The 63,305-nt window shown below is 42.9% G+C and overlaps 2 protein-coding genes across 2 annotated transcripts in view; one reads left to right on the forward strand and one right to left on the reverse strand.

The window, feature by feature from the left end:
• tnfsf18 (TNF superfamily member 18) overlaps nucleotides 1-4,735 on the reverse strand; it is an 8,171-nt gene extending 3,436 nt beyond the window's left edge. The window contains exons 1-2 of the mRNA XM_047150598.2: nucleotides 4,353-4,735; nucleotides 5-68 (exon numbers count right to left, since the gene is read on the reverse strand). Of these exons, the coding sequence (XP_047006554.1) occupies nucleotides 5-68; nucleotides 4,353-4,526 (238 nt within the window). The 5' untranslated portion in view covers nucleotides 4,527-4,735. The remainder of the gene's footprint in view (nucleotides 1-4; nucleotides 69-4,352) is intronic.
• A 20,223-nt stretch (nucleotides 4,736-24,958) lies between these two features.
• ppap2d (phosphatidic acid phosphatase type 2D) lies at nucleotides 24,959-60,649 on the forward strand. Its single transcript, XM_017454591.3, has 6 exons — nucleotides 24,959-25,655; nucleotides 52,396-52,553; nucleotides 55,030-55,313; nucleotides 55,709-55,766; nucleotides 58,463-58,639; nucleotides 58,721-60,649. Exons 1-6 carry the CDS (start codon nucleotides 25,451-25,453, stop codon nucleotides 58,826-58,828), a joined length of 990 nt encoding a protein of 329 aa, XP_017310080.1. The 5' UTR covers nucleotides 24,959-25,450; the 3' UTR covers nucleotides 58,829-60,649.
• The last annotated feature ends 2,656 nt before the right edge of the window (nucleotides 60,650-63,305 follow it).

Below are 63,305 nucleotides of genomic sequence, written 5' to 3' on the forward strand. Positions count from 1 at the left end.
TTACCAAAGACGTATGAAGTGAGTTGAGAGCGTGTGCTGGCCGTGCTTTCGACGGGTTTAGACGGAATCTGGAAGAGGAAATAATAAAGTGACCAAATGCATTCATTTTCTCCCTCAAAGACACACACGACACTTCACAAATCAGGGTTTGTGAATCAGATAAACGCAATATTTAAAGAATAAAACACTGTGTCGCTCTGTTATAGGGAAATAATCGATGGGGTGGTGTGTTAAGTGACGTTAGCTGCCATCCTGAAAGCGTTTATTTTCCTCTAACGGCATATCACTATGTGTGTTATTTCTCTGACATAGAACCACAGAGATTTGCCAATAATTACAATTTGTAACATATTATTTATTAATGAACAACACATAGCAGTTTGCGCGTTCTTTTTTTTTTTTTTTTTTTTTTTTTTTTAACCATTTGTATATTATGTGTCATTGGATTTATGCACCGTGAAACCGGGTACGTTCGTCTAGCTCAAAAAGTTACACGTTGGTAAATCAGTTTCCTTTCAGCCAAATACACTTAAATATAACAAGTTTGAGAGACATTTTTTTGGTTATATTAAAGTGTATTTGGCTGAAAGAAAATTGATTTATCAACTTTAAAACTGTTGAGGTAAATAGTTTCCTCGGATTTTTTGAGTTCAACGAACTCATCCGGTTTTCCGGCGTGTGGGACCAGTTCCGTTCTGTTCGCACGTCTATTATAACGGCCTTCAGAAAGCAGAAGAAGACTTTCCTGTGGCAGAAAATGATTTGATTTGCTTGGCCTCGATCTAAAACAGCTAAAGGACTGTATGTTACTTTTCGATTTCTCTTCACATCAATGACCCGCGGGTGATTTTGACAGAACGTGTAAGTCTGTAGACGCTGAACTGAGGGTCTGTTGGTTTTACTTCTCCGCTCGTCCGATTGTAAAACGATTCCCAATAGCTCGTTTAAAAACAGAAAGTTCACACTGCTCTGGTGAAGTGTAACTGCATTGTAATGATGCACCATACTGGCATTTTAACAATGGAGCGCTGTTAACAATGCACATTCTCCCAAAGCAGCTTTACAGAAATCTATAGATTCAGGATATAGATTAATAATGTATGAATTTATCCCTAATGAGTAACCGGTGGCGACGGTGGCTACAAAACTCTCCCTGAGACGATATGAGAAAGAAACCTCGAGAGCGACCAGACTCAAAAGGGAACCTCATCTGGGTGATGCCGGACAGTGCGATGATATATAAATCTCTTCTATAAATGCGCTAATACTAACAGCGCAATGACGTAACCAGGAAATCCATTACAGTTTTTACATGATGTCTGATTTGTTGAACTTCTCCACTGCTCACTGATTCACTAAAGCTATCATAGCAATCGTAGTCCTAAGCCAAGCCCGACCACAACGATGCTAGCTTGTGATGATACGCTAGCACGGCTTGTTTTCCTTAATATGGAACGGTGAAAGTGTTATACTGTCAATGTTTTCAGACGAACAGAAAAGAAACGTACATCTCTATGCTCTTCACTTAAAAAATTTCGAAACAGGCTCGCCTAGTTCGTAAAGAACAAATCGAGAAAAACAACATTTCGACGTTGTTTTGATCAATTACTACCAAATCGGCATTGAAGATATTTGAGCAGTTTCGGCTTTAGTAGTATACGGTATTTAATCTTGTCTATGAACATCTGAAGATGTACGGAAAGCGCGATACTGGGACGTAGAGTTATCATGCGGTCAGTTTCTCGTTCTGATCGGTCCCCGGTTACAGACATCGTAAGGTAGCGGAGGAGGAAAGATAGCTCTTTCCCTGCCCTTATTCCGTCCCTGTTTTCATTGTGGCTTTTCCCCAGAGCCTAACATCACCACTGCTTCTCGTGGGCATGTGGTCCAGTCTTGTGGTCTGCCTTGGAAAGTTTCACTTCAACAAAATAACATACAATACTGCGCAGTTCTGACAGTAGTTCTGTCTGTAACAGACGATAGGTTTATATTAATGTGCTCACTCTAATGTTATTACTTCTATAGTAACCGCTCATGGACCGGGACCTGTTTGGCAGATGTGCCACGCATTCTAAGACTAATAATAAATGCGTGTTGAAGGCCAACGCTGGCGAGTCTTTAGGACGGAGGGGTTTGCACTTTCTGGTTTGTTCGTCACATTCTTCGGCGATCTCTTATAATAAAGTCAAGAGAGGGTTTTTAACTGTGATAACAAGCAGTAACAGGAAATAACTTGTATTTCAGACGTGACTTTTGATTTAGACGTACGACGATCAGCCTTTAACCAACATTAAAGCCACCTGCCTACTACTGTGTAGATCCCCCTTATGCCAAAAAAAACCCCCCAGCTCTGATTTGTGTGGTGTGACAGTGCTGAAAGAGGCCTCTGACGTTAGAGAGTACCGTTGCCACGAACGGGCGTACTTGGTCTGCAGCGATGTTTTGGAAAGTGATACGTGTCGAAGTAACATCAACACGAATGCCAGGACGCAAGGTTGCCCAGCAGAACGTTGCTCAGAGCATCACGCTGCCTCCACCAGCTTGCCTTCTTGAAAATTCTCCTCGCTTCTTGATTCGTCAGACCAGCCCACCTTCTTCCATTGCTCCATGGTCCAGTTCTGACACCCACATGCCCTTTCAGTGGAGTACAGCTCTTCTGTGGGATCGGACCAGACGGTATAGCCTCCCCCCGCCACGTACTGCACGTCACGTCTCCGCCGTAACTCGGCGCCACCGCGTCGTTTACCTCCATTGCGTTCTGGCACGTCGAGTCCAGCATTCGCGAAAAAAACCCCCCATCTCCACTACGTCTACACAGAGTTTCTTATTAATACAGCGTGATGTTGAATGAGAAACCAATCTCTTGCTCCTTTGTTTTTCCCGAAAGTTTGAGATCATTGAAATTTTTTTTTTTTCCCGGACATATTTAACGGGCTTCAGGGTGGAGTTTGGAACGAGCAAAATGAACTCCCGGTGGAAATAAAGCTGCATGACTGATGCACGGTAAGTGAAAAAAGAAACAGGTTCATAGCAGGATTTCATACCGTATCATATTTCTGCGGTTATTTCCTTGCTGGCTGAAAATGACTACGCTACATATGAATCATGCTCTTATCTTTCTCAGTTCTATTGGTAGACAGTTGGTTCTGTTGCACATCACATGCCTGAAAAGACTGTAGTTGTAGTGATACATAAATAACAGCCAAAACAGGGCTTTATAACTGTATTTAACACTGCAAGTAGCATGTTGGTGGATCAGGGGAAATAGTGCTGTCCGGGGTAGTATAATATATATATCAGAGAAAATATATAGATAATATATAGTATAATATATATATCAGAGAAAATATATAGATAATATATAGTATAATATATATATATCAGAGAAAAGGTCATTCAACATGGTTTACAGAGCTCCGTATAAAGAAATTATAATAGCCGCCTATCCGAAATATATGAAAATCTGAACCTCGCTTCGAATATATAGTGTCTGTCCTTGAACAAGTTCTCTCTCTCTCTCTCTCTCTCTCTCTCTCTCTCTCTCTCTCTCTCTCTCTCTCTCTCTCTCTCTCTCTCTCTCTCTCTCTCTCTCTCTCTCTCTCTCTCTCTCTCTCTCTCTCTGGAACTTCTTTTCATGCTCCAGGAAAAAGCATTGCGTTAGATCTTACTACTGAGTTCAACCACCAGCGAAGCTTCCAGGTGTTTATGATATATACCTTTTAACTTTAAATAAACCGATAAATGATGGAGCTGCAGTAACGGTGCAGGTTTAAACATGCCTAGACATGTTTCTTTGGAACGACCTTGAAATCAGTCCAGAAATCCGTCAGGTAAATATTATTATTATTATTATTATTATTATCATTATTGTTATTATTTGACAAACACTTGTAAAGAACCTGTCCGGTTCTGCAATTCATTTGGTCCAAACCTTTAAAAATGCACTGAGGTAAATAAAAAAAAAAAAAAAAACTGCTGATGTATGCTTCCTGCTTGCAAAGAACGTGTTGCGCAATCTTGAAATAATACATGTGTTTCCTCTGTATCGCCGAGCTCATGCTGTCACTTCGTTACCGGCAACTTACACAGCCTGATCCAGAATCAAACACCGATCGTATCAACTCGCCTTTTCGTTCTACAAACGTGGCAGTGACGGCCACCGAAGGACAGATATTACATACGTATGAAGTTTTCATTAACATTCGTTAACCGACTCGTCTGTTTCTAGTGTTAGTTCATTCTGATAAACCTGTTAAATGCAGCTCGAGGCACTGATTGCACATGTCTGGTGTCATCATTGGTAACGTTTCATACTGACGCCAATTACTGCAATTAAGTAGAGAAGAATGTACCGTTACTGTCGTGCTGGATCCCTGACGGAGGATGATGTGGAGAGCGATGGAGGCTCCCAGGCCCAGAGAAAGGATCGAGACCCAGATCATCAGCAGCCAGATGAGTCTCTTGAGCTGATCCACGCGTGCCCCGCAGCTTTCCCCTTCAGGACACTGCTTTCCAGATTCACACATAGCCCAGGCAGCGAGAAGCTCACACACAGATGCTTGTTGTCAGGAATAAAGAGAGAGAAAGAGAGGGTGTATGAGTCAGGCTTCAGTTATGTCTGCAGAGAAACTCCGGGCTGAGTTTTGTTTCCTGTGCTGCTGGTTGTTTTTTTTTTTTTTTTGTGTGTGTGTGTGTGTGTGTGTGTCGGGGGTGGGGGGGCCAAATTAAAGAGCGTATTCGAGTGCTGTTAAGTTCCTTTTTTTTTTTTTTTTTTTTTTTTGGAGTCCAGGAGGTGATCTCTAATGTACTTTCCCTCCTGAGCAGAGCTGATGAAAGTGAAGGGAAACACAGACAGAGAGAGAGAGAGAGAAATACCTTCTCACAGTGCAGGGACGGGCCCTCTCACCGATGTCAGAAGTCGTACAGAGGAAGAACAATGTAGACAACACGGCGGAAACACGCTGCATTACAACAATTTCACAGAAGAGTGTCGTAGGCGTGTCATGCACTAGAAACGCAACTTTGAAACCGACAAACAAATTGCTTTTCTAGAAACGATCGAGATAATTTGAACCGAACTTCCTTTTCTTTCTTTTTTTTGGTTTTCCTCTTTCCTTTTCCCCTAGGAGCAAAGGATTTTTACGTTGAGATTAGCACAATACAATGTCTTTCTTTGGTTGGTTTTGGTTGTTGGCTGGTCAGTAACTCATGATGACCAGATCTAATGTATGAATGTAGCTCTCGAGCAAGTTTATTTTTCCTTTTTTTTTTTTTTTTTTTTTTTTTGCAGTATAATGGAGGTTCAATGTGCTGTTCGATTGAGTCAGGAAAATTGTAGCAGAAAAATGTGTATGAAATAATATCAGAGTAATAACAGTGTCACCGGTTTCATGTGCTCATTATTTATGAAGCCCTTCATAAATAACAAGGGTATTGATATGAACTTTCCTTAGGAAATAGGTCAGAGATGTATAACTAATCATGTCTGCGGCCCAGTCGGTGATGACTGAAAATAAGTTGTAGAGAATTGCCTACAGTCGACCACAGAAACCATTCTTCCCTCCGTCATGGTGTAAGTGTAAAGGTGAGTAAAAGTCAGATACCTGGGTATTAAACGGATTTCTAAAGCTCCCAGATTATGAACTGAAGGGACATAGGTCACTTGTAGGTCTTTAAAAACAAATAACGATTTTTTAAACGGTAATCCGAATAGTGAAGATGGCATAAATATGACCACCACGTCTCCCGTCTTATTAATCATTTCCTTGCTTTGATCTTCCATCCTGTACAGATAAAGCTTCTCGTAATACACTCATCGTATGGCAGTACATCAGATCTCGATTCATTCGTGAAAAAAAATCATATTTTTCGCATTCAACCCAATTAACCTACTAATCTCAGTATTTTGTATACGTGTTTTTCTGATTCACATATGCCACATGTTTCTTTCTGTATTTATTGTAACAGCATGCATGTCAGGACATTTGTTGTCTTTGTGGCATTGTGGCTTGTTGTGGTCTGCCAGGGAAAGTTTCACAACAACAATATGAAAAGCAGCTGCTTTTCAAACTTCACCAGCATGCCTCTGTGATAATAAATGGAAAGAATATGCCATGCTTTAAAGTGGGGTTTGGGTTTGATTTCGGTGTTTGTACTTTTTAATCTTGTTTTCCTTTCTTAGTATAGAAAGAAAAAAAACCTGTGAATGGTTGTCGCTGTGTGTCAGTCGGTTTGTTTTTCTTCTCAATAAAAAATAAAGTGGGGTTTAGGGTCGGTCTTCCGGCTGCCAGAATATATGCTTAATGGTTAAGATACCACTGGGCTGTGCAGTAAGCAACAGATTTCTTCAGATTGCAAACCAGAACTGGAAAGATAAGGTTCTCTGTAAATAAACTTACAGATAACGTGGGGGAAATAAGAACTGAACGCGTCAACATTTTTTTCAGTAAATATATTTGCAACGAGGCTATCCACGTGTTTCAAGGCTTCAAGATGCTTCCTGTATGAAGAAATTTATGGTCCGCGGTATTCAGGTGTGATTTTGATCCGTTCTTCTAAACATATCGTCTTTAAATCTTGTTCAGTTGGATTCGAGTCAAGTGATTGACTGGGCCGTTCTAACACCTTGATTTTTTTTTTCTCTAGAACCAATTGAGAGTTTCCTTTGCTGTATGCTTTGGATCGTTGTCCTGCTGGAAGCTCCACCCACGTCTCATCTTCATCATCCTGGTGGATGGCAGCAGAATCTCCCGGTAAAGGGCTCCATTCATCGTTCCTTCAGTTATATGAAGTCTGTCAGTACCATGTGATGAAAAACAGCCTACTGGCCCTACTGGCCCCACACCATGATGGTTCCCCTTCCAGACTTCACTGTTGGTGTAGTGTTTTTAGGGTGATGTGCAGTGCCATTTCTTCTCCAAACATGGTGTGTAGTATGACAGCCAAAAAGTTCAGTTTTGCTCTCGTCTGACCAGACTACACTCTCCCAGTGTTTCATAGGCTTGTCCAAATGAGTTGTAGCAAACCTTAAACGAGCTTCGACATGCCTTATCTTTAGTAATGGAGTCTTACGGGTGAGCGTGAGCAGTGGAGTGCATTGCCTGTTGTTTTCTCTGTGACGATGGCACCTGCTGCCTCCAAGTGTTTCTGGAGCTCTTTCCGAGTGGTCCTTGGCTCTTGGGCTACTCTTCTGACTGTTCTTCTGACTCCCCGGTCAGAAATCTTGCGAGGAGCTCCTGTGCGTTGCCGGGTGATGACGGAGTGATGTTGCTTCCACTTGCGGATAACGGTCCCGATGGTCCTTACTGGAGGATTCAGAAGTTTTGAAATACGTCTGTATCCGATTCCATCGATATGTTTCGCAACAATAAGGTTGCGAAGGTCTTGGGAGAGCTCTTTGCTTTTACGCATCATGAGATGTTTCTTGTGTGACACCAAGGTAACGAAAAGCCTTTTTATAGACCACCAATTTACTAACCCAGCTGATATTAATTTGCACAGATAGGGGGTGTAATTACTGTAATTGTCTGTTGAAAACTTCATGTGAATTTCCCCCACTGTGTGGTTTATGGGAAGAGGTTTTCAGGAATGTGGAAATCTGAGGACCAAAGAAACCACCCATTTCAGCACATAGGAACAAAGGAATGGGCAAAAATACATCGAAATATATTTTAATATGAAATACTCAATGCATCACAATACCTAACAAGTACTACAACTGACAAATATATTAACTAAGGAGTAAAACACTTCAAGATATGACTTAGGGTTGCCCCCTCTAAATGATCACTTCCCTAGAACAGCAACAAAACAAAATGGTTTATTCCTCTTATAAAGCAATTTGCCAACAATTACAACAATATTCATTTATCAGTGAACAGCATGCCACACTTTCAACCATTCATAGGTTACATTTACATTTAAGAAGACAAAACCCCCCTGCAGTTACAACACACAACCTTGGGGTAACCATGGATAATCGACTGTCCTTTTCCTCTCACATTGCTAATCTGACGCTCTCATGTCGATTTCTCCTTTACAACATCAGAAGGATTCGTCTGTTTGTCTGCCTGATTCGTCTGGCCACTCAGGTGCCGGTTCAGACTCTTGTCTGACCATTCGACCTCTGCAACTGATCCAGAAAGCAGCTGCGTGACTTGTTTTCAACCTTCCTAACTTCTCCCACACCACCCCATTGCTACGCTTCCACCACTGGCTTCCTGTAGCTGCCCGGCATCAGATATAAAACACTCAGGCTTGCCTACAAAGCCAAAAATGGACCACTTTCCTCAAAGCACTAATCACACCCCGCACTCCATCACACTTCCTCCGGTCCTCTAGCACCGCTCGACTGGTCCCACCATCTCTCAGGGTACAACGAAGGCATGCATCAAGACTCTTCTCTGTTCTGGCACCTACTGTAGGTGGTGGAATGAACTCCCACTAGATGTCCGAACAGGTGAGTCACTGGTGGTCTTCAAACCAACCTACCTCTTTCTAGTACGTAAATTATCTGTGTGTTTTCTTACTATATTTACTCCCCCCTCCCCGCCACCTCCCACCAACAGAGTTTCATGACTGATGGTATTTTTAGTCCGTGACCTAGTGTACCAGTACCGGTTCATAGTTTATTCATAGAGACTTCTTAGCACCTCTGTAAGTCGCTCTGGACAAGGGCGTGTGCCAAATGCCATAAATGTAAATCTACTAAGAAGCTATATTAATAACTACTATTTCATTCATGCCTCCCGGAGAAATACTAAGAAACTATATGTCACGCCTTTGAACTTCAATCTTATTCGTAATAATTATTTCCACATTATTATTAATACTGAAATAAAGAGAAGACCGCTTAGGTCCACACTTCTCACATGAATCACTCATTGAGATTCATGGAGACTACTGGGAACGTTTCATCAAGTCATCAGCCGTACCCCTAAATGCCAGACAAATTGTAACCTATACAGAGATTTATTTATTTAACGTACCTCACAGAAATATACGGTTCTATCTAAGTCTTCTACCTAGGGACGGGTATCGCTACGGTTTTAACGGTATTATTACTCTTACCGGTACTGCTTATCGATCCGGTACTTTAACGGTATTCTTATCGGTACTTTTGTGCTGTTGTGTTTTTGTTTTGTTTGTTTTTTTTATGAAAAAATGAAACAAATTCGAGAACAGAATTTTTTCAAAATGCAAAATAAATAAAGTATTCAATTTAGAAAAAACAAACAAGTTGAAAATATGTTGAACGTGTAACGTCGTTTCACCCGAACGAAATCAACACCGTTTCGACGTAAGGTGAGCAAACCAATTCGGACGATTTTAGGTTTATTTTAAACGGCGTGAACCACGTTGATTTAACACGACTTTAATGAGCAAAAAGATAAATGGTCTGCATTTATAAAGCGCTTTACACTGGTTCTCATTCACCCATTCACACGCCAGTGGTAGCAGAGCTGCCATGCAAGGCGCTAACTTGCCATCAGGAGCAACTCGAGGTTCAGCGTCTTACCCAAGGACACTCTGGCACGTGGTCTCACGTGGGCCGGGAATCGAACCCCCGACCCTACGATTAGCGGACGACCCGCTCTACCACCTGACCCACAGCCGCTCGAATGTCGGCTCAGATGCCACGAGAGACCTCGATTATGCGATGATTATACGTCATTGCTATTTGGGAAGGCTGCTAGCATACACACCTGACGTAGATTGGGCGACCGGAGACGAGCTAGCTATGCAGTCGAAACCTTTGCATCTCTCTGTCTGCACATAATGCACTCTTACCAGACTGCTCGTGCTTCCGTCCTTACAAGCAAAAATCTTGTTGCGCTTGCGGCAACGAGCGTCGTCGTTTGGTTCTCTCTGCCATCGTCACTCTGTGTGTCACCTGGGAGCTTTCGTGTGCGAGAGATCTCACTTCTGGATCGCGAATGACGAAAATGCAGACGAATGTCTTAATATGATCGCAAATTAGAAGCGCTTGCTGAGATAAAAATGTGCACGATCACGTTTATTTGGCAATATTAAATAGGAAATATACGTCATTTCTCCCGTACCTAAAGCAGAACCGATAGCGTCGGAGCTAATCGATACTACGGTCTTTCATAATTTACCGTCTGTCGGTACCCATCCCTACTTCTACCTCATGGTTAGAAGATTCTGTACTTTAGGATTTCATTAATAACCATCGTAAGAATCATGGTAGCACGATAATGATGACTTAAGTGTCACTACATCCTTCTAAAAGAATGACTAATTATTTGGAACCATATTCTAAAGTTCAGATCGTATTAACTCCATAGTAATGACTCAAGTGTTCCCAAATCCTTCAGAAGGAACCAAATACTTCAAAATTTTACACTGACTTCAGCATTTGGTTGCACGTGATATTTAGTCATCATAACCGGGGAAAAATGCACGATCTTTAGTTTTTTTTTGTCTGTTTCCGTTGCCTCAGTGGTTTACACGTTACGTATTAAGACTCTGACTCAGTTTATGTTGCATTCAAATGCTTTATTAATTCCAGTGCGTCATTTAACTAGTCGGAGTGCACACGTTCTGGTTTATGTTGCACTGTACACACGTTCGTTAATACTGTTTACGTTAGCGTTTGGGGGGGGATGGGGGGGGGTGTTTTGTGCTAGTTTTCTTGACTTCCTTATTCAGAATGATGTATTTCTTTCTTTTATTTTTCTTGATTTGTTTGTTTCTATCTTTATTTCAATTATTCAGCTGGTTTTGTCTTTAATGTTGTACTTTGACGTTTGTAGTGTTTTGTCCCCCCCCCCAAGTGTGTCTAAAGTGGACTAGTCCGTATGTATTGTCGCCTCTGTTGATTAATTTGTTTGGTTCTGTTCGGTCCTCAGTTATTTGAGTTTAGTTCTGTTCAGTTTGTGACGAATTGAATAGGAATATGACGTTACAAGTTGACCTCTTTTAAACGCCTAAATATTGATTTTGATTATTTGTATTTAATTCATTTGTAAATATATATTTTGATTCATTAAACTCTTTTTTTTTTTTTTTTTTCGGGGGGAATGGTGTCCCTTGTGCCTTGACTGCCTCGGTCCCTCATAAACAGCTCACCCAAGTCATAAGTCAGCTATTACTATTATTATTGATTATATAAACAATCTTGTCTAACAGTTAGCGGTTTCGCATGAATTATGAAACTGTATGTACTTTCTTAGTGGTTCTCCGGGAGGCATGAAAGAAATAGTAGTTATTGATTAGCTAATAGTGCAATAAGGCATTCATCCGTGCGCTATTACTTACTAAGTCCTTAATCAGAGTTTCTAGTTAGTTAGTAGTAGTTACTAGAAAGTTAATATTGCGTTATTCATTTCTTCCTGTGTAGTTAATCATTAATGGCGGATATGTATTATATAGCGTTAGCGTTTTTTTGTTTTTTTTTCATGTGTTCATGAGAGCTTAACATGGCTACAGGATCCCAGCAGCTTCGCTTGTTAGCTAGCATCCGACGCACTAGCTAGCCCCAGGCTCGCTATACAAGGAAAAAATAAATAACGATGAAAAAGAATAGTACGAAATGTTTGAAACAGTCTATGCCTGTGATTGTTTGTGATGGTTTATGTGTTGTTGTGTTTACGTTTTTCTACACACCCACGGTGGAAACAAATTTCCCCTTTGAGGACAAATAAAATGATCTGTCTCTCTAAATGTCCAGTAATATCACTTTTGCTTTGTTATGTTTTCGCAACACGCTCTATTTCCTCTCTGATGAGTCACTCAGACTTCCTGGAGTGTCAGTTTACACGATGATGTCACCACACAAATAATCGCCTGTATTTTGAAAATGCAAACATACAAAGTAGATTATGAAATACAAATGAGAAAAAAGTGAGATTAGGGGCTGTTGTGCCAGGGGACACTAACCACACAGATTTGATGTATCTGATGTGACCACCAGACGTAAACATCACCGTTTTCCACATAAATTGTTCTAGCACCTGTGTGTGGTTTGACATACGCAAGTCCACTGGGGATTTCCTGGGGTAAATGCTGTCTTGCTGTTAGTACACGTGGGTGAGGACTAATGTCCTGCCCAAACTGTTTTTTTCCCTCATGTGGTGGTTACAGGTGTTTGTTTCAGTCCCACACACGTTGACCTCATTTCACTAACGAACCAAACCAATGGAATCTGATGTAATGTGTAGATAAGATAAGAAGTAAAGTGTACCCGCTGAGGACCGAGTTAAGTTCTTAGTCAAGTGCTCTGCGCACAATCTTTTTTTGTACTCAATGACCGAGGTGTGTTACCCAAAATACTCGGTTTGAACACCGTGAATGGTGCATTTACAAAAATAATAATTAAATGATTGTGTAATACCATAAAGTGACATGTTAGCTCTGCGTAATGTCTAGTGATGTCACTTGTGGGTGTGCACTGACCAGCGCACTTTGTTTTTTTTGTTTTTTTTGAGGACCAGTAGTAGCTATATACAGTCATCGGAAAAAGAAAGTACACCCTCTTTCTGTTCTACGTTTTTATTTATCAGGGCCTAAATGACAAATGTGTGGTCCTGACAACACAGCAGACTTCGGTATGTAATCATTTTTTCCCCGAGAAAGTAAACCAGCAATTCAGAAACCAGTAAAAAAAAAAAAAAATTCTGTAGAACTTTATCAGTCTGTTTTTTGTAGAAATTTTGGCCCACTGTTCTTTACACACTTTACGCACAGCTCTCTTAAGATCCCACCACAGCATCTCAATGAGGTTGAGGTCTGGACTTTGACTTGGCCGGTCCAACTTCTTGATTTTTTTTTCTTCTCCTTTAGCCTTTCAGATGTCAATTTGCCGTTGTGCTTGGGATCGTTGTCCTGTTGCGTGACGCAACTTCGGCCACACTTAAGCAGCTGGTCATATGGCCTAACATTTGTCTCAGGAATATTCTGGTATAAAATGGAAGTCGTTGTTGTCTCAATGACTGCAAGGTCCTGTGGCTGCAAAACAAGCCCAAATCATCACCACTCAACCGCGCTTGATAGTTGCTATGAGGTGTTCGTGGAGATACAGTTGTTTTTTCCAAACATGGTGCTGTGCATGACGACTAAACATCTCCACCAACAATCCAAAGGATATTGCTTCAGATCTTTTATGGCTTGTTTAGTCATATTCTTTTTAGACAGAAGCATCTTTTTTTTCCCTAGCCACACTTCTATGAAAGCCATACTTGTTCAATATTTTTTTGATTGTGCTGTCATGAACATACACATTTAATGTGTTCACAGAGGCCTGTAGGTCACATGATGTAGCTCTTAGACTGACCTTGGACTGAAATGCTGGGATGCCCACTCCTGGGAAGATTGGCAACTGTCTTGAAGGCTGTCTGTTTGTAAACAGTCATTCTTACTGTAAAATGGTGAATTTCAAATGGTTAGGAGATGGCCTTATAACCCTTCCAAGATTGAGGAGCAGCAACAATTGCTTTTCTGAGGTCATGGCTGATGTCCTTTCTTCTTGGCATGATGTGTACACACAACTGAGTGGTCCAGAACACCAATCTTATTTGTTATAGAGGTCATCACACCTCTTGATGATGGACTCATTTTGTGCATTTCATTAGTAACACCTGGCCGCTGGCTCTATTAATAATTGTGGAAGACGGGTGTACTTTTTTCCCCACCTGATTTCTGAACATTGGTTTACTCTTTGGAAAAATTTTAACATAATGAAATCTGTTGTGTGTGTGGGTGGGTTTTTTTTTTTCTCAGATTTTTTTTTTCCATTTGTTTTTTGTTTTTGTTTTTTTTTTTGCACCTGAGGTTAATTGTTTGTGTAAAGAAGTTGGTCAGGACCACACAATAGTTATTTACGCCCTAATAAATGAAAACATAGAGTTGAAGGAGGATGTACTTTCTTTTTCCCATGTCTGTATACCTTCTAAAGCTAACTAGTTAAACATGCAAACTCCGCACACACACGGCCCTGGCGGGACTCGAACCCCGGGCCCTGGAGGTGTGAGGTGAACGTGCTAACCCCTAATCGAAGAACCAAAATGTTACAACTGACCATTTATGGATGCAAATATGTTGAGCACCACATGACAACAATATGTCAGTCAGACCAATAACAACTGATATGTGCATTTATTTGAGCGTTATCTTGTGACATGATGTTCTCCAGGAAGTAAACTATTTTTGAATCTATTTAGTGTTTAGATAGACAGACAGACAGATAGATAGATAGAGCGAGCGAGCACACATTTCAAAATGTTCTCCAAAACAGAAACATTACTTTCATTTCTCGAAATCTGTCTTTCGACATCGGATTTTCGTAGCCGTGACTAAGTTGCTGTCCTTTCGTGGCCAGGCGGAGGATGCCGAAGAACATTAGAAGAAGCCTTTATTGGTCACATGTACATTACAGCACAGTGAAACGCATTTTCTTCGCATATCCCAGCTTGTTGGAAGTTGGAGTCAGAGACTGCCATGATCTGACACCCCTGGAGCAGGAAGGGTTAATGGCCTTGCTCAAGGCCATCAGTGGCAGTGTAACCCAGAGCCTTAATCGCCACCACTGCCCTCAAGTACTATCTTATTGTTTACGTAATCAATCAAGCTAGTGCAGAAAACAGGCCACGCGAGTGAGTTTGAGGTGATAAGGATTATAAGGACTTTTTTTTCATGACCATGTTTCATTCAGGTTTCACCATTGCTACTCCGTATCCGTAGCCGTCCTGTGAGTTTGGTGTAATTCTGCGCCGTCCTCATACAGGCGGTTTCTCACACACATTACACCCAGAGAAATACAAGGTTGGTTAAAACGGTCCTGTTCAGCTCAACTCATTTTCACTTTTACTGTACTTACTCTCCTTTAGCTTTTAATGTTAGTGCTGGAGCCCAGACCCCGTCTTCCCAGACATAAACAGTGTTTGTCTCCATCTACAGGCCATATTGTAAACTGGCGTGTATGACAGGAAATATCTGATATGAAAATAAACTACACAGGCAGTCGCCAGCTGTTATTCACACAAACCGCCCTAATAACAACAAACCCAAGTACATCACATGGAACCCTCCTGATCTCAACACCGACACAAATCCCCCCAGACCATCGCTCTTCACAAATCATTTAAGGCAATTAAAACACAATATGTCCCTGTCAATTCCAAGAGCCAATCAAAGGTACCAAAGGTCTAGACGTCAGGTGACAAATGCTTTAATTAAAAGCAGGAATGTCTGAGACAAGTATCCCTGACCCATCTTGTGAGATATCGTGAACTAGCTAGTCAAATACGCCAATCACGTGAATAACAGCTGTGAAAAAGTATTTGCCCCCACCCTGATTTCTTGTGTTTTTGTGTACAGTATATCTAAATGGATGTTATAATATAATGTTATTTATTGAAGCAAAAACGTTATCCAGTACCAACCGGGCCTGTGTGAAAATGTATTTGCCCCCATAGTTACTAATTCCCCAAATCTATGAAACTGCATACATAACAGGGCTCAACTGGACTACATGCAACCAGGCCTGATTACTACAAACCCTATTCAGTGAAATCAACACTTAAACAGAACTTTTTCAACAGCATGACGTTGGTTAAAAGGTCTTACACAGTAACACACTGTGGCAAAGTTGACCCACTGGCTATGTCCTCTTGAGAACCATGGGAGTAAATAAGCAAATGTTTTTATATCCGGGAAATCTTTAACTCTCAGGCTTAGACACAAATTTATTTGAAAACTTGATATATTTTTTTCCATGAATGTGTTTAAGCATTAAAGTTTTACTTTAAAGGCCATCTCTGCTTTTTTATTTTTTATTTTATATTTTATTTATTTATTTTTTTACAAAATCGAATACAAAAATCGTTTATTTCAAAATAGTATTAAGCACCTTAATGATGTCTTTTGAAGCAAGTGTATGAGGATAGTCCAGAGGCATGTCTTTACAGAAAAGATTACATTAGTTTCATAGCGTCAGCGCAATACTAATGCAGTAATGCACCAAATATATCCTGGCTTGAGATAAGTGGGGAATATATTATATAAATTAAATATTTCACAAAACTAAACTCTACTACAGCTGATATTTTAATGTAGGTTAAATATAGAGTACTGTATTTTTTTTTTTTTTTTTACATTTTAAATGACATTTTTAATCCCTATTTTGCACAAAGTGTGCACTTTTGAACCTCAGTTTTGAACAGAATAATGATTGTAGTGTAAGGTAAGTCATTAAAAAACAACAAACAACAACAACAACAACAACAACAACAACAACAGATAAGCAAGGCGCAGGGGGATAACAATACATGTATTTGATTAAGTGCAGCAGGCCTCAGAGCGTAGGTGGACGGTCAACTAAGAGACACACACACACACACACAGAGGCCTATGCCGCCACGCACACACATACAGAAGGAAAACAGAACCTTATAAGAATAATAAAAGGAGTATTAGGATATTATAAGGATATTACAATGATATTGTGAAGTACGGAGTACAGAAAAGGGGGTAAAATACTTGCAAGCAGTATAACCAGATATAAAACAGAAATGTAAAGCAAATATGAAAAGGAAAAAGCATTATAAAACAGAAATACAGAAAAATGTGAAAGAGACTTACTCATAATGCACTTGAAGGTGTGGAGGATTCTTTTCTCACGAGAAAAAGTCAGGAGTAGCACAGATGGCCTTAATTTTTAGGCCTTAATTTTTAAGAGAGAACCAAGACGGGCCGTTTATAAGGGTAGTCGAGCCAAGTTGCACTTGCGAGATAACCGTCGATGGGAACGGCTAGGGCCGCGAGAAAACCGTCGATGGGAACAGCGGACCCCGTGAGACCAAGGTCTCTCCGAAATGTTGAGTCTCGTACCTATTGGTATTATGGGAAGGCTCTTTCGAAAACCTAATGGTGTTCGGGGAGGGCTCTTTCTAAAACATAATGGTATTGTGGGAAGGCTCTTTCTAAAACATACTGATGTCTGGGTCATCCTGACCCTAAGAAAACCGTATAAATAGAAGAGCTTCAGCTCTGGTTTTTTTTTAGATCGCATTTTGGGACGTCTCAAACTGTGTGGATCTCGTGTGGTGGAATGGAACGAGTAAACCTGGACCCTTGCTTCTTCTCACTCACGGCTGGTGTCTTATTTTTCTTTCTCCGATTGAATATGTGAGTATCTGTTTCTATGTTAAGTGTCTTCAGGTAATAGGCAAAATTTGGACCTACATTTGGCACCCCAGATGGGACTGGGCTAAGACCCGTACGTCTGTAACCTCTCCCGTGGGACTTCATTCTCTAAGGCAACGGATAATCCGTGTAGGAAAAAGGCAAAGCTCTGTCTTAGTGATCTGTTGTTACGAGTGGGAAGCCCTGGGGTGGGACGAAAGACTAAGATGGTCTCCAGAGTGAGTCTCTTGAGTGAGTGAGAAAAGGTAAGAGAAGCGTGAACCGATATGTGATTGTATAAGGGTTATGCATGAGGTGTATAAGGTTGTTTAATGAAATTGTATATGTGTTGTGTGAGTGAAAGTCCTGCAATACCGCTGGTGAAAGATTCCAGGGCTGCAATAGAGGCAGGTGGAGATGAGGCCTCGAACCCCAGATACCCCCTTTGGTGGGGGACCCCTAATACTGCTAATGAAAGATTCCAGGGCTGGATAGAGAGGGGTGTAAGTCCTGGGCCCAGGTCCGGGTCATGCAACTCAGTTAAAGGACCCGTCAAGAGAAGCGTACCCGGTGTATGAACGTGTAACCACGATTGTGTGTGTGAAATAATATAAATATGTGTAACAGTGTGTGAATATAACATGTCTATGCGAGCTTGTGTGCGTTGGTGATAAAAAGAAGGCATGTGTGTGTGATAAGTTCTAAAAATTCCGTTTTGGAGACAAGTGTGAGTAAAGGCCTCCCTCAGTGTGTATGTGTGTGTTCTTATCTGCGCATGCAGGCCTGCTTCTGTGTGGGTGTGCTCTTCAGATTGAGGTGGGTAACACAGAACTTTGTGAGATATTTCTGCTTTTTCATCGAATGTTTTGAATCCGGTACAGACTTTGTGTGAGTCGGGTGGGACTGTTTGTATTATAATTACTTTGGGGAGCAGTCAAGAACATTGTATATATTCTAGCCATCTGCCTGATTGCCTGTTGCGTAAATCAGAACTTCTAGACCTGTAATATATAAAAACCTATTCCCAGATTGTGTGAGCCAGGGAAAAAGGAGGACTGAAGGTGGAAAAAAGTGTGCATTTTCAGGCCCCAGAAGCCATTGTTGAGAAGTGACTGAGTCAGACGCTTGGACCTTTCATTTATATTCCATAAATTAAGCGATAATAAAGGGTTTCTCTTTTATGACGTGTGAGCGGAGAGATAAAAAAGGAAGAGTTTTCTGCAGGCGTAAAAGTAGGTCTTAGCCCAGATTATAGAATACATGGTTTGCTTTGTCATTGACACATACAGCCGTATAATCTCAATAGCTCAACTTGCTCTTTCAGCAGCCTTCGGGCTGTGGATAGTTCTACGGGAGATAAAAAGTAGTCGACACGGAGTGTTTCTTTTTGGTCTATATTGCTCATTTCATTCGCTGCCTTGTCTATAAATCCTGCAGAGATGTTAGGTATAATATTTGTAGTATTTTAGTAACAATTGTTATACAACTTGAAGTTAGTAAGTTATAAAAAAAAAAATGGTGTTCACAATTATGGTAATTAAGTACGTAATACAACATGGGGTTGTATTTTTAAAAAGACAGCAGACTGGAGGTATGTGACGGATTTGACGGATTGGCTGGACGTGAGAGTGGAGGACCCATTTGTGCGAGGTGTTGTCCCTTTGATCGGATAAATTGAGATTACTTAATAAGGCTTTCACACTTGATAAGGTTTTCTAAAATTTTCGATAGGACACAGAGCTTTGGGATTGGACTATAACGAGCTAATATAGTGGGATTTCCCTCATTCAATAAAGGAACAACGAGATAAGTTAACGGAGATGAAATAATATCAGCTGCTGAATTCAAAAATACAGGTTCCACACAATCAGGGCCTTGTGATTTGTCTATATCGAGCAATTTGAGTGCTCTGTAAACATCAGAAGTCTTAATATGTTAAAAACTGAACTCTTCATTTCGAATGGCTTTTGAATGGCTTTCTGCATTATTAAAATCAGTGTACAGTAAATCATTGATAAGCATTCACCGTTTTTAATAGGCCTTGATCTGATGCATAAATTGAACATTTAATGATTGGACAGTGATGGTGGCATCCCTCATCCTGAACTCGCTAACATACCTGGCACATTATGGGCTACATAAGGTTGAAGCACGGCAAGTAAGATGTACACTGTATTAAGCTAAAGTGAAGTATAGTCATCCTGTGTCCTGTAAACAATATCCTCCATCCTCAGAAAAGGATGAAGGGACATGTCCACTTAGTCTAGCATTATTACAGCAAGCTGTGATAACAACTGTGATAAGTTCTGCGATACAACACACCCAGTAACCGATGTTTAAGGCTGGAAGAGGGTGGCATTTTACACAAAAGTTGTAAAATCAATGAACTAGTCATCCCAGTAGCTCCATTACTGCCTGATGTCCCTACTGTAACCTATTCCATTCCACATGATGTTATAATTTTTCTGTTGTTGAACTGTGATCAGCTCTTTTTCCAGTGTACCTACATGTGAGAGCTCAAAGCCGTTACTCCCCTTAACATTCCTAGATCAGTAGTACACCTGGGAGCGTCTCCTTCAGGGGCTGTGGACTCCCCTGCGGTTTACTCCTCTTTGGTCAGAGACTCCCTCGCACGCTCCCAAGACTGACAGGACATGATTGGGGGTCATCCTCCGCCCCATAATGCACAACAAATGTTAAGCTTCCTGGACGTTATCAAGTATGGTCTGCAGTGGATCACTGATTGCTCTCTTCATGACAAAATCCTGAGATCTGGGTGTTCTTTGGAAAAGCCTGACATTGAATGGACTTATGCTCTGTACCTGTACTATGGCTGGCAAACTACAACAAAGACTTTTTCTTACATGTGACTGACTGAGAGAGGGGGCGCCACTGGGGGGTCCCGGCTCAGGAGTATGGGGTGCTTGCAGGTCTTTAGTTTATTTATTGAAAACATTTGGTGGCACAAGGATTGCCAGCACGTTTGCATCTCTCGCACATCGATCTTACACTCATCACACCAGGTCATTCCTATTTTGAAAGAACAGGATATGAGGTTATTCGATGTGCCACCCAAAATGTAACTCTTAAACCTATTGGTGTGTCTAATACACCAACTGTAGTGTTGTATTGCCTAATTAATTCCGCAGAGCCAGTCACTGAGAACACTCACGATTGCCTAGCCGAAATTCATATTTCCTCGAGCTTAAATTTGAAATTTTTAGACGTTCCATCTGAATTATTTGGTGTCTGAAATTTCACAAACATTATGAGCACCCTGCTCTGCCCAAGTGGCTACAGAGTGCAAACTGGTTAAGGGTAGAAATGCTAATATATATAGATAAATACTGACTCCGCTTATGCCCATGGATTGTGTCATCTGTTTGGAGTTGTTTGAATGCAGTGAGGTTTTAGAATAAAACTTTGGAACGCCACTTTAACATACCGAGCAAATAGTTAATTGAATTCTGATTGTACCTACTGCACTTCGCACTGTATGTATTTCAGATGCCCATGGTTTTAACCAGTGTGCGAGGGGGAAGGTAGGGGAAAGATAAAACAGCTAGAGGAATGATCTCTGTACTTACAGGCAACGGTGGATGATAATCTGAGTGTGATATTTGTGCTCAAAACAATGTCAGAAAGGCCAAGAGGGCACATATCAATGCCAGAAAGGCCGTTTAAGCGCTTGGTGATAGACGGGTTTAGCAGATGGAGGGAGGCAGTGCCATCAGAAGACTGCTGGAACAGTGAATAAATTTTTTCTTTGACCAGAGAGGTAGTTCCTAGATCTGGCATACCATCTCAAGTTTAACGCAATTTGTGCTGACACTAAACATATTTCGGTAGATGCTCTACCTCTTGTACTAATGACCTATCGCATGCAGACTAACAGAAATATGTATCTAACACCGCATGAAATGCTTACAGGTCGACCCATGTCTGTGTGTGTTCCTTATGAAGGACTGCCACTGGAGTAATTGCAGATGGAACCAAGAGCATATATGAGATAACTAACTGTTATGTATGAAGCTATCTATTCACAGGAACAGAGCTGGGTGCATTGTTATGGGTGAGGCGTTACCGCCTCAACGGGGGGCGGTGTTCACCGAGAGATGGGACACCAGGAGCAGCGAGAGAATGGCTGAAGCAGCAGCAGCTGACTACAAGAACATGCGACCCCTGATCCCCGAGGATGCTCGAGGATCCTCCGGTGACGAGGTGGCGGGGAACACGTGAAGGTCCTGTACGAGGCTGTCAATGGGGGGGTCTGCCCTCAAGATATAAAACAGAAATGTAAAGCAAATATGAAAAGGAAAAAGCATTATAAAACAGAAATACAGAAAAATGTGAAAGAGACTTACTCATAATGCACTTGAAGGTGTGGAGGATTCTTTTCTCACGAGAAAAAGTCAGGAGTAACACAGACGAAGGCCTTAATTTTTAAGAGAGAACCAAGACGGGCCGTTTATAAGGGTAGTCGAGCCAAGTTGCACTTGCGAGATAACCGTCGATGGGAACGGCTAGGGCCGCGAGAAAACCGTCGATGGGAACAGCGGACCCCGTGAGACCAAGGTCTCTCCGAAATGTTGAGTCTCGTACCTATTGGTATTATGGGAAGGCTCTTTCGAAAACCTAATGGTGTTCGGGGAGGGCTCTTTCTAAAACATAATGGTATTGTGGGAAGGCTCTTTCTAAAACATACTGATGTCTGGGTCATCCTGACCCTAAGAAAACCGTATAAATAGAAGAGCTTCAGCTCTGGGTTTTTTTTAGATCGCATTTTGGGACGTCTCAAACTGTGTGGATCTCGTGTTGTGCAATGGAACGAGTAAACCTGGACCCTTGCTTCTTCTCACTCACGGCTGGTGTCTTATTTTTCTTTCTCCGATTGAATATGTGAGTATCTGTTTCTATGTTAAGTGTCTTCAGGTAATAGGCAAAATTTGGACCTACAAAGGAAAGCAGAGAACCTGAAGTCTCTTACAGTAAAACTACTGTACAGAGAGTAACCCGAGCTCAGAACTGAACCAGAGACCTTGGACAATTGCACAATATAGATATAGAGAGCTGGGGTGTATTGGTATACATATACAGACTGGTGACAAATTAACAAAGGAACAAACGTGGCTCTGTGCTGTTTCCACTTATCCTCTTAAGGAAAAGCATGTGTGTGTAACATATTCCGGGGATATAAAAGTCTGAATGGGCCCATGTTAAATTTGCAGGGTTTTCCATCCATCCATCCATCTTCTATACCGCTTATCCTTCCTTCAGGGTCACGGGGAAACCTGGAGCCTATCCCAGGGAGCATGGGGCACAAGGCGGGGCACACCCTGGACAGGGTGCCAATCCATCGCAGGGCACAATCACATACACACTCACACACCCATTCATTACAGACACTTTAGACACGCCAATCAGCCTACCATGCATGTCTTTGGACTGGCGGAGGAAACCGGAGTACCCGGAGGAAACCCCCGCAGCACGGGGAGAACATGCAAACTCCACACACACAGGGCCACGGTGGGAATCGAACCCCCGACCCTGGAGGTGTGAAGTGAACGTGCTAACGTTTTTTTTTTTTTTTTTATTGAAAAAAACTAAATTCAAGTGCACACCCTTTTATAATGGATATTATCATAGACTTAACCAAATCACATTCAAACTTATGTCATCAGCGATGAACTCCTAATAAAGATCAGCTGTTCGTGTGGGAATTTCTTGATGTCTGACAGCTGAAGCCTTTTGTAAGCAAAAGAGCTTCCAAAGCATATACGTGATCCAAAGGAACATTGTGGAAAGGTATCAGTACCAAGAACAGAACAGGACATCCCGTCAAATCTGGCAACAGAACAAGAGAAAACATGTACTATCAGGGAGGCTGTCACGAATGACAACATTTAAAGAGCTACCGGAATATCTGGTAAGTACTGGTGGGACTCATGCATTTATGCGACCAGGCTATTGTAAGTTTTTTCTTTTTCTTTGTTTTCTCCTTTCTCATAGTTTTTTTTCCCCACTTAGATTTTGTTGTTCGCTATATCACATTAAAGATGGAAAAAGATCTGACATGGTTTGTCTCAAGGATTTTTTTGCATCAGAAAAACCTGAAATTTTAACAGGGGTGTGTAGATTTCTATCTATCCACTGTATATATCCTGAAATAATGTAGGTACAAAATTTAATGCTGCGTTTCTTAATAGCTAGTCCATGGATCAGTGGGAGACTGGTACAATCACGTGCCTGAAAGGCACGAAACCAATCCATGGTTTTGTGGTTATTGCCCCGGTTATGTTAATCTGATCAAATGAAAAGACCAAAAACCCCAATGACTATAAAATAAGTTTAATGCCATAATCATTAACATCATAATATCTAGACAAACTGTAGACGTAAGAACAACATGCAACTGTATGAACAATAAAGAAGCTATATACAACTATAGAAATGACGAGAATAAAAAATGAGTTCTGCAGCCACTGAACCCTATTATTTTATTTGAAAGCATCTTAATGATTAGATCTTTAATTTGACATACCGTATGGTAATGTTCAATTCACTAAAATGTGCTATTTATGTTTAATATTACCAAACCTTATAGTGCAAGCTCCAGAAGCTGTGAGAGAAAAGTCTTGAGCACACCTGACCTGCAGAGGGCACTGTGCAAATTATTTAACCAAACACAATGTCCAAAGCATGAGTCAGAGTCATTTTCTCCCTAAGTAAACCACTGACCACTACATCGATGTGGAGATCTTGTAATGAGGAACGTTTTGGTGTTCTCAAGGACAAAGTTGAAGAAAGGGCTATGTCGTCTGTAGTCTACGTTCAATAAGTATGAACGTTCATAACGTTCATAAGTAAGACTTCAACTGGACAGGCAGTGAGGACTGGACAAACTAGAAGAATCTCTAGTGAACAAAATAAACAGGACATCAGCTGAACTAATTAAAAAAATGTTGTTAGAAAAACATGGCTGAATGTAATGAAGTAAAGGTACTAATTTTCTTCTGAAATTTATATAAGTACTCATAATAATGTTCTCATACTCCCCATTCATACACCCCATACCCTGTACCCATACTCCCCATTCATACACCCCATACCCTGTACCCATACTCCCCATTCATACACCCCATTCCCTGTACCCATACTCCCCATTCATACACCCCCATACCCTGTACCCATATTCCCCATTCATACACCCCATACCCTGTACCCATATTCCCCATTCATACACCCCATACCCTGTACTCGTACTCCCCATTCATACACCCCCATACCCTGTACCCATATTCCCCATTCATACACCCCATACCCTGTACTCGTACTCCCCATTCATACACCCCCATACCCTGTACCCATATTCCCCATTCATACACCCCCATACCCTGTATCCATACCGTCCAATCATACACCACTCCACCATACCCTGTACTAATACGCCAAATCATACCCAACCCCATACCATGGACACCCTTCAAGCATGCCACCAATCACACCCTGCATATGCCACAAATGAGTCACATACCCCTGCTCACACCACATACCCCAAATATATATATATATATATATATATATATATATATATATATATATATATATATATGTATATATATATATATATATATATATATATATATATATATATATATATATATATATATATATACCACTGAATGATTATTGCTGAATTTTTATACAGTTAGTGTTACTATTGATACAGAGAGAGAGAGAGAGAGAGAGAGAGAGAGAGAAGGAGGGAGAAGGAGGGAGGAGTAAGGGGAGGAATAATACTCCAAATCAAAACACACTTTAAGTTTTGTCACTGAGTTTACTCGTGAAGGACGGGAAAGCTCCCATATGGAGTTCAGCGGCTCAACTAGTTTGGGGAGTGTGTTCAGTGTTGTTGTCTTTTCATGAGGAGTGTTTTTAAAGAGCGTGTGGTTTCTCTCTCTGTAACCGGACCTGTACAGCTCCTGGACCGGCTTCAATCCAGCACGAGGATGGCGACTTTCCCCCCCAAAAACACACGGAAAGTGACTCCTGGCTTCAGATTTTTGGACTTGGCTCCGGCTGCGGTGTCTGTGATTGATTAATCCGCTCGGTTAAAGCAGGATTTCTCAGTAAACATGATGACCCGATATCCTGCGCAGTAGGGTTTGACTTTCAGAAAAGATCTCTAAAGCTGAACTTGTATACCTGTGGAAGACAAAATAAAAAAATAAATAAAACAAAGTGGAAACGCAACAGAACACGACGGAAAAGTGCGCTTCTGGTGTGTATTGATCTGCGGAGCAGTAATATGGAGAAGTTCACCGTGAACAGCGGCGGTGGAGACATGGAGCGGGACCTGGAGATCCAGGGGCGTCTGGCGGACGGCGGCGAGGTCGTGGAGCCGCTGCGGGAGAACGGGAAAGCCGGAGCCGGTCAGAACCGAACCGTGACCCGGGAGCACACCTCCAGCCCTAGGATGCTGGTCGGTTTGGACCTCTTGTGTCTGATTGTGGGTAAGAACGAGTTTCCTGAGGTTGCATATCCAATGTCTCCTCGCTGGTCGGATCAGTGATTAATCATGTCGCATGATTAAAAGTACAAACAGACAATAAAAAAAATAAAATAAAAAAAAAAGCAACATCAATTAGGCTACATTACAGACTTGTATTTATTTATTTATTTATTTATTTATTTATTTATTTATTTATTCTTTAAGTAGAACCACGTGGGATTACCTAGATGTTTATTTACAATATAACAAGTCCGTGACATGTTTGTGACTGAGACAGCAGTTTTTCTAAATGACACAAACAATCCTTCAGTTTCTCTTTAATGAAAAAAAAGTTCATAGTTCATTCATCCAAAACCTACTTAATAATATGACCTTAAATACCTAATATATGAGCTTAAAATTTAAAAAAAAAAAAATAATATATATATATATATATATATATATATATATATATATATATATATATATATATATATATATATTAAACAAGAACAAAGTAGGAAATTTGTTTATGCTAAGTATTGTTTATGTGGTAAATAATTAATTAACTGATCATTATTTAATGCTAATTAATTAGTATGTCGCAGTAACAGGCTATCCATGGTCACTATGGTAACCAAATGGGTTGTAGGACTTTTGCTATTCTGTTTAGTATGCAGTTCCACTTGACTGAGAAGTTAAGGTTTGCGCCCCTTTGTTTTTGAGTGTAAAAAAAAGGAAAGAAAAAAAAAAGAAAAAAAAAAGAGCGAGCTGAGTTGCTAGATAGTTTAACTGTAGTCTTAAAAAAAAAAAAAAAATAAAATAAAAATTACTAAACGTGCTGGTACCATTCATTGTTGCTGGGGCTGGGGCGGTACCCTCAAGGGTCCACCTTTTGTACCTTTAGTTAATAGGCTATCGTGTACCTTCTTAGAAGGGTGCATGTGATGTACCTGCTTTACTCGACATGGTGCAGTTATGTACCTTAAAACCTGCTACATTTTCTCCATGTTTCCAGGTGAAATGAAAGGGAGGTATTATAGGTACGGAAGATGCAGGTATCACCCCAGAGACGAGGAATGGTACGGTTTACGACTGAGTAACAACACCTGTAACCAAAACGTTACAGCAGATCTTAATTAACAAGCTGAGAAGTTTGCATCCTGAACATTCTCTAGTTCGTTTAGTTGAAATTGCTTTATTACAGTAGGTGCGGAATGACCTTAAACAGACGGGGGCACGTTTACGTTCTCATAAGCCACGTGGGAAGTTTAAAGGAGTTTGGCGTGATAGGCTTTGAGAACGGTTTTAAACAGAAAAGATTGACGTTTCGCAGAGCTGGAGACAAACACGTCAGAGGGTTTAGGGAGATCGCTGCCAACGGAAATGGATGAACCGTGAAGCCAGAGAGAACAGAAGGGCAGGAACTCTATCATACGTTTTTGTTTACTTGTGATAATAAATGGAACAAATGTAAAACTTAACTTGCAAAAAAAACAAAAAAACAAAAAAAAAGTTTTACTGTGTTAGTTTTCTTGGGTTTTCTCTTTTTTGAAGCAAGGATGTGCAAACTTTTGCATTCCATATCCATGGAAGCTGTTGTCCCGTCCTTAAGAGGGGGGGAGAAAAAAAAAAAAGAGTTCGGAAGTTGAACAACATGAAGTCTGTTATTGTTTAGATGCTGAAAGTTGTTGTTAGCATTCCGGGTGTGTTTTTGTGCCAATTTTTTTCTCTCTTTCTTTCTATCTCTCTCTTTTCTCTCTCTTTTTTTTTTTGGCACTTACATAAGCCAGTTCAATTCAGAGAAAATGGTATGCAGCAGCCAGGCAACTTCTTTCTACTGCTTTTTTTTTTTTTTTTTTTTTTTTAATTTCTCAATATTAGAAAACAAATGGTCTGAAATACAGACATTTTGGGTACATAGTCTGTTCTTTCATCTAACATTCTGTGCTAGTCAATAAAACCTGGCTATAATTGTGTTGTTTGTTAAGCCCAGACGAACCTGTCCAGGCAGACCGACAGGTCTGTGTAACGTTAACGTTAACGCTGTCTGATACACTTCCCTGAGCAACATGACAAAATTCTGCCTCTTAGCTCGTGGGTACACTGTTTTACACTTATCGTTAACAAGAGAGACTTACATTTATCGCGTTTTATATAACTTAAGGGCCTTGCTCAAGGGATTAGAAGTGGTAGCTTGGCAGTGCTGGGATTCAAACTCATGACCTTCTGGTTAGTAGGCCACCGTTTTGACCACGGAGCTACCACGAACACTACGGCGTGACAGTCAGCAGAAAGGAAGCACCCTTATTGACGCGCTGATTGGCCGCCATCCAAACCCTTCGTCGGTGCTGTAGTGCTTTTGCCCCATGTGCCCCGTTGTGCCATGGTGTCTGGAGTCTTGACTCGCTGACGCACTTTTATCAGTCCACATGGTATGATGGAGATTTGCACGCTCACCATGATAAAACAGGATCTCCGTCTGGAGGCAATTCGGTGCTTTCTCCATCACACCAAGTAAAGACGTGAGTCATGGTCTAATGACCATTGACGTTATGGAGGAAGGGGATCATTCGTTGTATGCCACTGTGCCGAGTGACACACACATTTTGTTTCCTTTTAGTCCAGCTACATTACTTCCTCTTTTTTTTTTTTTGTGGTCACATAAGCTATCGGTTACGCCAGAAGCCAAACTTCTGATGACATTGACCTGTAGTCAGTTAAACCACTTAAACTCCGCACGTACCTTGCTCACTCTAACGACTAGCTGAGATAGCGTAATTATTCAATAATTCATAACGTTTACTGCACGATAAGCGTTCAGGTGGGGTTCAAGATGCTAGCATCGCTGCTGGATTAATCACACGTCAGTGTTTCAGTACTGCTTTTAACTTCCCCTGGACTCTCAGAATCGATTTCCATTCATCGGTCTGAGTAGCGTGCTTTCACATAGGCAGGATTTAGTCGGTTTGAATGGAACCCTGGTGTTGTTCTTTTTTAAGGAGTGTGGTTCTGTAGGCAGGTGAGAACACAAACACCGGTCCGAGAGTGGGGCATCTGAGCGAGGTGGTCTCGTTCCGCGTTCCAAGTGACAGGGATTTGAGTCTGAATGGACTCGACTGCATGAAGTAAACCAAACGTGCCACGTGTTTTGGACTGCAGCGTTGTTGTTGTTGTTTTTTTTTTTGTTTTTTTTTGTAGATGTAAGCTGCTATACTGAGACAAAAGCCGGAGCCGTAGAGCTGGAGAAATGCCGTGTGATCTAGAGATTTGGACCAAAGAACAAAAATCTGAAAATGCATTCCGGATACGCCAGAAATGTAAAAAAAAAAAAAAAATGTTTTGAAATGATGTTTTTTATTTTATTTTTATCTTTTATAGAATTCTCTTATAGCGTATAGAATATAAATCAAAGAAACAAACCACAAGTGTCAATTTTGCTCTGATTTGGACTCGAGAAAGGGACTAGTACGTGTTAAATTCCAGCAATAATTCAATTCGATTCCATTTTAGTTATACGGCACGTTTACTAGATATCTGGATATAGGTTCAGATTTATCCTTAATGAGCAAGCCAGAGGCGACGACGGCGAGGCAGACATCCCAAAGCCTTGAGAGGTATCAGGACCCAAAAGGAACCCATCCTCGATAGTGCTACTATGATAAGGATGTTCCAAAATGCGCAAAAAAAAAAAAAAAATGCAAGAATTGCATGTCTGCATCACATCTGTAAGAATGCTTGAAAAATCAAAAAGTCCACTTGGACATTATTTATTATTAACCGATTTTAAAATCGTCAGCGCGCGAAGAGTAAATGCGCTGCCCCCAACTGGCATCTTGCAGTACAGCAAGGAGCGTGCAAATTGTCTTTTAATTGGCGCACACTTGCCCAAGTGTCATATCTATCATAAAAAGATACATTACCCGTCATCAACAGATGAAAAAAATAGATTGTCTGTCTAAAAGCCACACTTGAAGTTTGTAGCTTTTGCAGCAATTTTGTATTACAACACCCCTGAATAAGGCCACAGGAATTACTCCAAGGGAAACGGGGGTATGGTGCAAGAGGACGTTAAAAAATGGTGCGTTAAAACGTCGTTTTTTCTCAGTGATTTAAGTCATGAGAACTAGACGACATGTGGAATGTGGCTATCGAAGCATGCATGCAGGCAAGCTAACGACCGAGGCAAATAATTTGACTATCTGGCACATAGCTGGTAAGCCTTTTATCTGGACAGTGTAAACGATGACAGTGGAAATATCACTGAGCCAATGGGAATATCAACATTTCCCTCACGTATTGTTAGATGACTAAAAATAGCCTTCATATGACGAACATTTGACTGTAATTACACATTACACTGAATTTCCATGGGTTCCCCAGTATTGAGAAATGTCCAGTTTTGTGTCACAACCTGTGACCTTTGTGAGTGCTGTGAAAAAGTTTCAACAGCTGACGTTAATACCGTAGCGCAACGTTTCCATGGAATCGGATCATAACCGAGTTGACACGTGACCCCATTTGGATGTGTAACGTTAGGTCCAGGGCTTACCTAGCGCACTTTGACCCAGCTAATCTGGATCTCCCGTAAGCCTTTGGGGTTTCTCGTAGCAGGATCGGGTACCACGACGTAGAGGACGTGAATATACTAGTCAGACAACTAAAAACATTCAGCCGTGAGAATCTGCGTGACAGTCCCACGCATCCGGACCGACATGGCCTTAGCGTAGCTCGTTACAGTTCATTTGTCTTCTCGGGCGTTTAGCGTGGGTCGTGAATGGCGTATTCATACCGTGGCATTCCGATCCTCCTTTTAATAAATCCGCAGAACTGGAGCGAGCGAGGCTCCCAATGCAGATCTGTCTCAGAAACGCCTGCTGTGTCGGTAAAAAGCGCCGCAGGCCTCCGGAGAACAACGCTGAACAACAAGGTGCATTGTATGTGAAGGCCCTTGGACATTCTGAGATCACTCACCCGCGCTGGCTCTCGTTTTCAAGCTTGGCAGAATCTGTGTGCGTGTGTGTGTGTGTGTGTGTGTGTGTGTAACTGGGAACACGGCACTTAAATTTGTTGTGCTTCGTAAGGAATCAAATGCAGGACGAGCCTGAAAGGTGATGCCCAGAGATCACAGAGGTCACTGGACCAATCACTGGATACCATCTGGACCAAAATATTTGATTTCTTTATTACTTTTGATTCATATCCAAGTCTCCTAACCTCAAAAAAAAAAAAAGAAAATAAAAAAACATACAAGTTGTTATTTTTTCTATGAAATGCAAGGTCTGTGAGGAGGACCACCACAATGGTTTATTTTCCCATAAAGACGCATCCAGTACGTTTATTTATTCGTCTTCACCCCACAGCAATTTACCGACGATGACATTTTTTCCTCACATTTATATTTGTTCTTTCTTCGTTGACGTTTATAAGTCCAATAAAAACCCCACCGGCTGCTTATTTTTGAATAAGTACAAGTACAAGGCCTGAGCTAGTACAAGAGGCAGAGGCGTATCTCTCAATACGCAGACAACACGATCGACAGCTGAGTAGAACCTCCTCCTTGTCCTGATTGGTCGCATGCATGCAGGTGTTTTTGTCGACCCATGTATAGCATCACGTGCCACGACGTTTCATCCGGTAACAGAACCAATATCTCTTAATCGAAGCTGCTGGAACGTGAGCAGAAAAGTCCGACTAATATTAGTCGCAGTGTTCGGATTTAAAGTAAATAAATCAATAAATCACTGACCGCACCTTTAAATGTTTATATGACTCTGATATTTGCATTAAGGTAGATTTAGTAGATTACGCCAGGAAGTGGACGAAAGGTCAGGAAAGTCCCGAGACATCAAAGAGGCAGGTCTAGACGATACAGACTGAGTAAGGAAGGGTGAGAAGTGAGAGAGGGAACCTGATATGGGAATGATTAATCGTCCATCTGAGCCAGAGATCAGAAACAGGAATATCCCGGACTGAAGGAAATGTCTCGTCCGTTGCCCTTCTCGCATTCTATCCCCCTTTCTGTCGTGGAATTTTTATTCCAGACGCACATCCCAACACACGGCACGCTGGAGTTGACTGAAGTGTTCGAGTGTTTTCAAGGTGTGTCTCTGTGCCAGAGTTTATGTTTTCATCGATGTGAGGAGCGAGACGACGAGTCGCGAGCAGGCCTGAGCGTGTCAGAGCCTGCCTACACACTCGCTCTCAACTCGACCGGTGCGATCGACACGACCTTTGGCTTTGACGCTTATGTAATTACCTTTCACTTTTTTTTTTTTTCTCCACAGCGCTGTATGTGCTCGGGGAGCATGGTGGCTTAGTGGTTAGCATGTTCGCTTCACACCTCCAGGGTCGGGGGTTGGATTCCCGCCGTGGCCCTGTGTGTGGGGAGTTTGCATGTTCTCCCCGTGCTGCGGGGGTTTCCTCTGGGTGCTCCGGTTTCCTCCCCCAGTCCAAAGACATGCATGGTAGGCTGATCGGCGTGTCCAAAGTGTCCGTAGTGTATGAATGGGTGTGTGTGTGATTGTGCCCTGCGATGGATTGGCACCCTGTCCAGGGTGTACCCCGCCTTGTGCCTGATGCTCCCTGGGATAGACTCCAGGTTCCCTGTGACCCTACAAAGGAGTAAGCGGTTGAAGATGGATGGATGTATGTGCTCGTTCTAATAACAATGGTGGATGTATCGTTCTTTAAGTAAAAAGTTCTTGTTCTTGGCTGACAGTAGTAGAACCTGATGTGGTCTTCTTCTCTTGTTGCTCGTCCACCTCAAGGTTGCATGTTTTGTTCTTTTGATGCTGAGATGCTTTTCTGTTCACCACGGTTGTAAAGACTGATTATATGAGTTACGATATCCTTCCTGCTAGCTCGGACCATTTTCCTCTGACCCTCGCTTATCAACAAGGTGTTTCCACCCACAGATCTTTTTTTCTCTCTCACCCCAATCTGTGTAAACTCTAGAGACTTGTGTGGGAAAGTCCCAGGAGATCAGCAGTTCCTGAAACAATCAAACCAGCCCTTCTGGTACCAACGACCACGCCGCGATCAAAGTCACAGAGATCAGACTACTTCTTCATTCTGATGTTTCACGTGAACATTACCTGAAGCTCTTGGCCTGTATCTGCATGATCGTTTCTTTTTTGCGCTGCTCTGTTGCGCCACATGTTTGGCTGATTAGATAACTGCATGAACGTGCACGTGTATAGGTGTTCCTAATAAAACGGATGGCAGGAAACAAGTAACATCCATCCATTTTCCGTACCGCTTATAATACACAGGATCACGGGGAGCTTGGTGCCTATCCCAGTGGACTCGGTGAACACCCTGGACGAGGTGCCAATCCATTGCAGGGCACAAAGACACACATACACACACAATAACATGCTACGGACAATTTGGAAATGCCAGTTAGCCTACAACGGATGTTTTTGGAGAAACCGGAGTAAACCCCAAGGCTCCGTGCTCAAAGGGCAGACGCAGGAATCGAACCCCAAACCATGGAGGTGCGAGGCAAACGTGCTAACCGCTAAACCGCTGTCCCCCGTACAATAAGGTTAAATAAAAATACAAAATTATGGGATTGTTTTCGCTTAGAAGGAATTTTTCTCTTCACAAACGGTTATCATGTCGGCTTATCGTCTCAGCCGAACAAATACTGACTCATGCCTACTTCACGGGTAATCATTTGAGGTAAAAACCCACACCTCTCTATATATGTCTGAGAGAGGCGGTACAGCGAGGCTTCGCACCGTCGCCTCCCACCCCGTCTATCCCTACGTACACAGTCTCACCTTCTTGACGTTTTATGAACGTTAGCATGTTTGCCGTACTTCCCCCTCTCCTATAATCAGTAGTCCGAAGAATCAAAAAGCAGTCGAGGTTAAACTCTTGCGATCGTGTCTTTCAAATCAGACATCAGCTCAACTGTGAGAAGCTGCAGAAAAAGATTGATAGCATATCATTATCTCTGTACATGACTTCAACATTTGCTCTTACTTGCCCTTTGAATGGCTTCACAACAGTAACACACACACACACAGTATTTTTCCCAAGGCCAGTTGTATAAAGCTGCTTGTACCTGTTTTTAGGTATAATTTATGTGTACAAGCCTAAACACGTAATTTAAGCACCGTACATGAAGTGCGCTTCTTCCCTTCATGAATATTCATGAGGGAGGATCGTGCAAAAAGTGAGAAGTCGCTGAATAAAGGGAGGGGAAATGGGAAGTGTGGCTGATTATATTATATATATATATATACACACACCCCTCGATGTTCTGAAATTTGGGAAATTATCTTCACCCGTTGTTGTTTTTTTGCGGTTCAAAACCAGGTGTAAATCAGTGCGTAATTATTTGAGTCGCGCATTGTTTATTGAAAATAGGTGGCGCAAAAGAGTATCAGCTTGAATTTTTTCACATAATTCCCATGTCGTTTGATGCACGTGTCGATGCGGATTCCTCTTGAAACAAAGATCCGATTTAAAAAGTCTCATTTACGTGGTAAATAGTCACGTGCTAGTTATAACATCGTCTTTTCCCGCCTCGGTACGTTGCTCATGGACGCCTCCACGTAAAGTCTGTCTATTGTTTGTTCTGTGAGAACACGTAACGCTCATAAAAAAAGCTCACTTGAGTGCACTTTTACACTCTCAGGCTTGAGTGGCTGTTAGTTCTGCTCTAGTGTAGTAACCTTTAAACGTTCGTGCAACACGCCGGACTGACATTGCAGCACGAGTAGACGATGGCGAGTAGCATTAACAACGAGCTACCTCGACCTTCTCGAAGCAGCGATGAGCACGGTCAGTGTTATAGATTGAACCCCGTAGCGTGTCTGCAAATACGGCTTTAAACTCATTTAAAAGCAGAGAAGGGGTACTTTACGCTGTTCGCGGTGTGAGCGGCCATCTTGATTTGACGTCACTGCGTAGACAGGGAAGGGACGGGTAGTTGAGAAGACTACCCCAAGTTGAAGGGGCGCTTTCGGTGGCTGTTACCGGAATTACACGCTGCAGAACTTCATTCATGTAAATGAAACTTACATTTATGAAAGTCTTCTCTACCAAACTTGCATTTCCTCTTTAGTACTAACAGGTGGTTCGCGGCTCGGTGATCGACCCTTTGCACGACTTCACAGCACGTTTAAAACTGCACATGAACCCTGTACACTGACGTGACCGGCACGCTTCTTTTGGGATCGGGTCCGGGTACTCAGATCGGATTTCTTCAAATCCGTTAATTCTATTGTAGTAAGTACTGTAGTGTGGTGTTTACATACCTGTCGGGACGATCTGCTGTAATCAGATAACAATCGGATTATTAACGTGCAGGTAAACACACTCGGTGATTAGTCCTGATCCTGAACCCGTTTCAAGCGGTGAGACAGGTCTGAACAAGGACACGACCTGAGGCTTGTGTTGAGTGTGTGTGAGAATGCGAGGAGCGATCCTGCGAGGAGGACGGGGGACACGATTTGAGGACCTGAGGGCAGAGGAAGCCGCCGTGTCTCCTCCCTACGACAAGTGAGAGGATTCCAGTCACCAGGAAAGTGCCCGAGACCTGCAATTATCTCACTCCACCTACACCTGACTAGTTCTGCGAATATGCATCTACCCCTGGTCCGTGTGTGTTTACAACGCCGACGTTCTTTAGCTCTCAGAGAACTCTGCCGTATTAAGTCGGCCTGGCTCCCGCTTCTCTTCCCGCCTTCGATCCACACGGCCCCTCTTCTTCCCGCCCTGGTTTTTATTTTTCCTTTCTCCCCCTACGCACGAAGATCCGCCTCCGTCACAGCCCCTCAGGTGAAGCCTTCTGCGCACGTCGCTCAAGACTTGACCGATACATCGCTGTATTGATATAACTCACACGATATTAAGGTCCCAGAAGATTATCGGTTTGTTAAATCAAAGATGTCCCCGAGCTATCGGGAAACAAGCACGGTCGTGAACACGACACTATTTTGAACAACTGTAGGGTGCAAATCACTAACTCTACAGATTTCTAGCTACATACATGTGGTTTAGAGTGCGAACAGCACATCGAACAGGAATTTTGCATGGTAAACCTTTCCTTATAGCGAAAACAGGGATTTACGCTGGGCACACACACACACCCACACACGCACTCACACATCCATTCATGCACTGCGGAAAATCTAGAGACGTCAGTAAGCCTATAAGGCGTGTCTTTGGACTGGGGGAGGAAACCGGAGTACCCTGGGGGAAATCTCCGAAGCACAGGGAGAACATGCAAGGTTGCAGGGCGGAGATGGGAATCGAACCCCCAACCCTGGCAAACGTGTTAACCACCAAGCCACCCCCCCCTTCCATACAAGGTCTATCATGCCAATCAAATTGCGTCTTTCTGCGAAAATAGACCACGGTAATTGACAAATTATACCAGACAGACATTTTATCTCCTTAACAACATTTAAATATTCAGGTCCTACCGCACACATTCATCAAGTCTGGAGCTGTAAAAAAAAACCTTACTGGCAGATGTTTGTGTGCCTTAACAACTTTGGAATACAAGTCTGGACTCGACTCGAGTCACTCTGGTATGCTGGAGCTTATCCCCCGCTTCAGCTGCACCTTTTGTTTGCCTCATTATTTGACTCCTTTTCTTTCTCCCATAGCCGCACAATTCTTCCAATGTGTGAAGCTTTTCTTTCCTAACTGGAAAACCGAAAGTAAAGTACCTGGCAGAGATGCTGACCTGTTCCAGGAACTGGCGCCAGGTGTGTGAGATGAGATAATGTGTACGTGTTGATACATGATCAAAGACTCTGAGTACGCAAAATACATTCATATAAAACCCACCGGTATTGGGGTATTAGAGCTGTTTCAGGGTGTCCCCGTGTGATTCACATGAAAAGGTACAGATGAGGAGTCAGAGGCCACACCTCCCAATCTGGGACAGAGGCACAGAGGCCACACGTCCTTGGACTGGGTCTGAAACACAGAGGCCACACCCACTTCACTGCGCCTCAGAGAAGGCGCCCACTTAATGCCTAGCTTACTAACTTAGCGGGAATGTTCCTAAGCACTGTCTGTCTCTTATGCGTCTCCTGCCAAACATTAAATCTGTGTGTGTGTGTGTGTGTGTGTGTGTGAAGCCTCAGATGATGAGAGATAGGGTTACTAGTGATGTGAAGGATGGTCTTTATCTTCGATTCTTGCCCTTATCCTCTCCCCCTCTCTTTCTTTCTGTCTCTCTGTCGTGTCTTTGTTCTTGGTGTGATTTGTCTGTCCTGAGCGGATCGGGGCAGACTAAACAGAACAACCAGTGACAAGAGATCTCCCATCACCCCCTCTCACACAGTGCTGCGAGGGGTGGCACGCAGATCCCAATCACCGCCAGCTAATATTCAATCTCTTCTAGCTTCCGGACTTTTCTACAAAGGCGCCCGTTGTCTGGTCGAAACATGCCGGGCAGACAGAGAGACGGTGACCAATAGCTGATAAATCAGCGTAACCACGGTAACACGCACGCTGTAAGCAAGTGTCAGCGTACAGCGAAGTTTCCAAATCACGATCACTACCAACGTTGTAGTGGGTAGTTGGCTGTAACGAATAAACAGATAATTATAGCGTTATGGTCTTCGTGGGGCGTCATTTTTGGAGGGGAGATCGTGGTGCTGTAAGTCCCGCGTCCTCTCTTTTATTTGATTGGCTGAGAGGCAGCAGGCACTGTCTCTGACGGCGTTCAGTCATGGCATACCAGATTGAGTCTCTAATCTGGCAACACTGAGTGCAATAAGCACGAAACGTTTATTCCCTGTCCCAACTTCCATAAATTAGCTACATCTGATTTCACGAGCTTGTTAATTGTAATTGTTAGAACGGCTAAACTTCCAGCCCCTTAACCCAGCGATTACAGCTTTGTACTTTGTGGCTTTGCGTTCAAGATTCAGTATGATACGATAGAGTATATAACTGGAAATGAAAACCTGGCCTACTCGTACTTCTAAAGTAGACCCTCTGAATGGTTATAGTACGAACTACTCTGACTAAAAGGCTGAGTAACATGTCGAAATCTCCATTCTTTACATAATAAGAGTTCTTCTGTATATATCAATCAGCAGCAGTGGAGCGGTGCAGCACCACGCCTGCGAAACCAAGAACACGAATACGGAAAAGCAAACGTGACAGCTACGAGACAAGCAGTTCACCAAACGTACTAAACTAAACGCAGAATCACACGGAAACCTCAAAACGACAGCAGATTCGGGCCGAGACGCGTGGCGTCATCCATGCACCTGCAATGAATTTATCACAGCGTTTCAGAATTTTCCACAATGATCGATGTCTGATCGATGCGATGAGCACCGAGCCACTCTCGGAAAGTCCACGTACTGTACGCGAGCAAGACATTGGTTTGTGTACTGGTAGCAATGAGACACCAAACAAGGGGGACGGTTGTAGAAATGTTCACTTCTGCTTCGTTCAAGGCCGGTTTGTGATCGTAGCAGGATTTGAGCCTCGTGGTGCCGATAAGCCAAGAATAAAACACTCCATGTCGTGCTGTTAAATGAAAGTAATCAGCGATGGGTTGGTGTAAAGGAAGCCACCTCGAAGTGGTGTAAATGTTACCACCTCGAAGCTGATTATTTTCCTATAATAGTCCAAAAGTGTTTCATGTCCCTTATACCACAGCAATTTCAATTTTTATTTATTATCGCCTGGCATGTGTGCAAGTTGGCTTAGCGGTTAGCATGTTTGCCTCACACCCCCCGGGTTGGGGGTTCAATTCCCGCCATTTGATTCCCTGTGTGTGTGGAGTTTGCATGTTCTCCCCGTGCTGCAGGGGTTTCCTCTGGGTTCTCCGGTGGTGTCACACTGACTATACAAAAAATGTGCATCGTGATGTGAATGTATCACACACACGCTTACTTTTGCAAAATACAGCTCTTGTTGGGCCAAGGCGCAGTAGTTGTGTGGTCTTGTATAATCACAGGTTGTGTGTGTGTGTGTGTGGGTGGGTCACTTGGTTGAGTGTTAACTGTGGTCATGTCCTGAGCCGGTTCCTGAGCTGCAGCTCCTCACGGAGCTGCCACACAGCTTCACACAGCATCACCACAGAGGTCCGTGTGGCTGGCTGACGTGTGTGTGGCGTGTGTGTGGAGCTCTGTGTAAGTGGAACTGGTGGTTTCTGTGGTGATGCTAGATGGAGTTTACAGTGTGAGTGTGAGTGTGTGTGTGTGTTGAAAGTTTGTTAGGACAGCGCTGATTTGTTGTTTGTTAGAGCTGTCAGAATGCATTTCACTCTCTGAAGTGTTTCGCTAAATTTCCCTAAACGTTTTGGCTGAATTTTCTAGTTTTCAATGACGAACTTTCACGTCCTTAACGAGTCTTTATTAATCACGTATACGTCACAGCACAGTGAAATTCTTTTCTTCGCATACCAGAGCATGTCAGGAAGTTGGGGTCAGAGTGCAGGGTCAGACATGATACAGCGCCCCCTGGAGCAGAGAGGATTAAACAGGGGCAGCTTGGCAGTGTTAAGGCTTGAACCCCCGACCTTCCGATCAGTAACCCAGAGCCTTCACGGTCAAGCCACACACACGCACACACACGCACACACACGCACGCACACACACGCACACACACGCACACACACGCACACACACGCACACACACGCACACACACGCACACACACGCACACACACACACACACACACTTACACTTACACTTATTCGTAGTACGTAGAGTCCATGGCAAGACATACGGCTGTTATGTTTTCCATTGGATGGATGGATGGATGGACGGACGGATGGATGGATGGACGGATGCACGGATGGACGGACGGACGGACGGACGGGCGAACGGACGGACGGACGGGCGAACAGACGGACGCATGGGCGAACGGACGGACGGACGCGTGGATGAACGGACGGACGCATGGATGGACGGACGGACGGATGAATGAATGGATGGATGATCCTGGTGTTATTTATATATATTTAAAGAGCACATTTAAAGCAGACATTTTACATTTATACATTTTTATATATACATATATAAATTATTTCCTAAAACTTATATATAATTTTTTACTTATTATAGTTTTTAAAAGTGTGTGTGATCTGATGTGATGGTGAGTTGGGGCCCAGTTTACAGTGCAAGTTGTATTTCTCTCTCTGTCTCACTCTCTCTGCCTGTCTCACTCTCGCTGCCTCACTCTTCTCCTCTTGTTTTGTTCTTGATTCGTGGTGACCTCATTCTGTGCTGTGGTGTACTGAAGTGTGAATTAGAAACAGAACGTTCTCTTAAAGACACATGCGTCCTCCTTTCTCTCTCTCTCTCTCTCTCTCTCTCTCTCTCGCTTCCACACCACACACTCTTCTTCATTCTCACTCTCTTCTCTCCTCTTTTTGTCTTTCCTCAGCTCTCCTTCCTATTCTCTGTCCTTCTCCTCCGCTTCACCCCTCTCCGTTTTCTCTTCTCTCGTCTTCCCGTCTCTTCTCTTCCCTTCGTCTCTTTTTCTTCCTGTGTCGTCTTCTCTCCCGTTCTCGCCTCGTCTTCCCTTTCCCGATTTTCCGTTATCTTTTCCTCTCTCCTCTCGTTTCTCTCCTCTCCTCCCTTTTTCTTCTTCCCCCTTCCTCGTGCTCTCTTCTGTCCTCTGTCTCTTCTCATGGGTCTCTTTCTCTGTCTTCTCTCCCCTCGTCTCCTCTCCTCTGTTTTCTGTCTGATCTGCGAGACAGAACACGGTCGGTTTAGAGGCTCGTCGTGAAGTGGGAGAGGACGGCACTCTGTGTACAAACCACCGCCATTTTTTCTCCAATCTTTCGGGACTACACACACACACACACACACACACACACACACTAATGGAACAGCCTGTTGGATGCAGCCCAGTCAATATCATCGATTCGGCCCGACTTATGAATGATGAGTTAAGAGACTCCCAGCTGTCTCTCACCGCGCTTTAGGTGCATTATCCGCGCGCTTCGGATAAACCCGGCTCGCCAGTAAGAGCCGTTAATCTTTCCGCAGTGTCTCTGCGACTCAGGCCTCTCCTTCCACACGCTGAACACGAGACCACGATGAATTGATGCTTGCGGTTGCTGAAAGGTTATAATCACAGCTGTCGTGCACGGTGACCATTTCTGCTTCATTTTTTATTTGATTTTTTTATTTTTTTTAAATTAATTTTTACAACCTTAAACTTTCACTCGGTTTAGTTAGTTTTTTTTGTCCCCCCCCCGGACTGCTACTTTCTTTTCTTTTCTTTTCTTTCCTTTCCAATCTGAAACGAGGCCAGTTCAGCTACTCGATTACACTTTCAACGCAAGGCTATATTAAGGCCGTGTGTGACGCTCATTTGTAAAGGATCGCTCGTTCACGTGCGGGAGTTTATCAGCTTGTCCTGACACATTGTGATGCAATCGAAAACATCTCTGGATTTGAATGACCCAGTTCTCTGTAATCTAGCACCGATCGCAGAAAATCTATTCAGTGCTCTCTTTGTGTGTGTTAAAGTCACATGATTCCTGCGCTTTTTACACGCTCTCTATAACAACCTATTGGCTTTCAGTAACAATACGTACGGTGAGGATGCCAGAGTTCTCAGCCTGGCCAATGCCTGGCAGCGCTGTACAGTGAATTTCAACTCTAATATTACACATCTGGCTCTGATATTCATCCTGAATACCTTTGAACCGACGGAATAGAAGAACGAAGGGAATAGACTTAACAAAAAAAATTTTTTTTAAAACCTGACATAGGCAGCAAAACGTGTTGTGACTTAACTGAGAAATGAAGGTGAGAGTCCAGTTATTATGAACAATTTAGTTTTTTCGCCATCAGACGGTGGAAATAGTGGCTCAGAGGTCAAGAAGGCGGACTTGTGCTCAAAAGGTCGTGAGTTCAAATCCCAGCACTGCCGCGCTTCCTCTGTCGGACCCTCGAGCAAGACCCTTAACCCTCAGCTGTATAAATGTGCAAAAAGCCCAAAAAATCTTCATCTTGGCTCATAGTGAGTCACTACGCTATAAAGGCGTGTTAATTTCCCCAAGAAACCGTGAGGCAGAGTTGCGTGTCCGGTGAAGGTCAATAGCGTTTTCAGTATTATTTACTGCCTGAAGGGTCTGAAGTAGAAGCAGCGCTGTAGTCAGGGCACTTAACCTCAAGTCCAAGTGGAGTTTCAAGTCAGCTGCTTTGAAGTCCAAGGAAACAATTTTTTATTGATTTACGCATCAGATCAACATCCAAGTCGCCGTCCGAGTCTCGAAATACATAGATAGATACGCAAATACGAGTCTAGTTACAGTTCATACAGTTCAGTTGGTGTGTTTCTTGAACCGGTTAGAGGCTTGATCATGCGGCGGGTACGGCCACAGGGTCCACCCGGCTGATCCTTTTGTCACGCGTACGACGCGGCGGGCGAAACCTTCGCATGTGGAAGCCAGCAGAACGTCGTCTCAACTCGAAGCATGCCGAGGCCATTAGCTGTGACTGCGACTCGGTCTACCTGACGAACAGTCGAACAGTTTACTTCACGCTAGCGCTAGCATACAGAAGTATGTACACAAAGACGTGCACAGAGCCAGATTGTGAAGCTCGTTGCCAGAAACGTGTTTAAAAAAAGAAAAAAAAAAAAGAAAAGATATTACGATGCGCCGTGAGCCATGGTATGAAAACCATGACTTGGATCTGATTTAAGTTCTGTGAGTAGTTATTCCCCTTTTTCTGTTAGAATGCGCTCCACTCTGTCTTCTGGGAAGGTGTTCGTCTAGATTTCAGGGCGTGGCTTGTGGGGATTCGTGATCATTCAGGTACGAGGGCGTTAGTGAGGCTGGTGTTGATGTGAGGAGACTCCAGTTCCGGTTCATCCCAAAGGTGTTCAGTAGGGTTGAGGTCAGGGCTCTGTACAGGACTCTCGAGATCTTCTACCTTCCTCCAACCTTCACACACCGTGTCGTCATGGAGCTCGCTCTGTGCACAGGAGCCCTGCCATGCTGGATCATGTTTGGGCCTCTTAGTTCCAATTCTATACATTTGTGTGCTTCCGACTCTGTTTTAACAGTTTGGAGAAGAACCTCAGACGGGTGTGATGATCCGGTGTCCACATACTTTTGGTCATATCGTGTCATTTCAGTGAGCAGTCAGAGCGTAGTCTCTAATTCCAGACTCGGATTGGCTTTGTGTTTTTCTGAGCAACCAGAGTAAAGGTTTCTGAATATCTGAATCTGAATTATTGACTCTGAAAAATCCATTTGAATTTTAAAACGTGACTCTCTCTGACTGCTGAAATACGTTTCATTCGAAACACGCAGCTTTTGTCACGTCCGGTTCCTCTGCCGGCCCACGAGCCACCACTCCTCGTCCTGACCCGAATCCAACCCGGACTTTACGACACACGTAACTCTCTAAACACTAACACACCTGTTTCCTGTTTATCTTCAGTGAACTTTGTGTATTTAAACAACTCATCATTGCCGTTCTTGGCGACGTCTTAGCCATCTTAACGGTTAACGACTCTCAGCGTTATTTCCTGAGAGCTTTCTTGGTTGCGACCTTTCTGCTTTCTCGTGTTTATCCCTGTTTTTCCTGTATTGTCGGATCCTTGGACTTTTGCCCGCGTTCGACCGCGATTCTGTCGGAAAATTTGGGATTTTAATAAAGGTCACGCCTGCGCTTAAATCCACCTTCCTCCGAATTCGTGACAAACGTTATGTAATTTCATTATTAAGAATGCAAACTTTCTGGAAAAAAACAAAACAAAACATTACTTGAAAATCCAGAAATCCGCTCTGCATTTCATTTGTGTTTCAAGTGTAAATGTTTGTTTATTTATGAATTTATTCTTATTCATCTTAAAATCTTTTATTATTATTATTATTATTATTATTATTATTATTTTGTTGTTGTTGCGTAGATCGTCTTAACGCGATCCTCGTTTAGGTGACATAGCCTGTTTGAAATTGGATCTCAGAACAACAGAGAAGCAATGAGTTCCTAGCACACTTATAAGGCACAACAAGTGTGGCCACGCCCCCTAAAACAGTTTCAAAACAATCTTTTTTTTTTTGGTAATTAAAATGAGGCGTATCTAATACAGCGAATTTGTACCTTAGCAGCAATGAGTGAATCAATCATCATTACTAAAGACGTCCTCTGGCGACGTTAATTAACAGAGATGTGTCAGGAAAGCTTATCCTGACTGTTAAAGCCCAACCCAGTGAAGTGTACTTACAACATAGACCTGACAGTTTTGCATCTAATATTCGTCATTCAACTTGAATTATCTCAGAAAGTTGTATTTAAGGATGCAGCTGAACTCTGCAGGATTGCCGAGCGGTGTACCTCAGGGCTGTGTTTTGGGGCACATGTTGTTTTGTTTCTCTCAGTAGGAAGCTTGCGTTCCCTGTGATCTGACATTGACCTGACTGACACTCTGTTTCTCTAACAGCTGGGTCTGACATGTGGACTAATAGCCTCTCTCTTTCTCTCTCTCTCTCTATATATATATAGAGAGAGGCTAAGTTTAGCGGAAAGTATCCTGCATGCATCAAATGACAAGAAGCGAGTGAGGTTACGTGGCATAATGTCACTCGAACAGCTCCAGTGTTAAAGTGGTTAAAGTGACGTTCACTCCAGTTTACACTACAGGTGTGCTAATGGAGTCTGTACTGATAACCAGGTGTGAAGGTCCTTCTCACTACCGTGTGCTGGAAAACTGCCAAAAGTATCAGCGTTCCTGTTTCACAGAGATTACTGCTGTTGTTTGGAGGTCATTTTCAAACACCTGGTACAATTCGATAAACACTTCCTGACGGAACTACTGCGCTTGGATGAATGGATGAAGTGTTAAAAAGGAGCACAGGGTCTCAGTTTTAAAAGCTACAGTATGAAAGAATATTCAGTTTTACTTTGGAGCCGGTTTAGAAGCTGTGATTGGTCGATTTTACTATACAAACAGTTACTAGTAAAAACTGCCAAAGGGACCGGGTCTGTTTTACTTCACAGTGAACTTTATTGCTTTTACTCGACACATTACTTGTGCTGTTTAATTGATAAACTTTACTGTTCAGTTTTACTTTACAACAAGTTATTACTCTGCTTTACTTTATGAACAGATACGGATTGATTTTACAGTTGTGAACAGTTATGTGTTTGTTTTAACTAGCTTACAAATCGTTCGGGGTTGAGTTTCATTTTTTTACATTTGAATTTTACTTTACACTTATTTACTTTACAGGTGTAGGTCGATTTGAATAAAAAAAAGAATAGTCTGATTTTACAAACAGCTGTTGACCTACTTTACAATCCAATATTAGTCTGACTTACTTTACAAACAATTATTGGTTGGTTTTTACGTTATAAACAATTGCTGATATATTTTGCTCTACGAACAGTAATTGGTTTATTTTACTTTATAAACTAGTTCTGTTTTACTTTACAGGAATTTGTTCCCGTTACTTAATAACTCTTATTATGTTTACAGTTTAGTTTCACTTTGAAGACAGTTATTACTCTGCTTTACGTTCTTATGCACGTTATAGTCGCCGGTCGGTTTTACTTTACAAACAGCTGTTGGCCTACTTTACAACCTGATAATTGTTTGATTTACTTTATAGAGTTCATATTCTGCTTTACAAACAGCTGTTGGCCTACTTTACAACCTGATATTTGTTTGATTTACTTTACAAACAGTTCATATTCTGCTTTACAAACAGCTGTTGGCCTACCTTACAACCTGATATTTGTTTGATTTACTTTACAAACAGTTCACATTCTGCTTTACAAACAGCTGTTGGCCTACTTTACAACCTGATATTTGTTTGATTTACTTTACAAACAGTTCACATTCTGCTTTACAAACAGATGTTGGCCTACTTTACAACCTGATATTTGTTTGATTTACTTTACAAACAGTTCACATTCTGCTTTACAAACAGCTGTTGGCCTACTTTACAACCTGATATTTGTTTGATTTACTTTACAAACAGTTCATATTCTGCTTTACAAACAGCTGTTGGCCTACTTTACAACCTGATATTTGTTTGATTTACTTTACAAACAGTTCACATTCTGCTTTACAAACAGCTGTTGGCCTACTTTACAACCTGATATTTGTTCGATTTACTTTACAAACAGTTCACATTCTGCTTTACAAACAGCTGTTGGCCTACTTTACAACCTGATATTTGTTTGATTTACTTTACAAACAGTTAGCGGTTTACTTTACGACTAGTTTGCAAAATGTTACCGCCCCCTTACGATAAAGTTACGCATTTCCCTTCATAAACGTCCGCAGGTTTATTTCACTTTACAACTTTACAAAGTTTTACAGCGGCTTCATAGAGTGAAAACCAACTAACCGTTTTGTAAATTCGCTGTAAAAATGAACTTTGTAAACCTTCTGATCGTTTTTGCTTTACAAACAGTTGCTAGTCTGTTCGACTCCACAGTTCTCGGTGCACTTTATAAACTTGACTGTGTTCACTTTCACTTTACAAACAATTGTCATTGGTCTACTTCACGAGTAATGATGATCTGCGAGTAACTGATTCTCCTCCCGCTGTACATAGTTTACAGAGAAATGGCCGACAGCCTGAAATCGTATCAGTTGGTTATATAACTTAATTTATTCCTGTGCGTTCGTTAAATAACGTGATTAGGCGGCTCTCTTGACCCAGGGCAGTCGTTTTTCCTCAGCAGGCTCAGTGTCTTCCATTTTAATGAACTACAGAACCGTAGCAGGTAGTGCAGAGACGTTATCGGATAGTCTATCAGAGCCCCTCCGACACACACACACACACACACACACACACACACACACACACACACACACACACACACACACACACACACACACACACACACACACACCCACACACACACACACACACACACACACACACACACACAGAGCTTAACGAGGTCAGGAGAGAAGTGCTCTGTGGAACATGTGGTGTTCCTGGCAGTGGTACTGAGTGAGGGATCTGACTCAAAGCAGACATGTTTGTCACTTCTCTTTCTCTTTCTTTCTTTCCTTCTTTCTTTCTTTCTCTCCATCTCTGCTTTTCTTTGCGTCTTTCTCTTTTTACTGACGTATATAATATCCATTCCTAAAATATGTTTCTGTTTGTTTGGGTTTTTTTTTTTTTTTTTTTTATGGTGGAATGCGACTCATTATTCCGAGTACCGATCGTACTCTGTTCTAAAACTTTATTCCTCCCTTGATGTTTTAAAAAATAAATAAAAACTTCCTTTGTTATTAAAATACATCGAACGGACGAGTCGGACTTTCTCTCGGAGACTTTCGGTAACTTTATTCTTGTCAGGATACTCGGGGTAGAGGAGCAACAGTGGAATGAAATAATATTCATAATCGGATAATAGTGTGGGCGGGGCCTGGGGCTTCGGCTCCGTGTTCGTTTATTTATTTATTTTTCGAGTTTGATGTTTTAATCTGTTTAAATCGTTGTAACGTGTGTAAGTCATCGCGCTCGGTTCTAACGTATAGAGTACTTATCTTATTCTCGCGCGTCGTCCGCTTGTATGTTGTGCGTCTATCCTTGATGTATTCGTGTATGACTATGGCTTAGTGGATATAAATAACGTTCGGCTTGCACCTACAGGGTCGGGGGTTCGATTCCCGGCTCCGCCCTGTGTATGTTCTCTCTGTGCTTCGGGGGTTTCCTCCGGGTATTCCGGTTTCCTCCCCCAGTCCAAAGACATGCGTTGTAGGCTGATTGGCGTGTCCAATTCGGAGGTTACGCTTTGTAGTTCCTTGGTAACATGAGAAGCTTGTTTTTTTTAGCTATACGATAAACTGTAACTATAAACGGATAAAATGACGAGTATGATGACACCGTAGGGTGTGCTGTTATGTGAAAATAATGATGTTTGGAATGGGAACACTAACTCTCCTTCGTCACACCAAACTGTTGTTGATTATTTTCTTATACCGGCATTCCTCGTCAGGTTTCAGCGCTCGGAGGAAAGCTTTAACTACCACACTCTGATCAAGGCTAACAGATGTCCATGACTGGCTCGTAAGGCTCAATAAGGAGAAGGTTCCTCTCTGGAGCCAGTCAGTCAGTATTTATTACCCTTCCGTACCTGGACACAAAGGGACAGTGGGATGAAATATTCGATTCGATTCGATTCAATTCGATTTGATTCGTGTAGCGCTTTTAACAACGAACGAGCTCTCAAAGCAGCTTTACAGAAACATATAAACACAGGGTGGAGATTTTAAGCGTGTGAATTTATCCCTATTGAGCGAGACGGTGGAGACGGTGGTGAGGGAAAAACTCCCTGAGATGATACGAGGAAGAAACCTTGAGAGGAACCGGACTCGGAAGGGAACCCGTCCTCATCTGGGTCACGCCGGATAGTGTGAGAGTAAAAGAAAGTGCGTTATGGTTTAACATGAAGTCTTTGTTGAACTAGTCCACTAAATATGGAAACATGGACTGCTGTATACTCCCGTGATTATATTATAGACTGAACCGACGAACGAGGGTGGAACCGTGAGTCATAATCAGAGAGAAAATCCAAAATATTCTGAAATCAAACCTTTTTGTGTGTGTTTTTTTTTTGTAACTGAGAGCAGACTCAACCCTTTAAATGTGACTACACGAACATTTCACCGTAATATGTTTGTTGTTTTTGGAAATCAGACATGCGCTGGTTTTACTACCGCAGTAAAGCTGCAGATAGAACCACGACGTTTCTTTGCATGGGGAAGGACAGGAAGCAGATGATGAAGCTGTACATTCTCTGTCACAGGAAACTCTTCAGGAGAGAAGAATTCACGCTTCGCGGTTTCTCAGTAGCGCGACGAGCTGTGTGTGTGTGTGTGTGTGTGTGTGTGTGTGTGTGTGTGTGTTTTCATGTCGTAAGAGAGAAGAACGACAGGCCGGTGTGGGAACGACTGTTTACAGCTGCTGGTTATAGTGATAGCAGGAGCTGCCTTGTTTCATGGATATGAGCTATGTAACTATAAACAGATAAAAAGTACGACTTGTTTTTTTTTTTTTTAAATAAATGAGATATTGTCATCGTCGACACGTCGCTGTGGTACGAGAGGAATAAAACACTTCAGGACATGCTGTTACGGGAAATGAATCCACTTCAGGCTACTGAACACGACAGTAACTTCATTACAACCACCGCGTCAGGGATTAGTTTCCTGTGACAGCGCGACACACGAGTGTTTTATTCCTTACAGAATCCACGTCCAGTCCCATTCTACTGTATTGATCCAGACTGTGTGTGTGTGTGTGTGTGTGTGTGTGTGTGTGTGTGTGTTTTAAGTGAAAGTTAAATGTTGTGTTATTTATGTTGTGCACGCTTCACAGTCACGTACTCCTAGAGCTTCCCTGCCATTGTGTGTGTGTGTGTGTGTGTGTGTGTGTGTGTGGCTCAGTTCCAAAGGGTGCGGTGAGGGAATGAGGGGAGGGTTAATGATCAATCCCATGCTCTTTGCGGGTCGAGCTCTGAGGAGAGAGGGCATGGGACCGAACGAGGTCAGGAGAGAAAAAGAGGGAAAGAGTTTTCTGAGAAAGCGAGCTGGAATTCGCCGTGACTCTCTCTCTCTCTGTCTCTCTCTCTGTCTCTCTGTCTCTCTCTCTCTCTCTCTGTCTCTCTCTCTCTCTGTCAGAGTCTCTCCTACACACCCGACATATCTGCACATACAGTACGCACTCACGGCTTCCGCGCGTTACCTACTGTGGCGTGTGTTTGCTCAGTTTGACTCGGACCTTGAGAGCAGCCTGGCCTTCCCAGAATTCCCCGCGGTCTGCTTATCAGGGTCCGACAGGAAACGGCTCAGGTAACAGGTGCGGTCGAGTGCGCCGCTTCGTTTAATCATTAATGTTGCAGGAATGTTTTTTTTTTTCCCTTCCTGCTGCGAATTTCAGAATTTCCCCTTACAGGAAAGTCACACGTGTTTCACGTGTGACTAAGCGTGCGGTTTTTTTTATACACTTCACACCGGGGATTTCACACGCGTGCTTTTTCCAGACATTCATTCATTTTTTTTGTCTCGTGCGGGATTTTTTCCCTCTAATTTCACACAATTCATTTCTCCCAAGTGGTCACGTGTAGCTTCACGTGTTTTACCCAGATGCGATCCTTACTACTCAGGAAGTCACGTGTGAAAGTGTCATTTTTCCCGCTAAGGGACGGTTTATTCAGAAATCTCTCGCTCACGGACTTTCAGTAAGCCCTTTTTCCCGGTCAGGGTCTCGGTGCAGCTGGAGATGATTCCGGGAGCATCGCGAGTGAGGCGGGAATACAAGCTGGAAGGACCGTTCCGTCACAAACCCTAAGAGAACCCAGAGGAAACCCACGCAGACACGGGGAGAACATTATTTATCGGTTAACCCTAGACATTTCCACAAAGCAGCTGTGCAGAAATCCAGATGTATATTTAGATCCCTAATGAACAAGCCCGAGCTCAAAGAACCTCCCGAGACAACACGAGGAGGAACCCGACTCGAAACAGGACCGTCTTCCGCGTAACACCGGAGCGTGGGATTATACAGCTGAGCTCATAAATTCACATACGCCTTCCAGAATCTGCAAAATGTTCATTTAAAAACAAATAAAATGATAAGAGCATTTATTTATTTATTTATTTTTCATTTAGTCCCGCCCTGAATGATCTATTTCACATTACAGATGTTTACATCTAGTCCACGAGACGCAGTAATAACTGAATTTACACCAATTATTAATCCCGTGTGGCGTGACCCGGATGATCCACGACACGGTGTGTGCATGTCCCGTGAGAGTTCTTCACGAGTCCTGAGCGGTTAAACCGCCCGCTGTTCTTCAGAAAAATCCTCCAGGTCCTGCACGTTCTTTACTTTTCCGGCATCTTCTGCATATTCGACTCCTTTCCAACAGACTATACGATGTCCAGATCCGTCTTTCCACAGCGAGGACGACCGAGGGACTCGTACACGACTATCACGAAAGGTGCACACGCTCACCGACGCTCGAGAAGACGACACGGTAGATCAAGAGCCAAGGGGAGTGGGGGGTGTAAACTTTTGAACAGGATGATCGGTGTATTGGTGACAAGAAGAAACTTCGTTTCAAGCTTGTTATTTATTGTGAAGCTTTTTCACATTGATGCTCCCTGACAGATTTAGGATACATCCATATGTCTCTTTATTTATTTATTTATTTATTTATTTATTTATTTATGTATGTATTTGGGGCGTTCTAGATTTGTATGGAGTGAATGGAAGTGCTTTTGCGTTTGCCTTTTTCTTCCAAACGTGTCTGAGAGGAAGCACGTTATCCTTCACCCTGTCTGGCTGTTATATGTCATGTGATCGGGGAGGATGAAGGCTTACACATAAACTACTGAAGGCAACTTGCGATCCTTTTAAAGCGTGCTAGTCGGATAGCTGAATCCATACATTTTATTATTATTATTATTATTATTATTATTAGGATCTATATGGTATTAAACGTTGAGCGCTTAATGAAAACCGTGATATCCAGCCGTACGGTTATAACACGGTGACTTCATCAAACCGGGTTGACCCTTTCCTCTAGTTTTCTTCTTTTCTCTTCGATGAAACCTCTCATCGGGGATCGATTCTCAGTTTCAGCTTCCTGGATACTCACAATCGCTCTTTTCTTTAAGACCGTCTCCTCCCGATCCTCAATCCTTCAACACTGTCGTCCTGCTCTCTCTCTCTCTCTCTCTCTCTCTCTCTCTCTCTCTCTCTCTCTCTCTCTCTCTCTCTCTCTCTCTCTCTCTCTCTCTCTCTCTCTCTCTCTCTCTCTGTCTCTCAGTGAGTTATGTGAGGAATGTCAGGTCTCCATTTCGGCATAAACAAAGGAATCACAGATTGAAGAGCGTAAGTACAGTCCGATTGCACCTAATACGGGTGATGAAACCCGTCTGTAGCAGATCTGTCAGAATGAACTTCGCCGTGAGGATATTACGGAGCGTTTCCGTATAATAATAATAATAATAATAATAATAATCACACGTACAGTATATATGTGGTGTGTTCAACTTTTAGGCCCTGATTTACTAAGATCCAGACTCTACCGACGCTAATCGGTAGTGCGTGTGAAAATAGCGAGCTTGGCGCGATCTACAAAGAAGAATTTTGTGAAAAGCCAGGGGAGGAAAACAATATATATATATATATATATATTATAATATATATATATATGATATTGCGGTCCAGTTTGGATAATAAACAGCCTCTCGAAAGAGTTATTCTGAAAATGAACCAAGTGAACAAAGGCGGTGAGACGCTGAAAAACTGTTCAAAATAGAATACGAATGTATTTCGACATGAACACGTGAACAACTTTACTGGCAGGAAAACAAGCCGTCACTTCCAATAATATCCTGATTGTATTACTAAAGCATCGTTTCTCGATGAACCGTCTCGCGATTAAAACCTAGCGGATAACCTTGTGCCGTTTTGTGGCGAAAACCGGCTCGTGCAAATTTAATACCTGCCCTTCAGGAGTATAGATTTACACAGTGAACACGATTTCTCTTGAAGGGACGTCCGGGCTGCAGTAGATCACGCTGCGGGTGATAAAAACGATCTATTCGCTTCGACTCCGCCCTGTGTTCCGCACTCTTTAGGCACGACTTGCATTTTCACGAAGGCAAAAAGCACGTTTTTGTACACGTGAAAGACGCAGGATCTTTCAAGTTTGCACTTTTTTTTTTTTGGCGCCAGCTCATTATAGATTTATGAATATTTAAATTCATGCAAATGTTTTACTCTCTCTCTCTCTCTCTCTCTCTCTCTCTCTCTCCAGCCTCTATCCCTTTCTTTGCGTGTGAGCTGAAGACTGTGAAGCCGTACAAGAGGGGATTCTTCTGCGGAGACTCGAGCATCACTTACCCCCATCTGAAGACGGAGGCCATCCCGGACAGCATGCTCATCACTGGAGGAATCATCATTACGGGCCTAACAGTGAGACACACACACCCACACACCCACACACACACACACACACACACTCCGAGCTGTGCTGCCAGAGATGATATCTCTTCATGGAACACCCAGAATAACAACAGCTTAACGTCCTTACCTGCTGTGTCCTGTTGTTCTTTTTGTTTGTTGTGTTCACAATAGAAATACACGCCTCTATTTATACGCAGCCAACATTCCATTTGGTGAATTATGAAAGAAATCACGTGCGCTCTGTATCCGTATTCATTATAAAATATTTAGTAAGGCTAGATGATCTGAAACTCGAAAACACTTGAAATCCGACTGACTGACACGGACGACGGAGGGTTGCGTCTTCCACATCGGCAAAACAACACGTGTCTGCCGCAGTGAACGCGCCATTATGAACATGGGTCAAGTTTAAGATGATAGACTGCTGGGCGTCTCTTAGGGATCTGAAACTTATACATCAAGAACAAAACGTATTACTGAATTGCTGAAGATCCAGCAGGTTTCCTCCAATATTACACCACTCCAGGAACCAGGGGCGCCAATACTAACAAGACCAAAGTACCGTGCGACTCCTGCTTTAGTGTGCGGTTAAGGTTACTGATCGGATGGTCGGGGGTTCGAGCCCCAGCACTGCCAAGCTGCCTCTGTTGGGCCCTTGAGCAAGGCCCTTAACCCTCTCTACTCCAGGGGGCGCTGTATCATAGCTCACCCTGTGCTCTGACCCCAACTTCCTGACATGCTGGGGTATGTGAAGAAAAGAATTTCAGTGTGCTGTAATGTCTACGTGATCAATAAATACTCAATATTATTATCATAAGTTGATCCAAAGTGCTGCACAATAGAAAAAGGTGAAAACAATAATAATAATAATAATAATAATAAAATAATAACATCAACATCCAGACATTTTCATTGGCTAAAGAATAAAAATATGATTTAAGGGAAGATTTAAAAAATATCCAACGATGAATCAGACCGCGCATGAAAAGTGAGACGATTCCAAAGTTTGACAGGGACGACGAGGGACAGACAAGAGCAACTGATCTGAGAAGATCTGAGCGCTCTGGATGTAGAGTAAGGGTGAAGAAGGTCACTGAGGTATTTTGGTGCAAGACCAGACAATGGAACTTAACAGGAAGCCAGTGAAGCGATGCCAATAATGGGGGGAAATGTGGTCCCTCTTTCTAGACCCTGTTTAAAAAAAACCCCGGTTGCCTCATTTATTATTATTATTTTTTTTTTACCAAGTCTAGCCATGACTTAATACGAGCACGGATTTTGTACCTTTGAACCATCAAGTGGACCATCTGAGCTTCCAGGACAGGACAGGAAGACACGGGGACAACCTAAAAACAAGCCTTGACCTCCATTTAACTGCAGAACATTTCTCGCCATCCAACTTTTAATGTCTTCAAGGCATTTTAGCAGAATCTCAAGCGGGCAGTCGGTGTCTGGTCTGACCAGAAGGTGAATCCGAGCGTCATCATCAGCATAGCCGTGATCAGAAATATTACATTTCCGTAAGATGTTACCGAGGGGACGCACACAACATAACGGGAAAACAATAACGGACCTAAAATGGATCCTTGCGGGACACGAGGAGATAAGGAAGCCGTTGAAGTTGAAGTTGATGTGATTTCATCATGTTTGTGGAAACGCTGACATTGTTATTGTCCTAGTGAACTCGGAGAACCCCCCCCCCCCCCCACACACACACACACACACTTCCAGTCAAAAGTTTAGAGACACTCGTTCTTTATTTTAATTTTTCCCCCACATATAATAATAATAATAATAATAATAATAATAATAATAATAATAATAATAAAGAGATCAAAACTCTGGAGTAACACAAATGGAACTATTGGAATTATGTCTGGAAAAATAAATAAATAAATAAATAAATAAATAAATAAATAAATTTTTAAAAATATTTTAGCCTCTTCAAAAAAAGTAAAAATTCGCCTAGAATTTCCAGAAATGTATTCTTGTCGTTTTCTCGAGCGGTGTCTTGAGGGATTTCCCTGAGCTGCTTTTTAATCAGTATTAAAGGATTTCCCACCGACGCCGGACTCTCATCACCTGCTTTTCGTCCGTTAAAAAAAAAAAAAAAAAATCCGTAAATAAGATGTCAGTTTTCTAATGAAAGAAACGAACACGTCGGCACGACTAAATATTTTGTGTCTACGACACGGATTTCACACGCTTAATCGCACACCTTCAGATCAAAAGGTTTTTAAGATCACCAGAGACGTTTCGGTCGCGCGTCCACATACTTTTGACCGCCAGTGTGTATACAAGCTAGACAAAAGTAAAGGAACATTCTGGGTTCATTTCCCTTCTGTATGCAGACTTTTGGGACACCCTGAATATTTATTTCATTATTTAAGCCATTTGTATACGGTAAGCACCGTGCGCTTGTCTAAAGCGTTACGCTGTGTGTGTGTGTGTGTGTGTGTGTGTGTGTGTGTGTGGTGTGTTTCAGATCGCTCTGGCCGAGTGTTACTGCGTGCGTTCCCGCCGCGTGAACTCCCGTGCCTTCATACGAAACCCCTACATTTCCTCCCTCTACAAAGAGCTGGGCAGCTTCCTGTTCGGCTGCTGCATCGGCCAATCGCTGACCAACATGGCCAAGCTGAGCGTGGGTCGGCTCCGCCCCAACTTCTTAGCGGTTTGCAACGTGACGTACGCGACGCTGAACTGCACGCAGGGCGATTATGTGGATTACGTGAAATGCAACTGCTCCACGAAAGAAGAGGAGGAGGCCAGGTGAGAGAGAGAGAGAGAGAGAGAGAACGACAGAGAGACCTTTAATATGACTGGTTGTAGTATATATATACATTGCACGACATTAAATGCGACTATAAATGGATAAAAAGTACAGCATGCTATTCTTTCATATGTGAAGTGTGTAACTGTAGGCACACTGCTGTGGTATAGCTCAGAGTGTGTCATTGATCGCACATGCCGTGTTTAACAGCGTGGAGACTCTTCTTTATTAGGAACGTTAGGGTTTTTAATTGTTGCTCGTTGCGAAATATGACCGGCGATGTGGAGCAGATGTGCATGACGTGTACGTGATGATCTGCAGATGTCAGGGTGGGACCGCTGGCACGAGAGACCTTCACTGTATTCATTGTTTTCCTCTTTTTCCTCTTTTCCAGGAAGTCCTTTTTCTCAGGCCACGCCTCTTTCGCCATGTACACAATGCTTTACCTTGCCGTGAGTAGTCACGCATACACACACACACACACGCGGAGAGAGAGAGAGAGAGAGAGAGAGAGAGAGAGAGAGAGAGAGAGACATCCGTGCACAGATATTTAGCCAACAGCTGTTGCTGAGCTTTAATTACGGAGCGTACTGGCTCCACTGCGCTGATGAGATTTACCGCTGTAGGCCTCCAGCGCTGCCATATGGGAGGCTGCCAGAAATGTCTGTTTTTCACTCTGGCTCACAAACAAACATACAAACACACATATACACACACACACACACACACACACACACACTCATAGTGAAAGGAAAAGGGTCTGAGAACGGCAGATCCCCAAAGGCATCTTGTTTCAAAGAAAGAGAAAGGGCAAAGCCAAGGCGAAAAAAGAGAAAGTTCTCTAAATGTTGGATGAATAGATGGAGAGAGAAAGAGAAAGAGAGACTGAGAGAGAGAGAGAGAGGGATTGAGAGAGGACAGAGGAAGCCTTGTTTAGTTATGGGTTGGGTTGTGGAGGGGAGAGATGGGAGGAGGGCTTCGGCCTGCTGAGAGATGGACAGGCTTCTTTCACTACTGACCCCTTCTTTCTCTCTCTCTCTCTCTCTGCTATTCCCTCTTTTTCTTTCTCGATCTGTATCTCTCTCTTTCTGGCTCCCTCTCCACATGTCTCTCCGTCTCTCACTCTCTCTCTCCCTGTCTGTCACTCTCTCCATCTCTGTTGGTCTGTCTGTCTTTCTGTACCTTTCTCTGTCTTTCCTTCTGTCTGTCACTCTCTCTGCTCTCAATCCCGGTCTCTGTGTCAATCGCTCTCTGTTTCTCTGTTTGTCTATCCCTCTGTCTGTCTCTGCTCTTTATCTTTCTTCTTCTCTCTCTCTCTCTCTCTCGCTCTCTCTCTCTCTCTCTCTCTCGCTCTCTCTCTCTCTCTCTCTGCTCTGATGGAGAGGGAAAAGGGAAAAATGACATGACTCTCACCCACAGTGAAACCCAGCAACACGCAAAGCTGCCTTTCTCCATCACACCTCCTCTCTCTCTCTCTCACACCCTCCCTTTCTCCCTCTCTCTCTCTCTCACACACCCTCCCTTTCTCCCTCTCTCTCTCTCACACACCCTCCCTTTCTCCCTCTCTCTCTCCCTCTCACACTCTCCCTCTTTCTACCTCTCTCTCTCCATCTCTCTCTCCCTCTCTCTCTCTCTCTCCCCCTCTCACACTCTCCCTCTTTCTCTCCCTCTCTCCCCCTCCCTCTCTCTCCCTCTCTCTTTCTCTCTCTCCCTCTCACACTCTCCCTCTTTCTCTTTCTCTCTCTCTCTCTCTCCCTCTCCCTCTATCCCTCTCACACTCTCTCTCTTTATCCCTCTCTCTCTCTCTCTCCCTCTCACACTCTTTCTCCCTCTTTCTCCCTCTCTCTCTTTCTCTCTCTCCCTCTCACACTCTCCCTCTCTCCCTCTCACACTCTTTCTCCCTCTTTCTCCCTCTCTCTCTCTCTCCCTCTCTCTCTCTCCCTCTCACACTCTCCCTCTTTCTCCCTCTCTCTCCCTCTCTCTCTCTCTCTCTCTCTCTCTCTCTCTCTCCCACTCACACTCTCCCTCTTTCTCCCTCTCTCTCCCTCTCTCTCTCTCTCTCTCTCTCTCCCTCTCTCTCTCCCTCTTTCTCCCTCTCTCTCCATCTCTCTCTCCCTCTCTCTCTCTCATTCTCACACTCTCCCTCTCTCCCCCTCTCTCTCCCTCTCTCTCTCTGTCTCACTTCTTCTCTTTCTTCTCCTCCCTCCTGCACTCTGTGCCAGTCATGTGTCAGGAGATGGCTGTGATTTTGGGACTCTCTCCGAAAACGAGCTGTTTTCTTCCATTCTTTTTGCCGTCCGTTCAGGGGTCCACGTCTCCGGTCAGGCCGGGAGCGCTACAGTGCCGATCAGAGAGATAGAGAGAGCTCGAGGGGGGGAAGACGGGGACGGGGGTTATAGCCGATGAAGGACCCGCTGAAATCTGGTGCCGGGCTCTCTGTCGTGCATGCCTTAGCAGGCTTTCTGCGCCGTTTCTAAGGACAAAAGGGTGTCCTTTTGATTTCCGCATTCCAAAATCCTAAAGTATTGGCACCCTCCTAGCCCGTCCATCGCCGCACCGGAACTCGGAGCGGTGGTAAAGACGTTTGCCAACACACCACATCCATAGCGATATGAGGACTGTGTCGAGTAGCTTCACGCGTACGCGGTGACCTGAATGGCAGGTGGAGCTGATAAACTGTTGTGGGGCGGTTAAGTGCTCATTTGGATTCAGTTTCAGCTAATGGCTACGTTTCCTGCAGACCAACAATAAGTGCAGCAGGAAATATCTTTGTGCAGGAAATATCAGTTACAGTACATTACGTACACACCCTACGTGCTGAGCTAGTGTGAATACACGCCACAAACTGATATCAGATGAAAATATCACGCAGACTCATATGTATTTAATCCTTCTCGTGATGGGATTACGCTAAAAAAGAGACGTCAGATTATTAAAACCTATTCTGTTGTTCTATTGGCAGATAACGTTGCTTGTTGTAATAAATAAATCAGTAATGCTCAGGATACACACATGCAGACTTTCACGATGGTTGTGAGAAACCAAACCCACGGTCTGTGGTTTCATTCTGCCCGTCGTGAACCCGTCGTGTACGATGTCCATCCACGGGCGCTGACATTAACAATGACGTCCTGCCTGCGTGTCTCAGTTCTATCTGCAGGCGCGGTTCTCGTGGCGCGGGGCGAGACTGTTACGGCCTCTGCTGCAGTTCCTGCTGGTGATGTTAGCCGTGTACACCGGACTCAGCCGGATCTCGGACTACCGCCATCATCCCTCTGACGTCCTCACGGGCTTCCTGCAGGGAGGATTCACCGCATACTGGGTGGTACGAGAGCGTCGCCGGAGCGTTTACGTTTCCGCCTTTACGTGCGTGTACTCTCGGGTCACTCTGTGTCTGTGTTCGCAGGCGTTCCACATCTCCTCCATGTTTAAAACGTGTCCCGCAGACCGCTCTCCCGCCGGTCTCTCCCTGGACAGCCCTCTGTCTCTGTCCAGTCGTCAGACCGAGTGCTAGCATCTGTCCTGGGACGCACGGACGCCGCCTTCACGTGGACCGAACCAAACGAGGTCAGCTGATGGACACGAGAAAGCCGGTCGAGGAAGACGTCCAGAGGAAGGATCGGAAGGACGCGTTCACGTCCATACACACGTACACATGCCGACCCACTGCCTACGAGATATGACGCAGATATTATTCTTTTATGTGAACCTTGTGTATATTTTACTTTAAATCCAGTAAATATATGTAGACGAAGCTGCTAATAATTGTATTATTCCGTAGTCACACTTATACAGGAGCCTCTGTGGAGCGAGCGGAGGATCCACAGGTCAATCGCCTGCAGCTTATTGGAGCAATGCCACTTTGACGGACAGATGTACTGACCAATCGCAAGAGTTCTGTGGTTACAACCGACGTTGGGCTTCATTTATCAGACTCGATACGTATTCATTTTTGTAAACCGTAAATCCGCAGGAGCGTTTCCACGATGCAATGTGGAGCTCAGGAAAAATCCACCGGAAAATCTTTTTTTTTCCCTCAAATCCTACGTTTTGCTCCCGATCATCTTCGAATCGTATAATTATTGATGAGTTACTGCGATTTTATATAAACGGATGAGTTTATATCGCTTATTTATATCAGTTACACACACACACACACACACACACACACACACACAGTCTTTTCATTTCGATCAGAAAGCGATTCCAGAACATAATCCATACTGTAATGAAGGCGAGTTCATTAGGACAAAAGTAATGGCGCCCTATAAAAGGCGGAAGAGATCTGAGCTGCATTACTGGAAGGTGCTCCCGCACCGTTTAGTCGCTTTGAGCTCTCCGTGAGCTTTCTTGCCTTTTATGGAGTTTTGTGGGAGTGGCTACATGTAAATGTTCTGTGAACGCACTTCTGGTAATCTACGGCGTATATACGTTCGTGAGCACACGTACGGGCGGACGTGAAAGTCGTGAAAACCCCCCGTTTGTAAAGCAGCGCTACTGAAATACTGATAAGTGAGGCCCAATGTATAAGGGTGCAATAAGCCCGTTACAGACTTCTTTTCTTTTCTGCTTTTCTTTTATTACTTTTTTTTTTCTACTTTACTTATTTTTATTCTTTCTTTCCTTCATTTCTACTTTTCTGTCCTTTTCCATTTCCTTTCCTCTTGCGCATTTCATTATTGATCGTAGCCACCGATACAGCAAAGTTCCACTTTGAGACGAGAGGTCTCTTTCTTTCTTTCTTTCTTTCTTTCTTTCTTTCTTTCCTTCTTTCCTCATTTCTTGGCGAGACGAGGAATGAGACGAGGCCCGGTCTCGCTCCCTCCCGCCTCTGTATCTCGGTGGTGGCGAGCAGGCAGACCACTGAACACTAGCGACCTGCTCGAACCTTTGGCACTTCAGCTGCAGGACTGAACTCTGTAACTCTTAACACGTGGTATTTCAGTGGTCTCATTTCAACAGTGTTTATTTCCTCTTACTGTGGTCAGCCAATCACCTTCTCCCTGTTTTACAAGGTGGTCATTCTTTTACCAGTGGTAATTATTCATAAGAAATAATTACAAAAAAAATGTATATAAAACATTTTATAAAGAAAGAAAGCTATCCAGAGTTTTGCAAATGTATTAGCGCCACTGTGTTTATATATGTGCCAGATGCTTGCGTTGTATAAATAGTGACTGAGCCAGAGGTATTGTATTGTCCAGAAAGCTATATTTTATGTTTATAGTTTTATAAACTTTTGTTTGTTTTGTTTGTGTTGTCTGTGAAAGCCCCTGTGGCTAAAATAACCACTGTATTAATAAACCAAACCAATAAAACGAATGTGCAACTATTAGCTCCGGCTGGGAGGCGTTCTGTGGGTTTCACACACACACACACACACACACACACACACACACACACACACACACACACAGACAAAATATATATTCTAGCAAATACTGGTTGAAATGTATGCAATACTACAGTATAGAGTATCAATACTGTGAAAATTTGAATAATAAATATTTTAAAATTAATTAAATAAATTCAGTCAAAATAAAAAAAAAAAAATAAATACTGTAAACGGAAAATTAGGAAATAAATGTATTTTTTTTAAAAATACAGTAACATGAGAGGATAAATTTTATAAGTATTCAAAATAAAAATTTTAACACTTTTTTAAAAATTTATTTTAAATACTTCCAGTGTATGTGTGTGTGTGTATATATATATATATATATATATATATATATATATATATATATATATATATATATCATGTTTTTCAAAGTTAAAATTGACACATTTATTTATTTATTTATTTATTAACTTTTGAAGTACGTATTCATAATCATAAACAAAAGGCACTGTTTTAAAATATAAAATTGATAAAGAAAAAAAAAAGTATTCAGACACCACAAATGACCAACTGCACATTGCTGTTGCACAGTAAGAAAGAATTAAAATGAATTAAGAGGAGGTTATACGACGGACGGTGCCTCTGATATAGACTCGCAGTTTCAAATCCTCCATAAATTCTCAATGGGATTCAATTCAGGGCATTGGCCAGGCCACGCAAGGCCTTCTTGTCTCGTTGTCCATCTTCTTGACCCATGAGATTAAATTCTCCTGTAATATATCCCGCTACATTGCTCCGTTCGTGTTTCCTTCGATGGCGTAAATACACCACATTATAATGCTGCACGGCCTCATGATGCTCCCGCCACCGTGCTTCGTTGTGGTTACGGTGTTCTTGGGATCCTGTGCAGAACCCGACCTTCTCCGAACACGACGAGTTGAATTATTGCCTAAGAGTTCTTTTCTGTTTCGTCTGACCAGCGTGCATTGCTCCGAAAGAGTCCTGAGCCGAGGAGTCGTCGTAGAGTGCGAGGTGTAGAAACTGAGAGGAACGCGGTGTAGTTCATCGCTTATTGTTCTCTGTGTAACCGTCGCACCTGCTGCTTTCGGGCCGTCCTGCGACTCTTTTCGAGTGACTCTTGGCTTGTGTTGTGAAATCCTGTGTGACGCACCTGTCCCGGGACGATCAGCCGATACTGACTGGGATGTTTGAGGTCTTAGCGATGGCTCTGTAGCTTTTTCCGTTCCAGTTTTGATGAATAATGTTGTCCATAGGAAGCGCCTTCACCTTCAAGATGTTTGCTAGTTGTTGTTTACTTCTCAACCAATGGCAACTCCGGTTATAATGACACAAGGTGCGGTTTGCTTTTATCCAAAGCGCTTTACACGGTGTCTCATTCACCTGTTCACACACCAATGGTAGCAGAGCTGCCATGCAAGGCGCTAACTTGCCATCGGGAGCGACTCGGGGTTCAGCGTCTCACCCGAAGACACGTGGAGTCACGAAATCGAACCGCCGACCCTACGATCAGTGGACGACCCTCTCTACCACCTGATCCGCCCGTATCTAGACCTCGATTTATTTGTACATAGCCTTTACATATTTATATTTTTAATATAGTGTCTTAATACTTGTTTTTTTTTCCTCCTATCAACGTCATACATGCTTTTTTTTTTGTTCATGTTTTCTGAGTACAAAGTAGATAAAAATATATTTTTTTCCTTCTAAATTTTTCAATGAAAAGCAAAAGTGTGTGAAATGTATCCCTCACTGTAGAGTTCGCTTTGAGAGCTGGCACGTACCTTTCTTTTGCTTTTTGTTTTTTGGAATATGAAACACACGCACACACAGAGACACGTGTGCATGCGCACACACACACACACACACACGCACACTGTTGTTTGCCAATGCAGATGTGCTCCAATACACAGTGTATTTAGGTGAAAGTTTGTGCTCATAAATTTAAATTCAGGGTGTGTGTGTGTGTGTGTGTGTGTGTGATGACTAATGACACATTTCAGCCTCACACTTCTTTTCACTATACCACTTTGCACACTTTGTTCCTCCAGGTTGTCTTTCCACCTGAGTATAGTTAGGTGTAACCAAACCGAGCACTGGGTTCTTTCCTAGTTTTTTCCTTTCCCTTTTTTTTTTTTTTTTTTTTTTTTTTTTTTTTTCATAGAGAAAGACTGAGTCAAGTCGCAGCTCGAGAAGGAAAAATGAGGTTCTGGGAAAAGCAGTAGAGAAAAGGAGGGGACGGGTGGTTGGACGGTTGGCTAGTGGAGGGGAACACACTGCATGCGAAGGGGAATTTGGGTGTGGGGGTGTGGGTGGGCGTGTGGGGGTGTGAGGTGGGGTGCACAGAGGGGGAATGCATCGGCGGTTTTCAGCCTGCTCTGTTTCACTGTGCCGGAGAACATTTTTCTCTCCTGACACGCAGCACATGGCCGTGCCTGTACATGTGCGTGACACACTTGTTCTAGCGGCTCTGCAGCTATCGACGAGGACTGCTACACGCTGTGTTTATTATCTGGTGTCATGCGACCCATACACACGCGTGCGGTTGGATGAAATGTACACGGCGGACAGAGAGTTATATAATTCTCCACTATGTGTAAGAAATAAAACACTTAGGGGCATGCTGTTATAG

This window comes from Ictalurus punctatus, chromosome 24, assembly GCF_001660625.3.
Source record: "Ictalurus punctatus breed USDA103 chromosome 24, Coco_2.0, whole genome shotgun sequence".
NCBI classification, from domain to species: Eukaryota; Metazoa; Chordata; class Actinopteri; order Siluriformes; family Ictaluridae; genus Ictalurus; species Ictalurus punctatus.

What these genes read in the sequence shown, in the direction of transcription:
- ppap2d (XM_017454591.3), top strand. Translation starts at nt 25,451, where the DNA reads ATGGAGAAGTTCACCGTGAACAGCGGCGGTGGAGACATGGAGCGGGAC. An exon ending in AAAGAAGAGGAGGAGGCCAG is followed by an intron (nt 55,314 to 55,708) that starts GTGAGAGAGAGA and finishes CCTCTTTTCCAG; the next exon opens with GAAGTCCTTTTTCTCAGGCC. An exon ending in ACACAATGCTTTACCTTGCC is followed by an intron (nt 55,767 to 58,462) that starts GTGAGTAGTCAC and finishes TGCGTGTCTCAG; the next exon opens with TTCTATCTGCAGGCGCGGTT.